This window comes from Gadus morhua, chromosome 4, assembly GCF_902167405.1.
Source record: "Gadus morhua chromosome 4, gadMor3.0, whole genome shotgun sequence".
NCBI classification, from domain to species: domain Eukaryota; kingdom Metazoa; phylum Chordata; class Actinopteri; order Gadiformes; family Gadidae; genus Gadus; species Gadus morhua.
In genome coordinates this window covers 30,644,088-30,715,269 of record NC_044051.1, presented here as the reverse complement: position 1 = coordinate 30,715,269, position 71,182 = coordinate 30,644,088, and the positions used below count along the sequence as shown (strand labels likewise).

At 42.8% G+C, this 71,182-nt stretch overlaps 5 protein-coding genes across 6 annotated transcripts in view; 3 read left to right on the top strand and 2 right to left on the bottom strand.

Moving 5' to 3' along the window:
- The window catches only part of c4h7orf57 (chromosome 4 C7orf57 homolog), a 10,857-nt gene extending 3,632 nt beyond the window's left edge, over window positions 1-7,225 (bottom strand). Inside the window, exons 1-6 of the mRNA XM_030353960.1 lie at window positions 7,044-7,225; window positions 6,329-6,376; window positions 5,185-5,358; window positions 4,298-4,379; window positions 2,657-2,786; window positions 765-835 (exon numbers count right to left, since the gene is read on the bottom strand). Of these exons, the coding sequence (XP_030209820.1) occupies window positions 765-835; window positions 2,657-2,786; window positions 4,298-4,379; window positions 5,185-5,358; window positions 6,329-6,376; window positions 7,044-7,221 (683 nt within the window). The 5' untranslated portion in view covers window positions 7,222-7,225. The remainder of the gene's footprint in view (window positions 1-764; window positions 836-2,656; window positions 2,787-4,297; window positions 4,380-5,184; window positions 5,359-6,328; window positions 6,377-7,043) is intronic.
- Window positions 7,226-8,254: 1,029 nt separating this feature from the next.
- On the bottom strand, window positions 8,255-14,035 carry fhl2b (four and a half LIM domains 2b). The gene is made up of 6 exons (XM_030353959.1): window positions 13,664-14,035; window positions 12,182-12,352; window positions 10,797-10,971; window positions 9,909-10,078; window positions 9,168-9,354; window positions 8,255-8,432 (listed from the first exon to the last, which is right to left on the bottom strand). The coding sequence occupies exons 2-6, from the start codon at window positions 12,335-12,337 to the stop codon at window positions 8,281-8,283; spliced, it is 840 nt and encodes a 279-aa protein (XP_030209819.1). The 5' UTR covers window positions 12,338-12,352; window positions 13,664-14,035; the 3' UTR covers window positions 8,255-8,280.
- Window positions 14,036-23,038: 9,003 nt separating this feature from the next.
- On the top strand, window positions 23,039-25,276 carry dph3 (diphthamide biosynthesis 3). The gene is made up of 3 exons (XM_030353958.1): window positions 23,039-23,247; window positions 24,218-24,292; window positions 24,907-25,276. Exons 1-3 carry the CDS (start codon window positions 23,140-23,142, stop codon window positions 24,976-24,978), a joined length of 255 nt encoding a protein of 84 aa, XP_030209818.1. The 5' UTR covers window positions 23,039-23,139; the 3' UTR covers window positions 24,979-25,276.
- A 1,250-nt stretch (window positions 25,277-26,526) lies between these two features.
- On the top strand, window positions 26,527-60,835 carry nck2b (NCK adaptor protein 2b). Its single transcript, XM_030353957.1, has 4 exons — window positions 26,527-26,827; window positions 43,815-44,108; window positions 57,060-57,838; window positions 58,687-60,835. Exons 2-4 carry the CDS (start codon window positions 43,883-43,885, stop codon window positions 58,879-58,881), a joined length of 1,200 nt encoding a protein of 399 aa, XP_030209817.1. The 5' UTR covers window positions 26,527-26,827; window positions 43,815-43,882; the 3' UTR covers window positions 58,882-60,835.
- A 3,004-nt stretch (window positions 60,836-63,839) lies between these two features.
- On the top strand, window positions 63,840-69,007 carry otos2 (otospiralin 2). Of its 2 annotated transcripts, XM_030355676.1 has the most exons (4): window positions 63,840-63,944; window positions 64,470-64,551; window positions 64,809-64,841; window positions 66,683-69,007. In XM_030355676.1, the coding sequence occupies exons 2-4, from the start codon at window positions 64,479-64,481 to the stop codon at window positions 66,862-66,864; spliced, it is 288 nt and encodes a 95-aa protein (XP_030211536.1). In that variant the 5' UTR covers window positions 63,840-63,944; window positions 64,470-64,478; the 3' UTR covers window positions 66,865-69,007. The 2 variants fall into 2 exon arrangements, with proteins under 2 accessions (XP_030211536.1, XP_030211537.1); XM_030355677.1 differs by lacking the exon at window positions 64,809-64,841 and having other exon boundaries at window positions 63,841-63,944.
- Window positions 69,008-71,182: the final 2,175 nt, after the last annotated feature.

Sequence of the window (71,182 nt, the reverse complement as noted above, 5' to 3'; positions counted from 1 at the left end):
AATGAAGGAACAAATATCGGAATGTTTGAATATTAGGGTTCAGCACTACTCCAATGTGTGGGTTGGTTCATTTATTGATGCCAGGAGTATCTCACTATCCACACTATCCTTGTAGTGGCTTCTTGAGCAGTCGTACAAACAAGCATAATCCCACAGCAAGTTGATCTTTAAATAAACAAATGGGAACAGTCCCCCGTTTTACAGATAGATAATATTTATAGAAACAAGACACATTGGTCCTCTTCGCCGCCTTGTGAAACGAGTCAGAACAAAAAGGGGGCCATCTTTTTTTACGAGTGTAGCTGTTAAAACATCTAGTATATCCGAGTGGGATTTACAGCGAGGGTCTGTTCGAGTTAGGCTACACGATATTTGACTTTGGGTCGCCAAACTCAGAGAGAGAACACGCATTATGTACTCCCTCAAACGACCTTATGTAAAAACGACGTCATCTGTCCAATATTGTAGCAGTCAATTACAACGAAAAGGGTCTTATTAGTGTCTATGGTCCTTGCCTCTGGAACAAACTGCCGGAGGAGCTGAGGACATCACAATCTATGAACACCTTTAAAATAAACCTTAATACACACCTATTTAATTCATCTTTCTCGTCATAATCCCTTCTATTTGTTTATTCTCATTGTATTGTTAAGCACCTTGTATTGCAATTTTGTACGAAAGGCGATATATGAATAATTTGATTTGATATTGTGGTTAATGGGCTTAACCACCTTGGAGGCATGGAGCAGTATTAGGAAACTTACGTTCTCTTGTACTTGTGGGCCTCGGATATGACCAGTCCCTCTAGGTCACAGGCCGGGCTCTCTGGAGACCCCTGTGGGCCAAACAGATGAACTACAGTTGACTAGGGTTCTGCGGCAATAGTATTGATTCAAGAGGATGTAGTGTAGTATGGCAGGGAGCCAGTGTTGCATGAATATCTCCATGGACAGCCGTCTACCTGTCTGGGATGAGGGATGGCGTTGTGCACGAGGCATAATATGGTTGGATTAGGATTGTTTTTTTAAATCACCAAATGCCCGGCAATAGCCCAACCAACATCAAAATATTGTAACAAAAATATGATATATTATGTAAAAGAAATAAGATATGTAATCAAGCATCACTTTAATGGACACATCTGTAAGCAAAGATTGAGGGCTGGTCACCCAAATCCAAACGAGTATATTTGATCATAAATAGAAAGGTGATTTTGTCATCCATGAAGGATTGTTAAAGAGAAAAGAGTATTTACCTCAATAAAATGCTGCACAAAAATGAGATATATTAGCGCTGAGATTCTTCCAGGATTGACAAGGCGTTGGGTTAATATGGTAGCAGTTTCATTGAATTCCATCAGATCTAACGACCGGGCAAGCTGAGTTTTATTCAGCCATCAATATTCAACGCCCTTTTAAAAGGCAAATGCAAGAAGCGATGCCGCAAATTAGCAGCATCGAAAAAGGCATTCCAAATGCGTTTGAACAACCAAGAAGGAGACAAAAAGGTAAGCATTTAATTTCACACCTTCAATAGAGTGTCGAAGATGTCACTCCCAACACAAATTATGTGCCTTCTGCTTTTATGTAACAAGGCACTTGGTCATTGTGTGATATTTTCGCTAGCTTAGTCCATTACTCACTCCCTGGTACATAAAAAATGTTGAAGAGGGACACTTTTCTTTTTCCTGCAATGATGCCTCTGTGAAAAAAGGATCTATTGAGCCAGCCGTGTATATGCTGACCGGGATAATAAGGATTTGTGATTGGACAGGCTTATAGTTAGCCCCGTTTGTCCATAAAGTGTGAGGTCACTCTTAATTGTAGATATCCCACCTTAATAACATCCAGTTATGGATATCTGTGTATAATATGCGTGTGTCTAAAGACAGACTGATTTTTTTTTGCCATGACTTGGACTATGCACACTTGATGCCAACAACACAAACCTAAATTCAATCAAATGACGGATTTGGGTGACCAGGAAGTCTACCAAAACAAAACCTGCATATCAAAAACCCATTATACAAGGACCAGTTACCAGTATAACAACAAGTGTATGAACAGTATAATAACAATTGTATGAACATCACATGCACATTTTTCATGGGTATCAAATCAATGACAAAAATGACACAAAAAAGCAGTTGGAACCAAATTGCACTGAAGATGAGGTGGGTGATTAACTTAAAACGAGATGCTGAGACATGAATGGATATTGAAGCTGTACCGGAGAGAGGTTTTTGAAATGAACACCGCTTGCCGGCTCTTCATGTCCAACAAAATACAGTGTTTATGTTGCACCCACAGGGTATGCTTTAATGTAATAAGTGTGGTTTCTTTTACGATTTAAGAGTAGTATTTTTGCATTATAAATGCCGAATTTGGATTCTTTGTATATTTTCGGGATGTTTTGTTGTTGTTTTCGTCATTAATAAGGGTTTAGCCTCATGGTCATTATCTTATTAGTCAACTGTACGAGTATTGAAGCAAAAAAAATGATGGAGACTAACTGATAAAATAATTATATGCAAAAAAAAAAAAAAAAGAATTGCATGAAAATATTTAAAATAAAATGCTGAAAGAATAGCAAAGTAATGCCAGCGTACGGAGAAGATGGGATGGGGGTGTTTAACTACCAATACAGGTCCATTCACCTTATCTTTACTGGGGGAAACGCACTCGTCCTCTTTGTCCCAGGACTGTGCGCTATCCGTGCCAAACGGCGCAGCCAGGGGCTGCCGCAGCGCCCTGGTCAGGCCGTCCGGGGACGTGGCTTTGCTGCCGCTGCAAGATAAACAAAACACCGACAACCCATGGGCACCTGCAGCTGACGGATGTGCTGCTCTTGAGAGCCTGGGAGCCGGGCGACAAGGGGCCGGCGGGCAACACAACAAACGGGTTTCTCTGGAGAGGAGCGACGCTATCTCCCTCGCTTTAAGGGGAATGGGTGTTTGGGGGAGTTCCGTGTGTTCAGACTGTTTCGTTCGATGAGGCTAGATATTTGCACTGTTATTTTTAAAACACTGTAGTCCAAGAAAAGAAATGCCAACATTTAAGGTATTGCTTCACCGAGTGAAGTGATCACATTTTCTAAGTGTTTAATTAGTGAAAGGATTGAAATTAAGGCCAGCCACCGATGTCAGTGTACTTTAATGCTTCTTATCGTTTCTCATTCCTTTAACGCCATTAAAGAGATATTTAAATGCCCAAAGACGACAGTCGGCATAAAGATATTTGAACAAATGTGGCTGCAGCCATGTAAAAGTTTCCTCTCAACCATTCCCATTTTCCAGAAACATTTACAACACTGCGGTCTAGTGGCCATTGGACCGGTTGATTAAACCAAGTTGCTATCAAAAGTGTTTTCAACCTACGCAAAAGTGGATGGCATCAGCACCATTGGGTTACCCAGGGACTAGGGATGTCCGATATTGGCTTTTTTGCCGATATCCGATATGCGATATTGTCCAACTCTAAATTTTCGATTCCGATATCAGCCGATACCGATGTCGATATTTGGGTTATTTTTCCTCAAACCTAATTTAGGTAACATTACATATCTCCTGTTGTGGAATTAACACAACATGCTTAATGTTATTGTGATGCCCCACTGGATGCATTCTTGAATGCAACAAGGCTTTCCAAATGTTAACATTGTCTGTGCAAAATAAGAAAAATACTGCAACTTAATTTAAGGGAAAAGTGCCACGTTTATTTTCTTTTATTTATTTATTTATTTATTTTTTAAATCCGATACCGATAGACAGATATTACATTTTTATGCTAATATCGGGCCGATAATATCGGTGGGCCGATAATATCGGACATCTCTACCAGGGACAGATCGCTAGAGTAAGGCCCATGGCGGTCTCATCCAAGCAGCGGCCGTTTCAGCGACACAATCTTGTGTCGGCTTTGTCTGGTTTACACCAGATTATACTCCTTGAGCGTATCATGCTAATAGGACACTCTAAAGCCTGGCCCAAGCCTCTTAAAAGCAAAGGAGATTTATCTCTACGTCAGTATCTTTTTTTCATAAGCCTAATACATCACAAACCTGTTGGTCACTAACAAGATGCGGGTCGTGGATTGCTATTATATATAAATATATATATATAAATATATCTATATGGATATATAATGCACTAAAAAATACACGTTTTGTAAACGAATTCAAGAAGGAGGGAGGGGTGTATATATATTTCCCATACAGGATGTTTTACAGTTTTGCTTGATGCTTATCGCTATATGTGCCAGTGTGTGTGTACGTGTGTCCGTGTGTCTGGCGCTTGTACCTCTTGGACGAGATGAAAAAATCAGGGGGGTTGTAGGCCGCCTTGGGCTTGTCATCCGTATCCACGTCGTGACTCAGCAAGCCTGCCATGGAGATCCCCAAAGAGGTCAAAATCATGGTTATTGATGTGCCCCCATAGATGTAGATTTGCCACCCCCGTTTAAGTGAGAAAGCGACAGGGAGAAATCCAGATAATTATTCTTCAAGTGGGCCTACTTGAATGACGCCACCGAGGCTACTACTGTATTTTTGGTATACTTTGTTAAAAATAGCTTGCACACTCTAAACAAAATGACCCAGTTATCTCCCTTACAGATAAGCCAACACATTTATACTGGTGTAAGACCCAGCAGCCCTATGTTGTAGCAGGGGCGAGACAGACACAGATGCAGAGCCTGAAAACCAAAAACTGCAAGGGGCGGAGTTACCCCTCGTTTCCTGTGTCACTACAGACATATTGTACCAAAGAGAAGCTCATTGGCTTGAGTGGTGAAGAGCCAAGTGTATTTCTACAGTGCCCCCTCTCAACATGAATGATTTGAACTACCCGAGTTTATACTCGCCGTAAGCCAAGTACGGGCTTAAAGTTCGCCGCTTCCAGCAACATGATTGGTCGAAACAATTACAAAGAAGGAGAAAATAGAATAGAACGTTCCCCCAGATTCAAGCCATCGGCACCCCTATGGCTGGACAACACCCCATACCACCTACACCATGGGCCGGTTCTATCACTCGCATCTTATGAGCATGCACAACATGTAAAGGTTTTTCCGCTGCTTTGTACTACAAATCCTGCCAAGTTGATCCGTCTTCCCTTTAACAGTTAACCTTAGGTCTGATTTGTGAGACCAGGGCCATGCCAAACCTTCCCCCCCCGCTCCTCCTCACCTTTCTGGCCGCCTGCCTTTGCAAGCTTCACATACTCTGAGTCGGTGGCGAATATGCCCACCCTCCGGCCGGTGCTCCTCTCCGTTGGGGTGGACTCAGTCGCACTCTGGGAGAGGCCAGGGATCTGGGACGTGGGCCCGGCGTTCCCATTGGTTGGAGCCGCCACTTTGATGCCTGCGATGAATGCATTTTTTAGGGTGACCAGGCTTTTTATCCATGACACCCCATGACACATTATTATAAGGTTTTATCATTATGATAATATTTTGAGGATTTACAATTAAACTGTACAAAAACGATGTCAATGTATACATTGTAAAATATCTCAATGTATACATTGAAAACTGTTTATTTTAGCACTTAGGCTTGGTTTTTCCAACGGGGCTCGCCAACAACCTCTACCAAACCCGGAAGATGATTTCTGCTGGTATTTATTATTCATTTTTGAAGCAGGTCAAAGCAATGCAACAGGAACTTGTATCCACTTGAGTTGTTTCAACCCGACATACCGAGCCACAACCAATAGCGATGGTTGTGTTAAAGTCTGTCAGACTATTATTGGATTGTTAAACTATTTTTTTTGCTTCAATTAAGGTAAATAAATGTTTATTTTTGCTTTCAGCCCTTCTTTCAACATGTCCAACAATATCCAATCAATGTCTATATCCTAATAATAAAAGTAATAAAAAAATAACAAAAAAACTGGACTTGACAATAACAATCTACCAAAATAATTCCTAGCTGTAGCCCTTATGGAAACATAGCTTTTGCTTCTTTGGCCAAGCAGCCCAGTCTGTCAGGCCTGATGAGTTGGGACAGAACACTGGCTGGCATCAGTGCTGCCGCAGGAGGAGTGATCCGGACGACATAGAAGGACTCTAGAAGACCGCAGCACAGGTTCTGCTGCTTAAGCAACTTTATAAATAAATCAAACGGGCGTGCAGTCAGCCATCAGGTCAAGAGGATGCCTTGAGCAACTTTTAGAAGACGCTTGTCGTTTGTGTGCTCTTGAGTTAGGGAAAACACCATCGACAGAAGCTAGGTGTTTGCAAGGTAAATTTTAATTTGCGAGTTTGCAACCAAAGAAGCAATAATTGTTGCAATGGGAAATGTGGCTCTCATGCATGTAGTGATCCATACTCACCACCAGGCTTGGTCCTCCGATAGTTGGGAACAGCAGTGCTCATTTCAGCTGGCGATCAGAAGTAAAAGATAAAGCTAAGCGTTATCATAGTAAAATATTAATAAACATTGAAGTCTTCCCCCGTGTGCTTCCCCCGTGTACATAATTAGATTCATACAATGCAATGCAATTAAAGTAAATTCAAAGTCACGTTAAAAGCATGACTGCTACATTGTCTAAAAGGAAACACAAAGGTTAATACATCATTTAGAAATCGATTTCCAATCAGCTGAAATAACGCATCATGATTTTTGTTTTGCATCTCTTAAGCAGTGGGAGGGATGCGGCGTTCAGATTATGAAACCCATCGATGGCTCCTTGAGGAGACCATTCCGTTTTAACCCATTCAGGTGAGGAAGGACGGCGCCGCCCAGTACAGACCAGTACATACGACCAGTAGCGTTATGGGGGATTGAGTGCCAGAAGCGTTCTCTGCAATATCATACGAACGAATGACTAATACGCCGCCCATAACCTCGACATAATCAACATTGATTTCGCCGACATAGCGGTGTGCAGCGATACAAAGCGCTGCTACATGTAGCCACCGGCTTACCATCACCGCTAGCTTCATACCGCTAACCTTTCCGAAACACGGAACAAAGCACTCATATTATACTATATTCTAAAACATATATTAAAACTTTTAATGATTTAAACGAGGCAGCCATCTTACCGAGATTAGAGCTCTTCCTGTGTTTTAATATAAAGAACTGATTCAATGAATGGGATGGGTGGTGACAGCTCCGGAGCGTTCCCTTGTTCTCTGCTTGATGGTCTTCCGGTGGCGGATTGAACCCACTTCCGGCGGCGGAGTGCATCGGGTTCATGCAGGATGAGAAGCTGACATCCATCCCATAATTTTTCCTTCTAGTACTCCTGCTTTGGTGTTTGAAAGCATTATACTAAGACTTGATAGTTTTATGGTTATCATTTTTGCAAGGGATGAGATTATTTAAGGTGGATTTTTTTTTTTATTGTCAGAAAATGTGGTCTTCAACAATACAGTTTTATGAAGATTCATACAAAAAATCATTTCTATTTCATTTTATTTTCTCTATCGTTCACAAGATGAAAGGCCGTACATTAAACACAATGTCATTTAGATACAAACAGTTACTGAATGTTGACATTTCTGTCCGGACAAATAAATAAATGAATATTTTTGACAACGAATAGGGGACCTGTTACCAGGGCGGCCTCTGACCAATTTGGTGCCCTCGGCAGGATTTTCAATGTTAATCCTTGAATCTCAGCCTGGGGGCATACTGTAGGAGTGAGTCTGCTTTGGGGGGAGGGGGGGGACACAAAGGGTTACGTTTTGAGCACCAAACAATTAATGTTTGATGCTCATAAATATTCTGGCGAATATTTATGCACCAATTTGTGCCTTTTTTGCATCAATTATTGCAGAATGTCTTTTTCTTTATTGTACAAACAACAACCAAAACTATATTGAAGAAACAAGTGACATTGAATTATAAACACAATGTGAATAAAGTATTGCACCAAATATGATTTAAGCGCAACCATTGTAGTCAATTGTCAATAATAGAATTACAATAGTATTAGAAAAACGTAGTAAAATAGTATTAGTAAAAAGTATTAATCCATAGGCGCACCAATGGATCTGATGTATGGTCCTCAGATGTATTGATGGACGGCACCCCAAGCAATTTGCCTGAACCGCCTACGCCATGAGCCAGGCCTGCTACTCACCTCTCATGAGCATGCACAAAATGTAAATAAGGTTAGTTTAAAACATAAACGGTTGATATAATGTAATTTATATAAAATAATCATACTGAGATCAGGATCATGAACGTTGCATCGGCCGCCGCCGCCGCTGTCTCCCGGGCGGTCTCCCGGGTGGTCTCCTCACCCACCCCCCCCCCCCCCCCCACCCACCCTCTTCACACCTCTTTGCCGCAGTCGGGGCAGAGGACATCGTCGCGGGAGGTCAGGAAGCCACGGCCGATCAGGGACACGCTGCACTTCTTACAGTTAAAGCAGTCGTTGTGCCACTGGCGCTCCTCAAACAGGATGTACTTGGAGCCGCCCAGACCTGAGGAGCAGAGCAGCAGAGGGCAACGGGGTCACGATGAGCCTCACTGATCAAATAACCCTTAATGTGGTGGCGCTGTGGTTCTTAACGCTGCATGGGTGAGTGGAGCTGGATCCCCTCTAATGGGACCGCCCCACAGTGCTAGGAACTGTTTGAAATCATGGAGCTGCACTTTAGATTAAGGCGCCCTCCTAACGTAATATAGACAGACAGACACAGACACAGACAGCTGACAGACAGAGAGAGAGAGAGAAATATCCCTCAATTAATACAAATGTATGTAAATTGTAAAGTGTATAGTGTTTCAACTGTATGCTTTTGTATTTACAGTATAGTATAATATAGTATGTTAATTTAGGATTCTAGTATGACAGTATTAGTATATCATAGAATAATTGCATGTCATATTTGAAGGTTCATCTTGTATTTAGCCTCAAAAAGGCCTATTTGACTTAGGAAGATAGTGATTATTGAATGTAAAAAGCACTCTGATTGGCTTAGGATATAGCCAATGAGGCACAGTGAATCAGCAGTGGGTTAGAGTAGAGAGTAGAGTTAGGTTAGATATCATAATTTGGCCAAAATGTGACTTAGGCAATTATGCTTTGAAGCTAACGATATCGATTTGAATTTGATAACAGCAATGACCAATAGACCTCTATCAATCCCGGTTAGCAACTGCACTTCAGCATAATAACACACACACACACACACACACACACGGGAGGGCCTCACCGCTGATAGGGGTGGTGCAGTAAGCACACTTCTTAGCAAAGAGGTTGCAGAAGCAGTTCAGGCAGTAGGCAAAATCGTCACGCGAGGTGAAGCGTTGGCCAGATAGTTGTTGCTTGCAGGAGATGCAGACAAAGCACTCCTTGTGCCAGGGCTGGTCCCGGTAATTGACCCCTCCGGTGGTGATTGGCTGTAAGCGAGAGCAAGTAAAGGTTGAAGCATTTGCGTAATCAAGGGGCGTGGCCGAGGTAACTCACAGGCGTCTACGCACACTCTAATCAGACGCTCCCTGCAAATATTTCCAAACAATTCCACTCCAACCAGTTATATTCAAGTAAATTTGATATTGCAACTTGATTATTTATATCTCCATTGATTTGAATCTAGTCAGTGTTTATTCTCAGATGTTCACGTTACCTTTAATGTAATTCCCATTCAGGACATCCAACATGTTCCAGTTTACAAAATCAAATTTCCTTCTATCTAATTAAATGTGACGTGCAGCCTATGCTTTAAATCTCTAGAAATTGATAACATGTGACGGGGAAAATGGATGGGAAGCATATAAACCTTCAAGGCTTCTAATAATGGCTGGTCCAACGACTGAACAAAATTATTTTGAACATGTTAACAGAGCTGGAAATAGAACAATCCAAGGACTGGGAAATGCGAAAAAAAATCATCTCATGATAGTGAACAAGTGCATGTCATTATGGTATTATGGTGGTTATTCAAAATGGCTACCTTCTTGCAGTGGACGCAGGGAAGAGCAAACTGCTTCTCATAGCAGGGCAGGCAGTAGTTGCTGTCCTCCTTGTTCACAAAGCTACAGGTTCCCATTGGCTGTTTGCAGTGCTGACATGTGAAGCAGTTCTCATGCCAACTGTTGCCTTTGTGCTCCATCTTTTTGGTGCCTAAATAAGAGGGAGAGAAGAGACATCGCTTAACCATGAGGATGTGAGACAGATATAGAACGGCACTTAACTTAACTATTACTATTATGTTTACATTGACAGCTACGCTTTTATCCTAACCTGCTTTCAGGCATGGTGAGGCATCTTGTTCAAGGATGACTAAGGGTAGAGGGCAGATATTGGGGGATCGAACCCTGTACCTTTCCTTCTACACTTTACTACATTATCCTCCTAAAAGTGCAACGGATGGGATGTACAGTAATATAAGCCATCAACTGTGCTATATTGTGCTATACCATGTTGTACACTGTTGTGGTATTGTTGTTTTCGATGAAGAGTTGTGTTCTGAGGATTTTTAGCTGCAGCACAAGCAAGATTCCAAAGCAATTTCCCCGCGGAACAATCAAATATATTGAATAATGAAGATGAATTGAAAGATTCCGGCCCTGATTAGGACTGAAGCACGACCGATGGCGAGAAAACAATGCAGTTTAAGAACTGGTTCAACCGGAAAGAACATCACACACACACACACACACACACACACACACACACACACACACACACACACACACACACACACACACACACACACACACACACACACACACACACACACACACACACACACACACACACACACACACACACACACACACACACACACACACACACACACACACACACACACACACACACACACACACACACCCCCAACCTGGCATGATGGTTTTGAGGCAGCCGAAGCATTTGGCAGAGTACTGGTTGGAGTAACACTCCACACACATGATTACGTTGTCCTTGGTAGCAAAGGGCCTCTCCACCAGCGAGCGCATGCACGTGGTGCACTGGAAGCAGTCTGAGTGCCAATGGCGGTCCTTGTACGACAGATCCTGCCGGGGAGAGGAATGAGAGGCATTTAAACATCTAAGCAGCAGTAAGAAAAACTCTTCAATGACCTAGAATGTTTAGGAACTGTCGGCAGTTGTAGAGACCCCTCCCTCTCTTCCCCCTCCTTCGCCAAGTTTCTCCAGCATTGACAAGTGTTGGATTTTAAGCACCTGTGATTAACCGGAAAGATGGATTTCTGAACCAATCAGGGAAGAGATGCCCTGATTGGTCTGAAACTAGCCGGGAGTGGTCATAAATCTTGATAGGCTCATGTAGAGGAAGGTGCATTGAACTCAAAACGCATATTCTCACAGCGTATTTCACTCGCTAATAATTCGCAATCCAAATATAACGTTTTTCACATACCATAATTTAGTTTCCCTGGTAAGGCTCTTATGCACCGGAAACTTTGTTCACTCCTCCAGTAAATAGGACGGACCTTAGCTACGACTTGGCAACGGGAGGTATTCTAGTCCGCTGAGCTATAAGCCAGAGAGCTAACATTATGGATTGTACATATTTATAATTCGAAATTCGTCCCAGTCTTTATACCACAGATACTCTAGGGCAGTGTTTCCAAAACTTTTATTCTGGGGACCCATTTTTTTTAAATTACAAACCATCGCGACCCAATTTAATATAGGCCTAATCCATAAAATCGTGAGAAGAACAAATTTGTGCATAAATGAACATTCCTGAATTTTTTTTACTGCCAATTCCCCATCCCATTATATATGAACTTAAACCAGCCAACTTAAACCAGCCAAAAGATAAATCACAACTTTGTTCAATGCACTTAGGCCCTAAATGAGACCAAATCAATACATTTAGGCAGTGTTCACAACTCCTTCTTTTGGCTATCTCATTGTTGTTATTTCCTCTCACAATGTACATTAGCCTTTCAACTAGATTCAATGTTATAAGTAAAATTATCAGAACAATACAAACATTCAGTACTATCAAAAACATGCTTCTTGTTATAAAATATTGAAATGGTAATGTGTAAAACAAATAAAAAAAATCATGTCAGTACTTCTAACTCAGTGGCTGTAAGTGGGTTATGATAAGGATTTCAGGTAATTTTCCAAAAATGTCCAAAAAAGAGAATTCCATACCCAACCATTAAGTGGAATACGTGTTATGTTCCTCGCTTTCGACAAGAAACTACTGCACCAATTCAGCAATTCAACAATTCAGTCACAATAAAAGTACCTTGCTGGTGCAGCTAATGCATTTCTCGCACCCTTCGCAGATGTTGGAGAAGGATTTCTCGTAGCAGGTGAGGCAGTAAGGGTTATCCTGCTGCAGGATGTACTTCCCCCCGTACAAAGACTCTTTACACTCCTTGCAGTCGTAAGTCGCCACCATTTTGGACAACTTGTCCTGGGGAAATAATTGTACGGTTTTATTCCAGTGATAGTAGTTGTTTGATATGTATTATCATATGATTCATTATTTCAAAGTAAAACAGAATTTGTGTGTTTTAGTCCAGTGTTAATACGTTGCATCATTGATTTGATACATCACAATTTAAACAGATTTTTAAGTGCTCACAATTACATCATGGATCACATTACTCTCAGTACGGCGAAGTTACCACTTATGGCACATTGCAATGAGGATCAAAGCGTCTTTTGCAATATTGTTGTCCAAAACGTGTGTGTGTGTGTGTGTGTGTGTGTGTGTGTGTGTGTGTGTGTGTGTGTGTGTGTGTGTGTGTGTGTGTGTGTGTGTGTGTGTGTGTGTGTCTGTGTGTGTGTGTGTGTGTGTGTGTGTGTGTGTGTGTGTGTGTAGTAATGCAATTAAAAGGCTGTAGTACTACAAAACATACTGAGACATCATTATAAATTTGAGCTAGAAGTTTGTCTAAAAAGTACATAAAACGTAATATGGGCATATGCCTTTTTTTTGTAACAATTCAGTGTTTATGTGCGAGTAAGCCAGACCTCTCTATTCTTTTTCTAAGTTAGAAGATTCAATTTGGCCTTGAATCTTCAATGTCATTATCAAGGAACATCTTGATATATCGTCGAAGGGTTCAGTAGATGTTTCTTCTGGCAACTTCTGGCATTCGTAAAAGTATCCATCCAAAGTCATAAGGTAGGATCAACATTTGCCAAGAGGTAAGAAGTTTTAATAGCAAAACTTAGCTTTGAAAGATATATATTTTTTCGAACTAAAGATATAGTTTTAAGTTTCAAACAAATTGTTTAAAAATGAAAGGGCATAGATAAAAATGAACCTAAATCATCTAGAAAATAAATGTAGTATGCAGGTATTTCAAGTATTCTAAATTAACTACCCTTTGAACCCTTTATTTGCTGACCGAATCTCTGTCAGAACTACTATTTTGAACTATCAAATTGTCAAAGAGAAAAAAAGACTTGGATACAAGATACATATTTGGTGCAGACACATAAACTGATCCATTTCAACGGAAGAGCCCAAGCAGGGTGGGTTATATGAACATATCAGCATATAGCATCATGATGTCTCATTAATATACACAACACCCAATCAAAATGAAGAAATGTTTCACAACTTTCCTACTCAACATGGCACGACGCACTCTAAATGGTGCCTCAACACATGAACTAAAAGTGTGTTTAGTAGGCCACTATGAAGGGGGTTAAGGGTCAGGCTGAAGCAGGAAAAGCAATGATGAGACAGCTGAGGAGCAGGAGGGGTTGTTACCTGGACAGAGGCTAGAAGAGGCTGTGAAGGCTAGAAGAGGCTGTGTTTGGACGGCTTCGGTGGCTTCCTGGTCCTCAAGAGATGGTCGTCTTGGGGGTCTTTCTGGTTCTTGGGTATCTTTCTGGTTCTTGGGTGTCTCTCTGGTTCTTGGGTGGCTCCCTGGTCCTCAAGAGGTGGTCCTGCAGAACCTAAGGCGTGTTAAGCTGTGTGCGAGCAGGGCTCAACCCAACCATTATGAACCCTGCTGAGAGAGGGGGAAGGGCCAGTGGCTCGCTGATGGGAAGGACTATTCACGTTTTTCCGAGTCACGCACACTTAATAAACATAGAAATGTGGATATTGAAACATAGACACGGACGGCACACACCACTACCTCGAAACGCTGCGTCAATGAAACTTATTTTTGTTTTTAGATTCCCCACTGCAGACAGGCCTGACATAATTGATGAATTACCTTAACCGTATTCTCCAACATGGAACATGCCACAAACACACAGGCACATTGATCCTTTTAGAGCCAGTGACTTTAACCTCATTCCTGAACGATAACTTGATGGATGCAGACATTCAGTAAGCTAATTAACTGAGACCTATGTACTGTCTGCTTGGGGCAGGAATTCTCTAGTTCTTCTTCTATTGAATCAGAGAGAGTGAGAATATACTAAAGAACCAGGGACCTGGGAGGGAGACGTGGCTCTGACTGGCTCCACAGTGAGTGTACAGTATATGTGCCAGCTCCCTGGGGTACGGGCTGCTATCCTGGCTGAGACAATCCGTACCCTGCTTATAATAAGCATCCAAATGAAGCTGTGTGTCTGGCCGCCTGGCTGTCCATCTGTCTTTCAATCTATCTAAAGGTCTGTTTCTTCTCTCTGTCTGTCGGTATGTTGATCTATTTACAGTATCTATCTATCAATCTATATATTCACCATATATCTGTCTGTCTGTATGTATGTATCTCTCTGTGTCTGTTTTTCCTCTATCTATCTATCAATGAATTGATATAGTACTATCCATCCATCTATCTATCTATCTATCTATCTATCTATCTATCTATCTATCTATCTATCTATCTATCTATCTATCTATCTATCTATCTATCTATCTATCTCTCTCTCTCTCTCTCTCTCTCTCTCTCTCTCTCTCTCTCTCTCTCTCTCTCTCTCTCTCTCTCTCTCTCTCTCTCTCTCTCTCTCTCTCTCTCTCTCTCTCTCTCTCTCTCTCTCTCTCTCTCTCTCTCTCTCTCTCTCTCTCTCTCTCTCTCTCTCTCTCTCCTTCTCTCCCCCCTCCTTCTCTCCCCCCCTATCTATCAGTCAGTCAGTCAGTCAGTCAGTCAGTCAGTCAGTCAGTCAGTCAGTCAGTCAGTCAGTCAGTCTGTCTGTCTGTCTGTCTGTCTGTCTGTCTGTCTGTCTGTCTGTCTATCCATGTATATATTGATCAAGTACTATCTATTTATCTACCTGTATATCTATCTATCCATCTATCTATCTGTCTATCTATATCATACAATGGGCATGATATGTCATCAGATATAAAACTGGCTAACTAGATTAACTTTCAAGGGTCAGAGTACCCCAGGTTGTCAGATTTGAAACAAATTGGCACACAAACGAAGCATTGAAAACCAACTGGATCAACTGAGATTTACAAAAAAGCCTTGTCCTCTTTTGACAAAGCTAAATGACCAAAGCCTTGCAAAACATACTGGAAAAAACGTTCAAATCTGAAATTCCTTGGAAAATAAAGGTCATGGTTTTATATAAAAACTAAAGAAGGTTTCCTGCTATTGTCTTAAAATGTGCAACACTTTCCATACGCGAGCATATCTTCCCACTGAAAATAATAATAAAAATGAATTTGCAACATACTTCCACATATTAATGAACTGCTCCATGCAGTCAGTCATTAAAAAAACAACATAAAAGCAACATCACCAAAGTCATAATAGCTCATTGGCTATTAACTTTAACCTAACCGCAATCTCATGAAACTGCTCTCAACTACATTTAGCCAGAACAGCCAGAACAGCCCACTTGGTGGTGATTTAGCTTGTTTGTTACTGCTAGCACATCAATTACACGTCCGATCCTCACAGGCTTGAAAGAACATAAAGACCCATTGTAGTCTGACAGAAAGGAATATGTGAGTTGTTCTGTTGTTTGCATTTATGCCTGGGCCTTTTCTGATGAGTGGAAAAACAACATTATTTTACATGTTCTAACCTATAGATCTGTAGGACCTGTGGATGAATAGTGACAGAGAGGATAAGACAGACATTGCAATTTAACCAGTTTTTAACCTGATAACACTCACTTCTTGAAGCTTCAGAGATTCTAACCTTTCCAAGAAAAAGAAGCCCCTTAGGTATTTAGGAAACATGTTGATCTAATAGAGAAATAGTCAGAAAGAACATGGGATAAGGGTTTTAGCATGGTAAACACTCTTAAGTTGTATATCAATGGTTCAGCACTGCATTTCCCCTACATGCCAATGTGCTGGCGTAGATAGCTGGCTATGGTACTATTATCCAAATGTCACCCAAAAGATGACTCCTCATTGCAATTAATTTGGCAACATTTTTCCCAATTTACATTTAGGGCATTTAGCAGACGCTTTTATCCAAAGCGACTTACAATAACCTACATTTGTCATAAGAAGTGCATCAATACATCACTGTCGGTACAGAAAGGATGTTCATAGAACCAAGTGCAAGTACCACCAATTCTAAGAAAGGTTAGGCTAGCTTTAGGTGGAGTCATCCCTATGTTCCCCGGGTCCTATGTTCCCCGTTTTTCCCCAAAAGGGTCCTATGTTCCCCTTTAGCAATACATACCGGGGCGCATAGGACCCTTTTTCTAAAAAGGGTCCTATACTCCCCACTGTTGCGGGGAACGGGTCCTATGTTCCCCGCAATCTATCAATCTTTAAAAATATTGAAACTTTGACGCGACATTCGCGTGACGACAGCCAATCAGCGTTCAACAGTGTCGCCACTGAGTGACATGTGTAACGTAACAGCCAATCAGCGTTCAACCGGCCAACTCAGTGCGGTGCAGTCCGGGGTGAACTGCAGCATGGAGGAGAAAGTGATTGTTGCCGTTTGCGACTCGCGGAGCTCTATATAGTATATAATATATTATAATTGTTCATATAATATCACGGCCAAAAGCTCTGTGTGCCTGATGGCCGTAGCGCGGGGAGCTCTCGTAGGGATTGGGCTTCTCGGGTTTGTTTACCGGCGTTGCTATGGTTTCCGGTCTTGTGTGTTCCAACGGTTTATTAGGTAGGCCTATCTAATAAATCTCTGTCTAATCAATACTTCATTCACTGCCACTTCCGTGGTCATTACAATATTATGAATAGACTGCGTCGGGTTCTCCGACGTCTCTCCCTCTTCCACAAAAGGTAAAGACATCCATTGGTGGTTATTTCGGCCGGAATTTGGCAGTTGGAAGTAACAGACCGGGGAACATAGAACCCTATTTTTTAAAAAGGGTCCTATGTTCCCCGGTCACATACATATCGGGGAGCGTAGGACCCTTTTCGGGAAAAGCGGGGAACATAGGACCCTTTTTAAAAAAAAGGGTCCTATGTTCCCCAGTCTCATACAAAGAGGGGAACATAGGACTCGGGGAACATAGGACTTGGGGAACATAGACACGCTCCCCTTTAGGTAACTGAGTAGCAAAAAACATTATAATTTAGGATTTTTATTTTTAAGCAAAGAATATCAACCCCCATCAAGATTATTAGTTTGATTCTGACCACCGAATCCTGTCAGAGAATATTAGGGGGGGATGCCCAAAACAGACACGTTTTGAACACATGTGGAAGGTGGTGGCTTAGCACAGCAAGCACACTACTCTACCAATTACAGAAATAACTTATTTTTCACTTATCGGCAAACATTATCGGGAACTTATGGATATTGGATGTCCAAATGGCCATCGTATTGCCTGATTTATAGGATATTTTCTCATAGAACTGAAAGAAAAGCCTTGCATAGGATGGCAAAGATAGGATGGCACGTTCTTGCAGATCATTAGATGCCTGTGATTATGTACTTTGTGGCCATGTTGAAGTTAATGGTTGTACGATACATCAAAGACTTTTTCCTTTTTACCTTTTCGACCATAATCACTCCATTCTGTCTTCGGGTTTATGTCTTAAAAATCCAATCCTATGTTAAACATTTTCTATCCCTTGTGATTTTTGCATCCGAAACAGCACAGCCTTGTGTAGCGTTCACACCAAAAGCGAGGCCGATTTTTGACGCGGCGCAAATACATCAAGTCAACGCAAAGGAGCGATTAGATTAGATGTATCTAATCGCTATTTAATAATAATATTTCATATTATTATTTATTTTTTTCGTTTGCATTGAAGAAGTAGAATCACAAAAAATAAGCATGAACCCTTTAGTTCGGGAAAAAATATGCATCTATTATCCTCTTTGCATGACTTTTTATGCATTCAGGCCGGGCCAAAATTTTGCTTCATTTTTGTTGTGTAAGCACCTTTGTCATCGTGACTGTCTATATGTTGTCTGTTCTTCCTGCCCCCTCGTTGCGCTTGCATATCTACTTTGTTTACACCCAGAAACACGTGTGTGGGCCTCTTTTGTCAGTATGACTATCCCAATCCTCTTGCAAACTCCCCATTCAAGCCATTTATTTTATCCTGAGAATTTCCCTTGAATGGTCAAAATGAGGGTAAATAAAATGAATTAACAGAGATAGCTAGCCAATTCAATTTGATTCAATTCATTTAATTTGTATAGCCCTTAATCACCAGTACAGTCTCAAAGGGCTTGCAGTTTTTTTCCATCGCTTTGGTACATTTCTCAGTTCACAATTGCAATTCTCAAAACTACTTGTTCAATCTTCACATCATTGTGTCACTTGCGCACATCCATGAAGCTGTTCCTCATTCTTTGAACAAGTTGCAAATGTACATCCATGCAAATGATTATGTACAATTCTCTGCTCTCTCCTACATTATCAATTACTTATGTCATATTGAACAAAATGTATTATAATGGGTCTCTGTCGAATACTTTCACCCCCCAACAACATTTAGGCATTAGTTCCTTGCATAAGTCGGTAGACCAGAGAACAGTGAATTACAATAATCCAGCCTTGATGATATGAGTGTCTCTGTATCAGCTGCGAATAACATTGATCAGATTTCAGAAATATTTTCTCAGATGAAAGAATGCAATTCTACTTTTGACGTGTTGTTCAAAACAAGGCAAAGGGTCAAACCAGACACAAAGATTTTTAACACAGGCACTTTGCGAGAAGACCTATCTGTCGAAACATAGTGAGCCTGCTTAGAATTTTCATTGGTCTTGCTTTGGGCCTGTAACTATCTGCTCTTTCTTGAGCTACCTGCAGCTCTGTTAGTTCTACATCCATCTTTGTATTGCAGTCAGACAGGACTCAACCTTCTGGGTTGAGCCCTTTGACTTAACCGGGATGTTGACTTGAGTGTCATCTGCAAAGCAGTGGAAGCTGATTCCGTTGCCCAGGGGAAAGCCTGTAGATTACAAAAAGCAATGGACCAAGGACGGACCCTTGGGGGATACCCAAGCTTAGATTGTAATGTTTCGATTCTGATCCTTCACAGATAACTTGTTTTCTATCTGTGAGCTAAGATTCAAACCAGGGCAGAATCGTTGATGCCAACATGATGTTCGATACGGTGAAGAAGAATGTTGTGGTCAATTGTGTCGAAGGAAGCACTGAGGTCGAGCAACACAAGCAAGGAGCTTGCATTGGTATCCATCGTAAGTAGAAGATAGCAATTGTTAGCACATTATTTTTTGAGGCCAGGGACTGCTCCGGGTTTATTTCTTACACTCAGGGCATCTCTACTTTGATTGGTTTATGGCACGGGTTCCGAACCTATTCTCTCCAGGACCCACCTAATTCACTGCTGCTGCATTTGCTACATTCTGAAATTGCGGCACTGCTAGGACGTCAAATTGTCCCCACGGTTGGGAACCACTGGGTTAGGGCAATCCATCTTTCCTGTCAATCACTTCCCTGCACAACTCGTTATCACCTCAATTGAATGGTGATAACTTTCAGTGCCTACTAGACTTAATTTGGCCTCTGTTATTTAACCTCTACATGCTCCCCCTAGGCCAAATATTTCAAGACATTACATAACACAGCTATGCAGATAACACCCAGATTTACCTTGCATCATCACCTGATGACTTTGGTACTATTGACTCTTTATGCCTGTGCATTGCAAAAGTGAATAGCTGGATGCAAAATAGTTTCTTACAATTAAATAAAGATAAAACTAAGATAGTTGTATTTGGGAAGAAAGAAGGGAGACTGAGGCTCAGTGCCTACTTGAAGGCTAAAAGTCTTAAGATAAAACCCTAGTAAAAAATCTCAGTTATATCTTGGATTGGGATCTTAGTTTTTGTGATCATATAAAAGCCACAACTAAAACAGCATTCTGGCACCTAAGAAATATAGTTAAGATTAGAGATGTTGTATCTAAGCAGGACTTAGAGAAGCTCATGCACGCATTTGTATCATCCAGGCTTGACTATTGCAATGCCCTCTTCAGTGGCCTCCCCAAAATGTCAATCAGTCGGCTGCAATTAATTAAAAATGCTGCTGCAAGAATTTTAACTAAATCCAAAAAAGAGAACACATCTCGCCAATCCTGAGGTCTTTGCATTGGCTTCCAGTACAATTCAGAATTGAGTTTAATGTCCTCCTCATCATCTTTAAGAAATTCATGTAAAAATAAATCTCAGATATGCTAATCTATTACAAAACTAACAGGTCAGTTAGATATACTGATACTGGTCAGCTGGTTGTGCCTAGGGTCAGTTCTAAGCAGGGTGAAATGGCATTTAGCCATTATGCTGTCCGGTGTTGGAACTAACTACCAACAGAAATGAAATCTGCCCCTACTTTAACTTAAAAATAAATTAAAAACCCAATTTATTTTCTATTGCTTTCAATTAATCTTGTGTTTGTTTTGTTTTATTCTGTTGTTACTTGAATAATTATATATATATTGTTGTAATTATTTGTTTATTTATATATGTATATTTCTCATTGTATTTTATTTTATTTTAAAGCACTTTGAATAACCTCTGTCTCTGATAAATTTGACTTTGACTTTGACTTTTGACCTCAACGGAGACATGTAGGAAGCAGAGAGGGAGGATGTTTGGTTGGTTATTTTTCAAAATCCTTCTGTCTTCTGGTTTTCAACCCTCAAATCGTACCTGAAGCAGATATCAACAGCACCACTTTAGTCAGGAATAGAGTTACCATTGGAGAGTGTATGACTATTTTAAAAGTACAAGTCTGATCATCATCTCTTATGTGGCCATGCCCCCCACCACTGTCCTCTAACATGTGTGTCCTTGGACATTTTGTCCTCCATGGCCTGGCATCAGAGACCGGGTTATCATTTAGATGCTTTTATCCAAAGCTACCCTGAGTTAAAATGTAACTTAGGAGCAGGTAGCAGTGAGTGCATCTTCCTCAAGGAGTCCCAAAGGTAGACTGTAGTCATTGGGGATCGAACCAACAACCTTTTGACTGGAATACAGTCCCTTGCCCTAAGTATGACAACACAAGTATACTGTCACACGCCAGTTCTTCCAAAGATGTCCGATGCCAAAACCCTTGTCTTGTGCAGAGCCATTAAACAAGGACAGTTCCAAGAATCTTTGTTTGCGTAAAATTCTTCTTATTTAAAATCAAGCCACTTAATCTAACTTTGTGTCCGGTGCTTTATTCAATTATCCTCGTGACAAACTCCTAATTTCATTGTGGCAGCCACTGTCTCAAACCAACGAATGCACACTTGCATACACACACTCGCACACAGACGCAGACAGACACACACATACAGGCAGATACACATTTACGCTGATACACACACACACACGCATAGACAAAGATACAAATAAATAGAAGAGGAATTCTTGTTACTGGATGACTTGTTATGAAATAGGTCAGCGGTAGCCGGCGGTTACCATTGATGACAAGCCCTATTCGTTGGCTTTCTGGTGGTTCGAAATTGTGCAACTTTGTTTGTTTCTTGTTTTTTTCTTCACAGTTCCAGTTTTCTGCCAAACATTGGAAGCCTTGTTCATCGCTAATTCTGTGTAACATTTGTTTTATATTTTAAATTTTCTGCAGTAACATTGGGGCAGTTGTCTGTAGGACTGAATGGTGGGGTAAGGTGAGAGGACTCAATTATTCTGAATTTGTCAGATAAATGAATTAATTGTGAATTATCAATCTCAAAATCGAATTCAGTTGCATCTGTTCCATTGCAAGGTCAATAAGTTAATTGCATCAGGCATGAAGGGGATTCCAGTGTTAAGTAGGTTATGCATTTTTTACTGAATCATTTCAAGAAAAGTTGTTGGCCAATGAGAAGAGTAGAATGTATGGTGACAGCTGAACAGAGCATTGTTAGCAGCCTATTTTCTCATTAACAGCTACCTAATCACAGAATGATTAAGACCCTAACCTTTGGTTCCACAAGAATAATTTAAACAAAACAACACACAGTGTCTGCAATTATATTGAATGGAATAATGCATTATTGATTGTTAATATTAATGATAAAGTATGTTCAATTAACTATCATGGAGATAAACTGCAACATGGGTAAGATGCTGAAATGCTCAAAGCTCATTCAAACTGTTTTTCTTATTTCTCACAATGACAGTGTCAAAGAAAGAAAGAAGGAGAGACAGACAGACACGCAGACAGACACGCAGACAGACAGACAGACAGACAGACAGACAGAAAGAAACACAGAGAGACAGACAGACAGACGGACGGACGGACTGTATTCACACATGTGTATTCACACATGTGAACAGTTAGTCTGGAAAAAACATAGTTCTCATGCTGCCCCTAAAACCTTATAATACTTGAATAGCTCTTATAGAATACCCTTGTGGAATAATTATAGATTTTATGTCCTTAGGTATTGTAGTGAACTGTTCATTGAAACATATCTAACCGAAGCTTTTGGATAGATTATTTCCGAGGGTGAAGGTCGTGCAAAAAAAGATGCATACAAACAGGGTTTGACAGACAGACAGACAGACAGACAGACAGACAGACAGACAGACAGACAGACAGACAGACAGACAGACAGACAGACAGACAGACAGACAGACAGACAGACAGACAGACAGACAGACAGACAGACAGACAGACAGACAGACAGACAGACAGACAGACAGACAGACAGACAGACAGACAGACAGACAGACAGACAGAGACAGTAAAAAATGAGGAATGGAACAATGACGAGCGAGCAATGCGATCTTTGTCTCCCTCTAGTGGCGGATCTTTCCAAGTGTCATTTTCCTGCGACAACCGGGATTGACGTCACATGCATGAGTCGACCCAGAATTGGCAATGTGAGAATTCCACGTTTTTATATCTTCGGCTCGATAACTAGCCAGAATGTCGATATATCACGACGAGGTAGAGATCGAAGATTTTGAATACGATGAAGAAACCGAAACGTACTACTTCCCTTGTCCCTGTGGTGACAGGTTCGCTATAACTAAGGTAATGTATAAGATGAATGTATTATAACAGGTACCAATACTGGGCTATTGCGGAAAGTTTTATCAGTTGAATCGCTGTTAGTTATCATCAAACATGTAAAACCTTTAAAACGTTTGCTTAACAATGATTACTCATATTTAGCAGTTATTTTTGTGTACTGTGTTATTTTTCGTGGGACAGTAAAGCCCATGCATCAGGATGACACAGCATGCTTATTGTTATGAATACAATGCTGAACTGATCACGTGTTTTGCATTACGAAAGCAGGGTCTGAGGAAATAGTGTTGTTCTAAGGGTTGTAATTCTAATGGTTCTAAAGGGGCTGTAGTTCTTATGGTTCTAAAGGGGCTGTAGTTCTAATGGTTCTAAAGGGGTTGTAGTTCTGAAGAGGCAGTAGTTCTAATGGTTCTGAAGAGGCTGTAGTTCTGATGGTTCTGAAGGGGCTGTAGTTCTAATGGTTCTGAAGAGGCTGTAGTTCTGATGGTTCTAATGGGGCTGTAGTTCTTATGGTTCTAAAGGGGCTGTAGTTCTAATGGTTCTGAAGGGGCTGTAGTTCTAATGGTTCTGAATAGGCTGTAGTTCTGATGTTTCTGAAGGGGCTGTAGTTCTAATGGTTCCGAAGAGGCTGTAGTTCTGATGGTTCTGAAGAGGCTGTAGTTCTGATGGTTCTGAAGGGGCTGTAGTTCTAATGGTTCTGAAGGTTTTTTTAGTGCTGTAGATCTAAAGGGATCTGTAGTCGCTAGACTGCTACTGTTTGGACACTTGTTGTCTGCTTTACTATTTGTTAGTGGTCAGTAGAATACGCTTTTGCATTGCCTCGCCATTTTCAGTAATCCACACTCGAGGATCTCAAGTTCAGGTTATACAGTACATCCTAATAAAGGGTAGCATGATATGTATTTTTGTCTGCTAATTAGAAAAATGTATGAACTTATCTATTCAGTGAACATTAACACCTGTTTTTCCGCAGGAAGACCTTGAAAATGGTGAAGAAGTGGCTACATGTCCAAGTTGTTCCCTGGTTGTAAAAGTCATTTATGATCAGGTGCGATGCTCATCCACACTTTACTGTAACAAACACCAATTGGTTCACTCTTATGCTGCCTGCGTTTGCGAGTACTTTACAACGGCTTATCACAAACACCTAATTGCAATTGTTTATATTTGTGGCAGGCGCATTCACGTGAGATTCAATTTTTTGTAAAATCAAAATCCTGATATAGGGCAAACCCCTGCTAGACACGTGTATTCAATGCAACTTACACATGATGCTGAGAAAATGCAAACATACTGACAACCATATTTAAAAATAAACACAAAATCGAAAAGCTATGCAGAGCAGCTATAAGAATCTGAACACATGGTTAGTATACGGTTTTGGTTTCTGTTCACAAGCAAAATTGAAGTGCATGTTAGCTAGAGTTTCATCTCCAAAATGCAGAGATAGTCTCAACAAAAGTGTGAACTGAGTCCAACATAAGCCAATAGATTCAGATGTTCTCGGAAGAGAGGGGTTTCAGATGTTGACATTATTCAAATATAATCATAAATGCAGAGCATGCATTATTGTGTACATGGAGTGGCTCGTTCTAAATGTTTCATATCTGATAGCACATAACACACACCTTACTTGTGTTATTGGTGGCCGCGGTGTTGCAGGAGGAGTTCATGGCTGGGGAGGTTGTGGAGGCACCCTCAACGGAGAACAAGCTGGAATTGGCCACGTCGTGATAAAAGATGAAGCCTAGCCTGTGGATCTCAAGGAACCACATGCCTCCCCTCTGACCAATGCTTACTGTTTACCAGACCGACGGTTCGGTGGGAGATCCCACGCTGTTCACTGTTCGTGATGACTGGGTTCCTGGTTCCATCGTCTATTTATAAACGTGTCGATATTTTCTGATTACCTCACCAGCTACTCTGAAACAACAAAAGGGGTTACTTCATGATTATGCAAAATTATCTGTAAATAACTTTTATTTATATTTTACGTGTAAAGCTGAATAAAAACTGTTGACTCCAAATAACACATCGTTTCGTGTTTATTTTCTGCTGTTGTAGTTTGTCCATCAGAGGGCGCCCTTGAGAAGGGATGGACAACGGTCCGACTGAGCAGAAGTGACTGAGCTGGAGGCCCTGTTATATCCACTGACAGTGAAACACTTACAGCTGTTTCCGATACATTCTGACCAACCACACATTACAAGTTTCGCTTATCTTTGTTACGATTTGACTAGAATTTGAGCGATATGGGATTTTGATAGACCTATGTTATTTGCCATAAAGAAAATGGCTCTGGAACCAGATGTGAATTACAGGCCAGATTCGAACATTTAGTTTTGACTGAGGTTTTACCCGTTGACCTGAGATAGATGCTCTGTTCATCCACATCAACACCAATGCAATTCAGCTGCTCAGTAGCCTAGACTAAAGGTCTAGTGGGCCATAAGGGAAGATGACCAGCGCTCGTCCACGTCTGCTCGTGCGCGCGTAGACTGACGAGCGACGGAGCGCGAAGCAAAGGGCGTATGGCCTATATAAACTGTAGGATGGATGGCGCGCGTCACCGCCGTGTCCTTGACGTGATCTTGACAAGGATCACACGTCTCATTGCGTGCTTGTTTTATTGGGGCCTTTTTCAGATATGGTTATTATGGTTTAATGGATTTCTGAGCAGGGGGTCGTTCTAATTGAGGTGAGGCACAACAGAGCGCTCCTATCACACAATATGATCATTGTCTCCTCTCCTGAAGCAGACAAGCTTAAAAAAACAAACAATATATGTCTATAATATGCAACCCCCATTCTAATACCACGGTCATGTTTTTCCCTCTAAGCCCTCTCCATTGTCAATGTTAAATGGAAATAGATCAAAAGAATTAGTCACTTTGACCTAGTTTTGTTTTTTAATCCCAGCGGTCCCGGGCCATCTACACGCGGATCCGTAGTCCCCTCGCTGATTGTTATTACATTATTTATATTGGGGCTGCTGTTATAAAGCTGCCGCCCCCCCATGCTCTAGGTTAAGCCATTCAAAACCTGTACCTGTGTTAACTCGTCATGTCCTCCTAGTTTACTGTCAAACATTAAGAATTGATTCACTGTTTATCTATACCCTACGCGCCTCCTAGGTGTATTTGTGTGCGTGTGTGTACGTGTACGTGTACGTGTATGTGTATGTGTGTGTGTGTGTGTGTGTGTGTGTGTGTGTGTGTGTGTGTGTGTGTGTGTGCGTGTGTGCGCGTGTGCGTCCCCTCAGCTTTCTCTCCCGTGGCCCCTCTGACGTCACGGCTCCTGGCAGCCAGCAGCAGGACTCGGCAGGCGGGAGGCGACGGTAGTAGTAGTTGTAGTGATAGGCGACCAAACCGCACACATTGTAAGGTAGCAGCTGCCACTGGGGCCTCGTTTTGTCAAACACCTGCCCCGAAAACCTAAACATCGTGGGCGATTTCATCGGGGAATTAACAGGAGGGCGACTCCTGGTCAACTTCGTCGGCAGGGTTGGACACCGACACCCGACTCTCTCCCTCCGGTCTCCTGCTCATCCTCCTCCTCCTTCTCCTCGCGGGGACCGACCGAGGTAAGGGTATCAGCGGCCGGAAAGGGGTCCGACTGAGGACAAAGTTGCACATCTTTCAGGCTGGGTGCTGATGATGATCGGGGGCGGGGGAATTCGATCCTTGGGGAGTTAAAAGGTGTCTAGTTAAGAGCCAAGTAAGGAATATCACTGTGTCCAGGAGATAGTGTGTTTAATCGCTCTGAACGCGGAACGTTTATCTGGTTGTGTTGTTGTGGGAGCAGAGCGCGGCGGTCAGTGCATGCGGCTCGTCTGCTCCTTTGTCCACCGCGCCGCACAAAAGAGGTTCAGAGACAGTGAACAAGACCAGGTTGGGTTGCCAGATTGGTTGGGGAAATCTGGCCCAATCTGGCAACACTGTTCACAGAACAAGTTTGGGGTGCTGTGTTTTGGACAAAGCTTGCCAATATCATCTATCACGTTGATGTGCTTTTCTAGGCGTGTTGATCCCTCAGTGAGATCTAAAGATGAGGGGGAGCTGATGCCTCCGCTGTTAATATGCACTTACAGGGTGTCATGTTGTTAGTTGGCGTCGCTTTGAGATCTTTCTAAGCAACAATGCATTGAGACGTGATCAGGCTGAGCAGGTGATTATGGTTAGCCCTACATATTTCTGTTATTTGAGATCTATTTCCTAAGTCTCCTTTATCTGTCAACGCGTCATCGCAGAGTCTAGTCCGGCACTGGCATGCGGAGAGAGGTCCTCGTCGGTTCACAAACGACATCTAAGATACTATTGTGTAATAACATTAAGGAGCAGAGGGAATGGATGGCCGCCAGATGGTTTTGTATTCCGAGTGTTGTTCTACATGTAGTGTAGCCTACCGCAAACGTCATTTTATCAGGACGAATTAGGGATAAACTCCCCAAATCGCTTTGATTCATGATGCAAATGAAGAGAGTGGGCAGTGGACTCAAAAGACCAGCCGTTGACATTCAATAAAGAGCTTATTGGTTATAGATGTCCGTGTTGGTCTACCTTTTGTGAATGCTGTTTTCAGAAGTGTTTGATAACCTTTTCCTTCTCACGTGTTGGTGAGGCTAACTGTCTTCCTTAAACCAAACGGGGCCAACATGTTGTAGCTGTCTGTATTCAGGTCAGTGCTTTTTAATTGGGTGGTTGAAATAGTGAGAGGCATACCTGTCACAGTAAGTCCCTTTGGCTGTGGTTTCCCAACCTTTGACCCCAGATGGACCACTAGGTCGTCGTCAAGATCTTTAGAGGACCACCTCAATTCAAAAGGTGGAAAATAGAGTGACTGAGCAAAGAGGGCCAGCCCTCACTTTATACTGTTATTACTGCAGGAAGGCCAGTGTGAAACAGTGAAAAGGTCAGCAACCGTTCTTAAACTCCCAGTTGGATTATTCTGCAAACGATAATGAACAAAAAATATCTGTGGTAAACTTTCAAATGCAAACATATGGATGGAATCCTAAAAAAACCCGACACGATTTAGGAAAAAAAAACAAGCAATGACAATGTTTCCATAATGTTGCTTTTTAATTTTGCTCATTCTTTTTTCGATGATTGTAAATTTGTCTAGAAGAAAAATTCCTATCTACCAACTGTGGTACTCTTGACTACCAGTTGGAGAACCAGGACCCAGGGTTACCCTTTAAGGTTAGTACTCAATTCACCAAGAGCAAAGGGTCTACACCTGGGGCCCTCACTGTTCTGAGGCCCCCATGCTTGGCCCGGCCCCACCCACACAGGAACCAATTTTTAAGGAGAACCTTCAGACTCAGCTAGTTTAAAAAATAAGAGCCAACTGCTTCACATGCGTGTTGGGAATGGCTATCGCAAAATTTCAGTTTCTGCAAAAAGGTTGGAACATTGACATGTGTATGTGTATTGACATACACATACACTCTTTGAATCAGGCCGATTTGAGAACGTAAAACCTAGACCCATGATGTCAAGGCTCTATTCCTGACATGCACATGAAAATAATTGTGAGTACGGTGCTCATGTCAGAAGAAACAAGCAATACATTTGATGCCCATTGATAACAATGCTGCTCCAAGCAGTTTATTTGCTATAAACCCTAGCATATTAACAACAGACCTACATTGGCTGGATTGCATTAACTAGCAGAGGTCCAGAGTATTCCTACTTAAGTGATTTGTCTTGTTGTTGTGAAAGCTATGTTTGTCCTCTGAAATGACACCAGTGCAATCAGCATGCACGTTGCCTTCTGCTCGTAGTGTGTGTGAAGTGCTGGCTAATGTAGCCCACATTGTGTAACAAGCATAATTAGATATTGCCTTGAGGATTTTAGATATTATCATATGGGGATGACAAAGCCTTATTGTTTCTCTTTCCCTGGTGTCTAACTCTGAATCCCCATTTTCCTAAAGACAACAAAACAGTGAATGTCTATCAAATTCATATCTGTAATGATTTTCTTTAAAAGATAACACAAATATTTCAGAGTGTATTATTAGTATTATTCATAGTTCAGAGTCTATTATACTCCTAAATATCAGACCACACATTGGGTATTCACTCTAAATAAGGTCCCCTACCATGGGTATGATTGAGATGTTGTGAATCATGCGCTGCACAGGTGTCAGGGGGAGATCAGATCCTTCTGGACATCAACACAGCATTCCAACGCTGCACCTGCCTATCATCCCCCCCCCCCCCCCCCCCCCCCCCCCCCCCCCCCCTTCCACACCAGGAACAGAGCCATAACTGAATGTTCCCAGGGTGGGATAGAGAATAAATAAGAATCATTTGACAGTACCCATATGGTGTCTGTGAGTCAACAAACACCTATACATCTTTACCTGGGTGTGTCTTCCGGGGACGCTTTCTTCACAAGCCAGTAAAACACACACACACACACACACACACACACACACACACGCAGACACACACACACACACACACACACTCACACACACACACACACACACACACACACACACACACACACACACACACACACACACACACACACACACACTCTCTGGCTCAAAATGTATTATTTGGATGACATTTCGGCCTTCGAATGTTCTGTAAATACATACATTATAGCCATCATACGTGCAGAGACTGCTTCCTTTCTCCTTCACAGTCCAATATATAGTTGAATCAGCCCACAGGCTGTTCTACGTAACGGAGAGAGTTGGGGAAGGTTTCATTTTTCTAGTTATATTGACCATTTGACTATTTATGCATGTAAGAGTCTTACATGTAGTCGTTTTAATTTTTTTTTATTTACATCTGGTTTTCAATATTGAACATAGCAACTTTTAAATGTTTTTCTTACCTTCAAAGCCACAATTTCCAAAAATCATTTTTTTATTTAGGTAAATCTTCTTTGCAATGCACTTCAACTATAGCCTCATAGATTTAGCAGAGATTTAAAATCCTGTAATTCCTTCCAGGAAAATTTGAAGGAAGTCTTTGCTTGGCTGAAACTACCAGTTGTGCGTGAATTAAATATATGATACATTATGCATTAGGGATAATTCCCATGTGCAATGAGGCAACCGCATATCGTAAATGTGACATCATGAATACTTTCACTTCAAGGTTTTACCTAGTTAACTTTTATGTTTTTTTCCTAATGGCAGCAGGATCTGGAAATATTGGAGGCTGAAGGTTATGACACAAATTCATATTTTTATCATAGGTTGTGGTAAATTCAGCCATTAAATATTGAACAGATTTCCAGGTGGTACTGTGTGTTATTAACAGGGAGTGTTAGATACTATTGCTTTGCAGCATGACGCAGTCCATATAAAGGGATGCACCGTTTGCATCCAAGACACACGCAGACAGAAAACAGACCAGAAAACTTTTTTACTTACAAAGCAAAGTCAGATAAAGGCTATCCCTTTCCATTCTGATCCATATGTTCGAGCCTGTGAATTCTGCTTATTCTGCTCAACCCCTCATGTCCACCAGTCCACTTCTCCCATCCACTATGGATTTATTTCAAATGCCTTTTGTCTGGCTCAAACAACATAAACAACAATATTATTTGTTTCGATTTTGTCAGAACACTGTTTTTTTATTGAAAGTTTTTTATTTTATGACTCATCAAAATAATTATCAATAAATCTTCTGTTAATCGACTTTTCATTTCAACCACTAGCAACCTGAAGGTATGCTAGTTTGATTCCCTCTGCCGTAGAAGCTAAACTGACACAGCAGAATGGTAAACAGCTACCTGTGATCAAATTCGGTGTCACTGTTCTCTGCATGCTTCCCTCAATATCGAATGGCTTTTTCCTTAAACCAATGTGAGAGCAGCAGGTAGTCTGGCATGAAGAACACAAAAAGGTTTTCTTAATCTCCTTCAGCAAAGACTCCTGCACTTCCTCTGAATTACCTCTGTTTCAATTCAATTCAAAAAGCTTTATGGCACGACCATTGTTGTGAACAGTATTACCGATGCATTATTGATCTTTATTTTTTACACCTGAAGTATGTTTTCTTTCCCTACGAGAGTTTTCTACTTTGTTAATGCATAATAATAAAACAAAACAAAAAAAAAACCTTTTTCTTTTTATATACATTGGTAGTCAAGGCGGGGCCCTATTGTTGTTAAGGCGGCCGCCTTAACAACACAGTGCTGGGGGAAACACTGACGTTAGCAATAAATGTAGTACGGAATATGTTTCAACACATCTTAACAAAATCAATCAATTAACGTCTTAAAACAAGTTAAATCAATCAACAAATGAATAATAAGCTCTGCAAACTACCTCAATGCAGAGTCGGCAGAGACCAGTGCTTTTGAATGTGTGGACTAAATACTGCATAAATTCTGAATCAAATCAATTTCAGTGTAAGTTTGGACTTTTCTTCATCTTCAGACATGAAGCCTCAGACATGAAACCTTTTTGAAACTGCTGAATGTTCTGAATGAGTGATTGAATGAATGGATTCAATCATTCCTGGCAAACTTCATATTGGCTTTGAACCTGAGGTCTCCACAGCAAAACACCAGGGACACTCAGGGATAGATGATACAATTTAACTGTGACATCCCATAATGTGCCGTTGTATTTTTCTTCATTCACATAACACTACTGTAGAATAATATTGCCCAAATCAAAACAGAAAGCTAGACCACATACTTCCATGCAAATCTTGAAAGACATGGAAAACAGTTGTCCATCCGGCCTTAATGTAGATGCTATCACTATTATCACTGCTTATATTCACCTATGGTTTCCTCTTAACTTATAGCGCCACACTCTTGTTTTGTGTGGTGTCACGGTCAGTCTGCTGTCGGGGTTGAAGCCAGCCTCGAGCTCTTGGTGTCTCAAGCAAGGGACAATCTCTGCCTTTCAGTACCCTCTTTTACCTTCACAAGCGTGTTGCGATGCTAACTGGGCAATTAATCGAATTTTGATCGCGATTTCGATTTTAGCGTCAAACGATCACACAACTAACATAATCAAGTTTTTTTTTTTAATGTTTTATAGAAAGGGCAAAACAGCTGGATATATCTGTATATTATTTTCGATTGGAACATTTTCTTTTTGAGCATTTTCTGTATTTTTTTAAGGTGGAATTTCAAATTTCTCAGTTACAAAGTTTTCTTTGGGAGAAACATGCTGAATAAATACATCATGTTTTCAAACTCAAAAATAAGTGATTTCAATATTGACCAAAATAATCGTGATTATGATTTTTTCCATAATCGTGCAGCCCTAATGCTAACATCCACACGCTAATCAGACACCTAAGCTTTGAACAAAATATATATAAGTCATGTTTCATTGAGTGTCATGTAATAAGTTAAATCTCATAAGCTACTACTATTGTGCTCCACTTTTCTTCCCATGGACAGTCCAACAAATGAAGTGTTTACAATATGCACAGGATGTTTTGGATAGTGTCCCGGAATAGTTATCCATATCCTGACATGTAATTGGCTTTTTGATGTAATCCAGCGCTGTTACATTCCCTCCAATCCCTTCTGGTTGTGGGTCTGGCAGCTAAGTTTTAGGAGCAGGTCAGTATGCGGACTTCGATAGAAAGTGGGCCGGGGTTAGACAGAGTACACACTACCCTTGTCGTCCTCATTTTACTACATGTACAAAGCACTGGTTAATATTCGAAACACGATCGACAATATTTATACAATATTTCCTCTAATGATACAATGTTTTTGGTTCATGGCTCTCATCATGCTATTGCTAATGCTTCCATAGGCCAGTGTCGTTCCAAATATTGAACCCTTTCGGGAGCTTTGGATTCATGTGAATGAAAAAGGGAAAAGACAACAAGATGTCTCCGACCCTGGCCCCGGATGCGTATTCGTCGATTCCCTGTGGGAAAGCACGCAGTACATGACACGGCAGCTATGCCGCGCTAATTAGCTGTGTGTGTGTGTGTGTGTGTGTGTGTGTGTGTGTGTGTGTGTGTGTGTGTGTGTGTGTGTGTGTGTGTGTGTGTGTGTGTGTGTGTGTGTGTGTGTGTGTGTGGGGGGGGGGGGGGTTACATTTATTTATTTATATTTAAATTTTATTTTTTATTTTTTATAGAAAGGGCAGAACAGCTGATACATATCTGTATATTATTTTAGATTGGAACATTTTCTTTTTGACCATTTTCTGTATTCTTTTAAGGCGCAATTTCAAAGTACTCAGTTACAATGTTTTTTTTGGGAGAAACGTGCTGAATAAATACAACATGTTTTCAAACTCAAAAAGTAATCGTTTGAATAATCGTGTTTTCAATATTGACCGAAACAATCGTGATTATGATTTTTCCCATAATCGAGCAGCCCTAGTGTATGTGTGTGTGTGTGTGAGTGGCTCTGTGTGTCCTGTCGATATTCCTCCCTCAAAAGGTATGGGTTTCCTTTAAGCAGGCTCCATCCTTGCAGTGGGATCTCGGGTGGCCTAGTTAGACTGGAGAAAGAAGGCAATCCCAGGGTACAGGGAATGGGAAACATCTAGCTGCTGTCACCTGACCTTTCTAGCCAGCCTCCCCCCCCCCGCCCCACTGACCAGTTGGTCAGGGGATCGATTTGGACTGGATGTCTTTCAATAGTAGGAAGACTAAATGTGACCTTGTATGCCTTGCAGAGATTGATCCTCAATACAGTATACTGTATACCTCTGCTTGCTCTGAGGTAAATTGTGTGTGTGTGTGTGTGCGTGCGTGCGTGCGTGCGTGCGTGCGTGCGTGCGTGCGTGCGTGCGTGATTCTGGCGTCTCAGTTCTTGAGATTACTGGACCATGAATTCAATGAACAGCACACACACACTTAAGTTCAGCCATTATCCAGGTGTGTGTGTGGAGGCACCCTGAGGCCATCTGTTTGTGTTCTAGCCGGTTCCTCTGAGGCTCTGAGTGACCTTCCACTGCAGATGTTGAAGAACAGCAGGAGACTCCTAACCCCGCGAGGGAAAGTGATATATTTGCTATGTCACCCGCATGCTTCTTAAACACGGTTCTATCTGCTGTTATATTGGGTGGGTTGCCAATGGCCCTTTTAATAATTCACAAGTTAAGCAATGTTGAGTGTTTTCCGTTAAAGCCCCTCCATAAAACAAAACTTTATTTATACGTTTTTTTTGTTAATTTTAAATGTTGGTTTCCAAGCTCTGAGGTGGACAAGGGACATGAATGCTTGCCTTTTAAATCAGACTGTCGCTTTTGAAACCATAGTGTCGCTTTCTAAACCGAATTCATAACAGAAAGACATGGTAGTAAGCCTAGGATACAGTAGTTGCAAAGTATATGAGTGCGGGGGTGTTGTGAACATGGCAGGCCCAAGGTTAAGTGTCCTCGATGGCTAGCTGCTCCACTACACATGTAAGCCGTCTGGGCCATGTTGTCTTTTCCCCCCCTTTTTTTTAATGTCTTTGGTCGTAAATAACATTGGCAGTGCAACATATACCCCAGGGGCTCCCACGTCACTGATGTTCTCTCTGCCTAGCTAGGTAGATGATATCACAGAGGTTTCAACGACTATATGGTGAAAGCTTTTTTCGCTACTTTCACTTAGTTTTGGGTGCCCAAACTAAGTGATTTTATTGTTGTCCTCGGATATAATAACCATTTCAGGGTCCTTGTGCAGGTTTAACATGCCTTAATTGGCAGTTTGTTCCGTCTCACACTCAACACCTTTAGTGATTACTCGCTGTCGGTGGATGGAGGTGGTCCTGAATGTCGAATATTTCCATTACGATTCTGAACCTGAATGTTTTCCCTGCTCGCTGAAACACATTTCCCCGAACCCAAGGACTACCGCTTCCGTGAGCACTGAACACGATGTCGGTCGAGAGCTGTGAGCACGGATTGTAATCCATCCTCATAGAAGTGAAGTGTTTGGTTTGGTTATAATACGAGAAACTAAAGTCCTCCAAAGTTTCAAAGTCATCTGCGGACTGCTTCACTGTTCGCCATGCCGGGATAATTGGATGTTGTGTGGGTAGGATGGCAGGATGGCTGTAAATCGCAGACTGAACTGTTTATGCGCGAACGTTAACAGCAAAAAATGTGACTCGAGTCACATTGCCTTGTCACATTGTTATGTTGTATTGTTAGACAATTTCTGCAGCAAACAAATGGGCTCAGAGTAGCCACTTGTACACTGACCCCTCTGACACCTCTTTGAGACTGCATATCTGCACTGTGTGCACGCGCTTATCAGATACAACTCGGCACCGCTGGAATACAGCTGAGGGCAAACACTGAACCACAAGGCGTGTTTGGGCCAGATAATCAGATGGGTCATGGAGAAATGTTTAAAAACTGAATACATGATACTTTGAATACTTTGAAGAAACAGCCTTCATCTTCCATTCCTCTTTCCATCTGGTACACATGCTTACCTCAATATTGGCACATGCAGACATGGGCACACAAAGAAAGAAACTCACTCACTCACTCACTCACTCACTCACTCACACACACACACACACACACACACACACACACACACACACACACACACACACACACACACACACACACACACACACACACACACACACACACTAATCCAAAAAAAACAAGGCAATTTACCCGTCAGCTTGAAGATTCCTAAACCGCACTCATCTGCATATCCCCCCCCCCCCCCGCCCCTCCTCTGTTTGCAAGGGCCCTTTATCATCCTCACTGGCTCGTCGACAGAGCCGGGGCCCATTTAGCATGACCTAATCGGCGTAGCGCGTGGCTAACTGAGCAGAAAATGACTTTCCTCCCAAGTCAATGAGCAAGACACACTGGCTGTATAATATAAACAACCAACAATAAAAATGGAAAAAGTTTTAAAGTGCAGCGATCGCCAGGCCGAAGAAAATGAATAAAACACTGCTTTTATTTTTGTGCGCAGAGAGAATGCAATCAATATTTCAACCCCTTCCGCGGTCCTTGGGCAACTCACCGGAGAATGATTCAACATTGATTCATCTTCAGCGCTTCTCCATAATTCAGTGGGTCCCTGGCGTAGCGGAGTGAGCCCACGTTTTTCTGTCGAGCGCCAACGTCCCGATGTCCTCGATAGTCATGATGACTCAATCGATACAAAGGCATCAAAGACACACACTTTGGGTTTGTTCTTTCAAAGCGGCAATTGCACGAGATTCTGCTTTCGTATATTCGTAAAAAGGTTATATATCCCCAGTAACCAGAGTCTTCGGTTTAGAAAGTGACCGTTTCGTACCGATTCCTAAAAACGATCCAACGTTAAGTTTTTAATGTTGCCATAGTGACCTTCAAGTGCCTCTTTGAATCTGTAACAGCAGAGAGACCGCGGCTCCCCGGGCCATCTTGAAGTACGTCACACAGAGTACAGTACTTTGTTTGGAGGGCACTTCCTTAGGAGAGAACAGGTTATGTTATTTTCCCTTGTCCTGTATGCGTTCTCCTCCTCTATCCTTGAGCCTAAAGGAGGGCAGAGACCTGAATACTGTGAGGCATACATTACAGAGAGAACCTTTACACTTTTACATGACTTTATGCTTTTATTCTGGGGGTCAAATCAACCATGTTTCACAATGTCGGGATATCCCATCTAAAGCCTTTTGGGTACCCGAAACGCAAAACATGTTGATTGCCATTATCTTAATATCGGATCATGAAGTTCCACAATACTATGGCAGATTATCTCTGTTATCTCAGACAATGAGAGGTGTAGTCAGGGTAATTTATGCTAACATGGTCTAGGTGTAGTCTAGTCTCGCATATCAGTCTGATGATGACAGACGCGCTGGAGTCTTGGGGAACGGGTTGATTCACTTTCTCTCGCTTCATGTTTGCTCTGACCGATTCATATGGCTGGAGGCAGGGATTTGTAAGCATGTGATTGGCTATTGACAGCAAACAAATTTGGCCAGCACTAGTCAACTGTATATTAGCGTCTGTAAAGGTTTCAGAACAAAGCTGTGTAGTCCGGCAACTTTATAAAGACACATATTTTAATCCCCTTCGTAATCCTTGCTCGATTGAGTTTCTCTTTGGTAGACTAGACAGACAGACTCTTACACTGAGGCACACACTATTACATACCCAGGCTCACTTCATCTACCTCAATCCACCATGTAATGGGTTTGGTCACTTTAATTCCTCTCCATCGCTGTGCTAATCAGACTCTCCCATCCTCCACGCTCTCTCTTCATGCCCTAATATATAAAATGCACATCTCCATGCAAATTTATCTGGATTATGAATTCATAACTGATTCATATTCATAGGGCCCTTTTACTATAAAAGAAGATAGGCTCTGGGGAATCAGCTTGTTTTTGCGCGAGTGTGTGTATCTTTTTTCCAGTGAGTGGCTGAGTCTCCTCCGAATGAAATGTAGCTGTTAGAGGGATTCGATTAGCGTGCGGGCCCCGCTTGGATCCTTGTTTAGGCCACGAGCCGATGAGCCCATATCATGCCGGGGGGGGGGGGGGGAATCATCTCAGTCATGCTCTCTCATGAGGCTCCAAAAAGTGCAAAATGGCACTTTTGGCCTCACGTCCAATTTAAATGTGTTTGGCTCGCCGCGGGATCCGAAGTTCTGTTTACTGATTAACATTAAACGTCTACTTCTTTAATTTCAGTGCAGAGAGCCTGATTCTGGCTGTGTCAGTTGAACACTTTGCTTACGGAGTTGCACAGGGTCAGGCTGGGGTTTAGGGTTTAGTTTATTTTTTTGCCAAATGACTGACACCTTTGGGAGTGAGTATTGGCAGAGGTCTCATCATGGCTGTTTCGTACCACCTCTCCACAACAAACAGCAAGGTAATGGGCCGTTTTTCACTGAGGCTGACAGAAGTGTCTTAGACCGTGGGGGAGGCGGGTGGCAGGACATGATGGATCACCCCCCCCACCCCCATCTCCATCCACATCTCTTGACGACTGCTATTGATTGGACATGAGGGCCCTCTGTTTCTTTTTCTCTTTGTCTTTCTCTCTCTCCATCATTCCGTCTCTGTCTCTCTCTTATTCTGTCTCTCTCTCTTTCTGTCTCTCTCTGTCTCTGTTTCTCTCTCTCTTTCTCCGTCTCTCTCTCTCTTTCTGTCTCTCTCTTGCTCTATCTTGCTCTCTCTCTCTTTCTCTCTTTAGATCTACTATCCAATCCTGACAAGGGCACACAAACACACATATATTACACAGAGAAGATTGGTTTCCAGTCACTGAGGTGAAAACGACTGCAGCTCAGAGCTCAGTCTGGTGTTACAATACGATTCGTTCCTTCCTACAAGTTTAATTGCGCACCTTCCCTAGTCCTTTGCGGTTCAGCACTCCCGTCCACATGCACCACATTGACGTCTTCTGTGGACCAAACTCAAATGCAAATGAGTCACAATCACATTTGTTTTTTTCCAAACTATCTGTTGGTCAACACGTGTATCACATTGGCACTTGAACTTAAAAGGGCATCATCCGATGGAGGTTGAGTTGCTGTTAGCCCGGACACTGCTATTGGCTTACACCAAACATGACCCTCTTTGGACCACATTTTCCCCACCCGGCGTTCTCTGAACCGTCTAATGACAGCCCAACGACAACAGCATGCACTCCATTAAGCTGGGCTAGCAAACCCCGCCCCTCATTTAGGCCCGCTATGCACATTGCCTTCGATATATTCTCCATCATCTCTACATTTCCTTTCTCCCTATCTCCAGCCTGCCTGTCGCTCTTTCTTTCTCATTTCCTACACTCTCCCATGTATCAATTTCAGCACCCCTCATGCAGCATCCATTATGCACGTTTTCCTAGAGTGATCTCTCTCTCTCTCTCTCTCTCGCTCGCTCTCACTCTCTCTCTGTGGCTCGCTCTCACTCTTTCTCTCTGCAGGTTAATAGTGTTAATTGAATGGGTGCCGTGTGCTTCCTTAATGGCCGTAAATGCCTGAGCAGACTTCCTTGCTTCTCCTGAGCAGCCTCGCTGGTTAATGTGGAAGTGATGGCGGTGAGGCGTGTGTCAACTCGACCAGAGTTTGGCAGCTAGATTTTGGAATTTGACTTTAGATTTTGATAGATATCATTTTAAAGAACTAAAGTCGGTCCCCTGGTGCTGTGCTGTTTGTGGTTATGTGGTTCTTTAGCCACTAAGGAGAGGTGCAACTGAATGAAAGATATTATCGGCCGATATTCGCGTTTTTTACGTGTATCGGTATCGGCCGATACGCGGCTGATTTTCGCCGATATTTTTTTCACCACTTCTTTTTTTTTTTTTAATTGTTCTACCGCACCTGTTTCTAATATTTGTTAAATATTGTTCATCTACTTGTTCTACCTCACCTGTTTTTACTATTTGTTAAATATAGTTTTTTATATTGAAGTTCAATAAATGTTCCTTTAAAAAAGAAAAAAAAAAAAATATCGGCTCAAGAAAATCGGTATCGGCGTATCGGCTAAGGCTGATGAAAAAATATCGGTATCGTATCGGCCCTAAAAAATCTGTATCGGTCGATCCCTAATGTGTGTGTGTGTGTGACCTTCCCCCTTATAAATAAATGCTATAGGTCGGCTGAATCTTGCTGACTGTTTGCAACCAGCTGGGGGGGTCGACGTTTGTTTTGACAGCCTCCAAGATGGCTGACCCCAGGGGTCCCGGTGGGTCAGGATGCCACTTCCTCCTCCACTGTCCGTTTGCTCTATAACTTCCTGCCGTGCTCCCCGGGGAACCCTCTCCTCGAATATCTCCCTCACCTTTTCCCCTCTCTCTCTCTCTCTCTCTCTTTCGCTCTCTCGCTCTCGCTTTCTTCCGTTTTCTTTTTCCTCAACCATCATCGCTCCATCCGTCCTCTTCCCCCCTCCTCTTCTCTCTCTCCCTTCCCTGACCCTCTCCGTTTTTTTTCCCTCCTCCCATATTTCCATCTCCTCTCACTCTTCTATCCGTCGGTCTGTCTCCGGCCTCGCTGATGATCGCTCCTCACTCTGCCTGCCCGATTGGAGCATGTCTGCTTTCTTTCTTTCTTCTTTGTACAGGCTGCCCTCTTTTCCTTATTTCAGCCCCTTATTCGCTGTCTTCTTCTTTGTATTGAAAAATCATCGTCTTCAAGCTGTAGTCTCTCTCTCTCTCCCTCCCTCTATCTCGCTCTCTCCTCTCTCCTCTCTCCCCTCTCTCGTCCCCGGTGATGGCCGGATGTCTTCTCCTCTTTGGCAGATGTTTGGCACTTCGCCACCTCTTAATCAGACCACTGCAGTGTTTCGAAGAGGATATTGAGCAGGAACTTTGTTTTACTTTCTAGAGCAATGAACACACAATGAATAATTAATGGATGGCTGCCATAACAATTTAATGCTGTGTTGCGCTACAGTTGGATGAGGAAGCATCCTATCCCATTTCTTCGATCGTTAGAGATGCATGGGATTCTGCATCTCTAGAGATGCACCCCCCTTCCACCACCACCACCATCACCAATACCACCACCAGTGAGTTTGAGAGGTTATGCTTGTTGTTTAGCTGCATTTTTATCAGCATGCATGTAAAATGTATGTGTTTTAGGATAGATTACTGTCATGATGTACGATTGGCCATTCAGAAAATAATCAACCATCATATAGGCGTGGCTTTGAGTGGAAAGACTCTGGCTGGATATTTGCTCCCTGCTGGGAATGGTGGTTCATAAACGTTGCCAAACGTTTATAAGACTAAAGCGGGTAGCCTACGTCATGCGGAAAATCTATTATACCCAGCAGACGATGGCAATTTGAGAATTGGGTCGGAAATTCAATGCGGGAGGGATTGGTTTTGTTTCATTATTTCTGCAATCAGAATTCGGATATACTGTCTCACTGAAGTCCCCACTGCTCATAACTAAAGGAACTTAATGAAACGAAAACAGAAACTCCTTTTTTAGTCTGGGCCAGCAGGGAAAACTTTGTTTCTTTTGATATAAACTTCCCGCTTAAAGGTTGTTAGCCATTTGCCAATCTAGCTAGCATGCGCCACGCTGCTTGGTGGCTTGATAATGATCTGCTGATTTTTGTGTTTTGGTTCGTCAATCCAGGCTGTTTGTGCACTGTGTGCATGGTGGAAATGAGGTGGTCTGACTCAGCCCTTCTATTGGTCTGGGACTGCCGGTCTTCAATTGAATAGATCCTCTTAGCGTTCTTTCCATGTCCACACCTACTCTGTTCTTCTGTTTCCCCTATAGAAGATGACAAGTTGTTTACTACCTCTTTTCGCCCGCAAACACAGCTAGATGCCAGCTTTATTATCTTGCCTTTTCCACGTGCATTATCTCCAAAGCACTTAAGATATATCACAGTCTCTCTCTCTTACACCCACACACACTCTCCCTCCCCACTCTCAATCTATACTCTCAGTTGATTTTGCACTTCATGTAACATCAAATGTTCCGAATTCGAGTCGTCCTCATGAAGAATCGACTCCTCTGGCTCAAACAAGACTCAAAAACCTCTTGTGAGGAACTTTTGTTCTGACATCGCCGGCAAAACGGCCTGGCTGTCTAACTGTGCGTTCACACCAAAAGCTGTAAAGCGTTTTGAGCGATAAACGCCCAGTCACTTTCTATTAGACATGAGCGATAATGCGATAGCTTGAAAGCTGTAAAGCTAAATGAGAGTTGAAAACAGCTCAACTCTATGCACATGAGCTAGTAGCGTTTCGGCTGTAAATGACTGCCAGCCAATCGGAATGTAGATGTCTCTCGCCGGCGTGGGTCCCAGTAAACATACGCGAGAACTTTACTTCCTAGTTCCTACCACACATTTGTTCCTTCATCATGGTGCGTGAGAGAATAATTGCGGCTATTGCAGGGCATCGTATTTGTCCGCGATTGCATAGCCAACGTGGTGTTATTATAGCCCGACCAGTACCTAAAAAACACATAGCAAGAATAAAGAATTCAGCATATGATTTCAACAATGTATGACGGCATACACAATCCGCATTACGCCACAGGGATGGTCGCACAGTGGAATGCTGATGGAAACAAGCGGACGAGCGGTGGGTGGAGATGTGCGCGCATTTCAGAAGCAGGGAGATGCCGCACAAAAAAACGTGCAGAAGCAGAAAGTCAATGAGGATCAGTCAACGGACGGATGCAGTGGGCACGAGGCCTAGGTCTTCAAAGACTTCAATCTATCAGAGGCGAGTGTCGACCTTGACTCTCCAGAGTCCTTGCACCAGTTGTTATTAGCGGCGGAATTCGTCGCGCGGTGCTGCGTGCGTGTGCGTGTGTGCGTGTGTGTGTGTGTGTGTGTGTGTGTGTGTGTGTGTGTGTTGCGCTAGAGCGACGGCAGCAGAGAGAGCTTGTGGGAGCCTCTACGTTATCGCCAGAGAACTACAGTATAACCACGGGGAGGTCTGAGCAGCTCGAGCACTAGAACGCGATGTTTACGTCACGCACGTGGAGATACGTCCGGTGATCGCCCCGTAAAGCGCGCGGTGATATTTTGTCTACGCATTAAAAGTTGGCGGAAGCGGTTGAAAGTCGTGTCTCAGTGTGTGCTCCGAGGCCGTAGCACCAAATTCTTGGCCCTGTACACAAGAGGTACTGATGGGTCCCTCCCGAATTCCCCCTACCAGCCCCCTGCGCAGAACTGTTGGGGGGGGGGGGGGGGGGGGGGGGGGGGGGGTGGGGGGGTTGAAGAACAATTGTTGACAGGGGGTGGCAAAAATTTAGTATTGGCAAAACTTGTTGTAATTTTTTATTTTGAGGCGGCAGGGGGTGTTGTCGCAGCTAAATGTAACTAATAAAGTATCTTGTAATATAACTTAGTTACTTTTAAAGTCAAGTAATCAGTAAAGTAACTAAGTTACTATTTTAAGGAGTAACTAGTAATCAGTAATCTGTTTACTTTTCAAGGTAATTGGCAACACTGCAGTGGTAACAAATAGATTGTAAAAAGGCACACCACGTGAAGTTATTTTTTCGTTTTGGCAAGCAGCCGTGTAATAAGAGGGAAAGTGTGGAAACCATTGCCGGTCATTATCAAAAATAAGCCCCTTCAGGGCGAAGCAAAACTCCTCCGCTGTGCGTTGGTGTCCTGTTCGCCCTGTCGGGGCTTATTTGCGTGACAATGACCGGCGTTCTATACATTATCCCTTACATATCCCGCTGCTGGGTGAGCATCAAATTGCTTTGGCATTCATTCTTAGATCAAACACAGCGTTAAGTATGCAATTTGTAGCATACTTAACTCTTGTCTATCGTCTGTGTAGAACTTAAGCAACGGCAGCATTATGAAACACAAACATATATGTATGCTTCATTCTATTATTTACTCACTTGTTACTTTTTGTCTAAGCTTTCTACATTTAGTCTAAAGTCAGAATTCTTCCACAATATTCTCCAAAGTGCAGCTTTTGGCCACTATGATATGTTTTTTATCAGCATTTGTGAGCGCCTAACATAATTTTGAATGCAAAAAAACAATCATCGCTATGTCTTTAGTTTCGGAATGGAAAAGGGCAGAATTGTAGTCAGCTCTATAGATACCTAAACATTTTAAGGCCAGTCATGCCTTGACAAACGCTTGGCTATGTCTCCCATCGCGCCATATAAACTGATCTATTGTATTTGTCTGTTTGTTTGTCAATCCAGGACTGGTGTTTTTGTGGGGGAGGGGCGGGGCGGCGGGGTGGGTGGGGTCGTGTTGACTCCCATGAAAGATGACGGAGGAAACCATGGTGATCGCCAAGTGGGACTACCACGCCCAGCAGGACCAGGAGCTGGACATCCGGAAGAGCGAACGGCTGCTGCTGCTGGACGACTCTAAGACGTGGTGGCTGGTTCGCAATGGAGCCAACGCGACGGGCTACGTGCCCTCCAACTACGTGGAGCGCAAGAACAGCCTGAAGAAAGGCTCGCTGGTCCGCAACATCAAGGACACGCTGGGTGAGACAAGCAGGCTTTTAAGCAGACTCTTTCCTGCTCTCAGGTGATTTTTGACTTCTAACTCTGTGCTTGAGTCAAGGCTTAAAGGTGACATATTGTACAACCAGGTGTGAGAGAGATTAGCCATTACAAGCCGTTTTGAAAATCTGCCTCTTCTGACATCCTAGGTGCAGGCCCGGATTAACCCCTTAGGACGCCCCCAGGGAGACTACACATGGAATTCCCCTATCCTTCAGCTTTGCACAAATAATTTAAAATTGACTGGCATAAAGGCCAGATTTACAAGGAATTATAGTACAGACTCAACACACATACTACAGAAAAATGTAGATCCAACCAAAAATCCTGAAAATGACTTACAGTGATAGAAATAATTGTAAATAGGCCTTACCTTTATAATTTCTTCCTCGATTTCTTGCTGGCAAGGTCGTTCAGTAAATCCTCGAAGTCCATTTGTTTTACCAGTTCAGATTCAATTCAAATATCAGGGAGAGGGCAGACAGACACTTCAGTCCCATCATTGTCCTTAGTTCGTTCATTTTTTGAACTGAATAAGTCATTGCCAAAGTTGGTTTGCGCAAAATAAAGCTTCCGATTGATGCGACATATTGAATCGCGGCTATGTGTCGCAATTCTTTTTATTTTTTTAGCTTTCTTTTTGCGAAACCGCTTTGCTGATGCCTGTCCATTTTAGTTTTTTTTGTTTCCATAAATTTCTCGCCATTGCCGCTTTGTCATTGTGGACTCGTCTATGATGGGGGGAGGGGGGCACTTAGCTTACAACCAAATCACAAATATTTTTCTTTTTATTAATAATCCTATCAGTGGTTAATTTTTTTTGTGTTTGTATCTCTTCTAGTATATTAGGCTGATGTCAAATATAACAAAAATCTAGTCTAGTCATTGTCCTGATCATTGGTGCCCCCCCATTGGCTCAATTTGGCTGGTGCCCCAGGCCGACTGTATCTATGGATAATCCGGGCTTGCACAGGTGGGCATGTCTACTTAGCTGTGTGCTGGATGGATCAGTCGACCAGCCTACCCAGTGGACTGTAGCAAACGTTGTTCATCTATCCTTCACACATCTAGGTGGACACGCCCACTTGTGATGTCATAAGGGGCCGATTTTCAAAACGGCTTGTACGACTAATCACAATCACACCTTGTGGCATGTCATTGGACCTTTAGGCAGACTCTCTCCCGCTCTCAGGAGGTTTTTGACTTCTAACTGTGTTGTTTAGTCTAGGCTTAAAATCGAATGATGATATGAGAGCACACCTCCTTCAGTTTCCATCTTCAAATCCCTCCTAAAAACTAATTTATATTCCCTTACTCCTTATAAGTTGTATAATGGTCTAGTGTGTCCTTTTTTGTGCTTTTGAATTGGTTTTCTTTTATTTGATAGTTTTACAACTAGATAGTTGAATTATACAACACTTAGGTCAACTGTTAATGTTTTTAAAGGGCTCTAGAATAAACTTGAACCTCGCAAAACAGGTCTGGATGAGGCACTTTATATTGGCTGATCGCTCGGTAGCAGTGGTGGGTAGAGTACTGAAAATCTATACTCAAATAAAAGTACAATTACTTCCTTCGAAATCTTCCTGAGTAAAAGTAAATATTCCAATTTGAAAACCTACTTGAGTAAGAGTAAAAAAGTACTTTGTTATAAAGTTACTCAAATTGCAAGTTACTTAACATTTTTGTATTGGAGTGCTTGGATCAGTGAAAAAGACATAACGTGTATGAGTGAGTGAGTGAGTGTGAGAAAAAGATGCACTCTTAAAAAATAACGTAGAATACGTAAACAATACGTACAGCAAAAAAAATAATTTAATTTCAAACTAATTTACACTAAAAACGTAAATTAATTTCAGCTTTGTGCATATGACAAAAGGCAAGAGTTTTTTAGTAACACAATCAGGCTGGCTTGGTTAGCTGATTAGAAAATCAGGTTTGTCTTCACGCAATTGCAATCCAGCCTACGCATAGCATGCACACTCACAGCCAGACACAACAACGACCAACAAGTTCTAGAGTGGTCTGCAGAATACAGAGCCTGTGTAACATAGTATCTATAGAATTATATAAACTATACGTGGACTGTCACCCCGCACCCCCTGCCGAAAATATCTTCCTGCGCGTCTGCATCCATGGCGTTTCTAGTCCTCAGTCCCAACGTAACGGTCGACTCGCAACAATTTTGCGACCTAGGGAGGGCGCGTCGTTAGCCTGGCTCCGCCCGCCTAAGTTTTCCGCTCATTCTGAATTTCCCTTCAGTACTAGGTTTGGGTCTGAGGTATGTTAGTGCGTTTTCTATGAAGGTATTATTGTAGCACGATTAAAACACTTGTTTCAAACGTCCCGTCTAGGCGGGGCTGTAAGCTGCTCAGGGCCACACCCCCACCCTCCGCCTTGACCCGCCTCTAAAAAACGGTTTGTGAAAAGCTCATTGTGGGACTGGCTCGTGGTGGCTGTAATTCTGCACCAAGGCTGAATTTCTTGAACGTCTTCAATAAAATGTATTTAAGGGCCCACTAAAACCTATATAAAGTAGCATGCCATGGGACCTTTAATGTCTGAGTGGAAGCCTGCAATCGCGGCTGTTTGCGGCTGTGTAGGATGATCTCCAGACTTCCCCAGCTGTGTGAACGATGGCAATGCGATCGCAATTTATATACCACCAAAGCTGTATGTGTGTGTGTGTCTGTGCATTGCCTGAAGGATGTGCTTTAGATTGGGTAAAACCCTTTTTTTGGAAAGACTACCCTTATGCCTTAATCACATAAAGCTTGTCACCCTGAATATGCAACTATTTTGGTCTGTGCTGACCTTTTTGCTGGGATCGGATAAATCAAGTAGACTTTAGACCGCGGGACAGAGCTAGCAGGTGTTGGCTTGGAATGTAACATCTGGATTTTTTTACACTGAGAGGGTATTCATACCCCATGTTGTGTGGAGCATTGTCTTGAGGGCGGTTAATGTTGATGGCTACATTCGAGACGGTTACGGTCTCCCTCACTTGTAGATTAACGGCATGGTGTATGGCACATTTCATATAGCATTGCTTATTGTAGCGCTTACAATCAATGATGCTAACTAACAAAGAAAAAGGAATACATAGTTGCTGTGGTCCGTAATCATGGGGTAAACAACTACCCCCTCCTTCTTGGAACTATACGCCAAATTGTGGTGTTTTTTTAAATCAAATAAAACACAAACCAAAGTACCAATCTGCTCTGCCTCCTTTACGTCTGATTACATTTGTGTTTATCGCTTAGTTGTATTTCTTTCTCTCTCTCACTCGTTCGTTTTCTCCTTCCCTTCCCTTTCTTGTTGCTCTCACTACGCTTGTGTGCACATCATGGCTGGACAGTGTCCCAACGCAATCACCAGTTGTCCCCATCTGTGGTGGAAGATCTGTAAGTAGAGTGAGCAAATTATTTTCTAATTTTTTTCTCATCTACCAGATTGTTCCTTATACAAAACACTCTAGTGAGTGTGTGCAAAATCACTAAGAATAAATAAGGCCAAAACCTTCATGGAACACTAGGTGTTAGGATTCATTCTTTGTACTGAAGATCCTTGTTTGAGCCAATCGGGGACACCGATCACATCGTGTTGCCATCTTTCACATGGTTATATTTAAAACAAAAAACATGATCGACCATAATGTATTCAATGATTCAGACTGTTAGTAGCCAGCTTTCCTTCAAACAATGCAGTCTTATCAGGAGGTACCCAAGAAACGACATGTATTTGATCAGGACTGCATTGGCAGCCTGCAACACCAGGAAACCAAAGGATTTTTTTTTTTTGCTAATAAGCACATGGCAGTGATGACCTACTTCCGAGTGACCTCTGACCTCAGAGAGCTACAAAGAAGCTCCACTTTGCCTCTGTTCACCGATTGCTCCTCTGATGTCGATGCACTTCTCAACTGTATTTCCAACATTATATACATAATGGTCACAGCTGTACAGTCCTTGCGTCAGTTATGTGTTCTCTCATTGGTCAGAATGTTTTTTTGGGTCGCAGTGTTCAAAGTAACAGATAGGACGTAACATCAGGGTCCATTCACACCGAAATCAGGCGTTGCGACGAAAAGGACAGTTAAGCCATTTGTTTCAATGGGGTTGGGGGTAGTGTGTTAAAGCTGCGGCGAGTGAGATGGGGGGGCGGGGGGGGACGGGTGCGTTTGCGAAAAAGGATGCAGCCTGGTTGGTAGCAACAGTAGCAACAACAACTTTTGGAGAAACGCAACCTGACACCACGATGGCCAATCACGTAGCACTATTAGTTGGTTTAAAATATTGCTTTGATGTCATCGCTCAAGTCGACTTATGGTGGCAGCACAAAAAAAGACCTTATTCATTTATTATTTAGTCATATGTGCTGGGGCTGGGGCTAAAAATATGAAATCAAATCTGGGGAATTCCACAGGGGACATGGAATCAGGAATGACAAGGTTCCATGTAATTCATGGAATCGCATCCCGGTCGCTCCCATCTTTATCCTTTTATATAGAGGATCAACCTGTCCCTCATGGGATTGAATTACGTCTTTGTGTGTGTGTGTGTGTGTGTGTGTGTGTGTGTGTGAGTGAGTGAGTGAGTGAGTGAGTGAGTGAGTGAGTGAGTGAGTGAGTGAGTGAGTGAGTGAGTGAGTGAGTGAGTGAGTGAGTGAGTGTGTGTGTGTGTGTGTGTGTGTGTGTGTGTGTGTGTGTGTGTGTGTGTGTGTGTGTGTGTGTGTGTGTGTGTGTGTGTGTGTGTGGGGGGGGGGGTCTTTTGGATACACACAACACATTTTCTTCTTATGAGAACAAAGGCAGTTGCCAGGCCTGTGTACTCCCTCCACTAATCTGTGCTCCCTGAACTGTGAACAGGGAGATAATGTTATCGTGGCGGCCTCACCGTGGGACACAAAGTGTTTAGTGTTTTGACAAGCGAGCGGAGCCGTCACAGTCAGGCGGTTGAAATAGCGTCGCACATCGAGTCACGCGTACAGAAGGAACGCTCCGAGTCACATCCGATCCGAGCCAAAGCCATGAAGCTAGCTGAAACACTCGGCCAGAAGAGGTGTTGGGGAAAGGAGACAAAGTGGACGTTGATAAGGTTGCCGGTTTGAAGCTCCAAATTTGGGCATGTTATGCCGGCCACCTCTTGCACTGTCATCTCTACTGAAATACCTTTTTGCTGAGGGCCCTTGTTTTTATAACTCACACCCATGTTTAGTTTTAATTATATGGAAGTCAATGGATTATGCGGAAATATGAAAGAAACATACTGAAAATCGCAACGATAGTGGGAAAAGAATTGGGCCCATGCCTATTTGGTGAGCCATGTATGCAACAGTTAAAACACTGGTTGTGCTGGGCACATCGCCGGGATCACCAGTGGAAGAACGTGGCTGTACTGGGGAGATCCCAGTGTTGCAGTGTATTATTACAAAGCTCCCATTGTCTCCCAATGAGAATGCTTTGGTTGTACTGGAAGGCCCTGTGTCCATAGTCGACAGACTGTGCGGGTCTTGTCACAGCGATGGGCATCGTTCAAGACCACGCACCGTTTATTGTGCGCTGCGCAAAATGTGAAACTTGACTGCTTTTTTGCACTGACCTTTTCGATCGCCGCTATGAGTTTGACAGAATGTCATGACAATGGAGACTGCTGCTGAGGGGCTTGGAGAAATGGCGTTTTGAATTAATCATTTGTTGTTCTATATTCAGTTGGTTTTATTCAGTAGCGTTCAATTCTCTATCTACACTGCTAGGATGATCGTCTGTCTTATCTTCAGTCGGCACAATGGCATCGACGGTAAGGCCTCCCTGACGGTGAGACGGGACAGGTGCTTGCTGAACAAAGGCGAAACATAGATACATATCTATATATCTATAGATTGAACACCAGGTCAGCAACTGCACCGGCGTGTTTCCACCCATTGTTTATCAGCTTATTAATTTATTGCAGCATGCCTTGGAATAATCAGGGAATTAGGCCCCGTCCACACGAAGCCGATTTCATGGCGAAACCGCAAAGGTCTTGTACGGTTCGGCCTTCCGTCCACACAAAGCCGGCGAATCCGCTGACCGAAACCGCAAACTTCTGAAACCACCCTCGGAGGTGGTTTCAAATCTATCCGGTTTCGTTTTGGTTTTGTGTGGACGCCTGAAACCGACTGAAACCGCAAACCATGACGTCATCGCCCCACCCCTCGACCTCCTAGCCAATGGCTCTTAAGCCCGCGGAGTCTCAGAAATCACAACAAAAAAGATGATGGCGGACTACAAGCTTGTAATCGTTCTGCAGCATATCATGTCCCTTGTTGGGTTGCTAAGCCATTATTTATTGAGAATCTAGTTCGCCATCGTAGAAGAGCTGTTTGTTTGTGTTGTTAGTGGTTCGGGGGGCAGCCTTTATGCGCATGCTCGCCTCTTCTTCTTCTGGATTTGTGTACCAGAAGCAGCGCCCCTTATGGGCCTGGAATGTTTACTACAGCGTTTCTACAGATCTACCCGGTTTCGCTTGGCTTCGTCTTTACGGAGATACTTCGAAACCGGATAGATCGAAACCGTAACGGTTTCGCCCGTTTCGGCTTCGTGTGGACGGGGCCTTAGTTGTTGCCTTTCACCCAGCTCCCAAACGTCCCAATCGGGACGTTTGGGACGTTTTGGGACCCCAAAGTTGGTTAGAAAGCATCCCAACATTTCGCTTTTTTTATTGGTTGACTCATTTCGACCTAGTGACTGCATTTCCCTAATAATCCTATTGGCTGAGAGCCCAGCAGAGTCTTTTTGGAGTTATTTATTGGGGTGAGGGTTTAATTTGTTTTTGGTCTGTCAGGTGAGGGTTTCTCTACAGTGTTTTCTTTTCCTGTTAATCTCTCATAGTGCAAATGGAGCTGAGAATGGAGGCTGCTTTAATCCACTGTGGGCATTCAACCGGCTCCCTCCACCGTATTATCCCTGAGCTTAATGTCTGAACGGGTGCAGTTATGTTAACGAAGGTGGAAGTGTTTTATTTAGCCGTCAGGGTTGTAATCCCCGCCCTGGATTTCAACCGTGTCACTCTGAGAAACTGTGATTGTGCAGGGCTCCATTCATACATCTCTTGTTTTTAATGAGTTCACTCTTTAATCATTTAGTCCTGTGGCAAAGAATAATAGCAAAACATCCATCGCTGTTGACCGGAGTACACAGTGAGATGCCACGCTTAATTTGGCTGACGAGCAGCCAAGATATGTTGCCGTTGGTCGGGAGAAAATCCAAAATCGGAACTAACACATTCAACCCAAACTTAGTTTGTACTAAGTGTTGCTGCCTTAGTTTGCACACCACACTCGTTTTTCACGTGCCAAATGTTTTTCATAAACGTGTCTGTTCGTCACAGCAACACTCTGCTCGGTGAATCACAAATCACTGCTCCCGGTCCATATAAAAATCCGCCTGTCTGAATTGTTTTTGCTCTACTTTATTGAGACTCTTTTTCACCCAATCAACCCTGTGACCTGTGCTCTCCTAGCAGGAGATGCAACGCTGTTTCCATTAAGCCACACCGGGGGAAAAACGTAATGTCGAATATTTTTCTTTTAATGGCTGGCCATCTTTTCCGGGATATCTCAAGACAAGTTTTTTTGTGTTGTAAGTGGAATGTAGTTTACTACTTACATACATCAGTGTAAAAAAAACAGAAAAAACATTATGACTGCAAAGATGCTCTTAAAAATGTAGGCTGATAACTTACAAACCTTTCCCAGTCTGTTTTAGGATCAGGGGAAACGAGTGTGTGTGTGTGTGTGTGTGTGTGTGTGTGTGTGTGTGTGTGTGTGTGTGTGTGTGTGTGTGTGTGTGTGTGTGTGTGTGTGTGGGGGGGGGGGGGGGGGGGTGTACAGTATACCTGAAGCATCTAACTATCTCTAACTTTAGATTGAGGGCCTTTAGTTATCAGGCTACCCTGAGTGACTAATTTCCTGGCGTCCCAGTGTGTGTGTGGCAATTATCAACATTTCCCTTCCTTCGTGGTCTACCAATCGTGAATTAAACGGTCTCTTTGTTTGGGACTTACAGGTGTTTATGTCTCTCCACGGTCAGGGGGACGGCCGTCAGATGGCTCGTTCTCTGTCATTTGTTCCCAGAAGGTGTTGACCAGTGTTTGTACACTGGTTAGCTCATTACCATTCACACTGCATGATGCATGCTGTCACTGTTAACGTAGAGGGAGTTTACACTGTATGTGTGTGTGTGTGTGTGTGTGTGTGTGTGTGTGTGTGTGTGTGTGTGTGTGTGTGTGTGTGTGTGTGTGTGTGTGTGTGTGTGTGTGTGTATGTGCGGCTGCTGTATTGCACATGTGGGATGTGTACATCTGTTTGTATTGTTTGCTGTGCTGGCTCCACAACAGTGGAACAAGCTCCCTGCTGACATAAGGGCAACAGAAACATGATCAATCTTCTGCTGCGGACTGAAGACAAAATCTGCTCAGACTGCATCTTGACACATGAAAAAATATGCTAAGTGTTTATATTGTAGCACTTACAGCTGTTTGCTAATTTGATGAATTGTATGTATTGCATGATTCTTGCATCTTCGGTTTGTATCTTCATTGTTGAATGCATTTATTGTAGGCAGAGCTATGGGCCACTGGCATGTAATAGATGTAGAGATAACATGTCATCTCCTTGCAAAGAGATCTTTGAGCATGTGCTTCTGTGTGTGTGTGTGTGTGTGTGTGTGTGTGTGTGTGTGTGTGTGTGTGTGTGTGTGTGTGTGTGTGTGTGTGTGTGTGTGTGTGTATGTGTGTGCGCGCTCCCCGGGCCCCAGCCATGCGTTCTGCCGGCTTGTCAAAAGCGTCTCCTGCCTCGCCATTAAAAGCGCTGCTCACTCCGTTGCGATGGCAGTGCGCCTCATTTCCTGCGCAGTCTAAATATAGCCTTCCTCTCGCTTTTCTTTGCGTTGTGCTGAGGGGGGGATTGACTCGTCGTCTGAGATGCTGGTATTCCAGAGAGTTCTGGACTCAGGCCTCAAGGTTTCTTTGGTTTTGTTTACGTCCAATTTGAACAAGGTGTGGTTCTGATGCTGCTAAGATAGTTCATATTTTTTCGGCCTTCAGCCACAAATGTTCAATTCATTCAATTGTCTTCTTGTTGTAATGAAAACTATTTTTTAGCTACTTGAATTCTTCAATTCTACTTTCTGCGACACACAAATTTCATGTCAAAATATTCATTCTTATTGAATATAATAGTCATTTCTTATTTTATTTTTCAACCTGTTATTCGAAAACAGAATTGAAGAATGATTCCATGAGAGGAGCTGCATGAGGCCCACAGGGGTTCACCGTGGTTGAATTTAAATCAGTCCACAGTCTCAGTTGACAGTTAAACATGCAACCGCACGCAAGAGTAGGACCCTGCCATTCAAGGAACACTATTAGGCTGGCTTTTTTTCGAATGCTCTGTTCGAGGATATTTCATTTATGCTTGGTTAATGTTTTTTTATGGAACGATTAATCTCCTTATTTAGTAACATTTCCTGTTTACAAAATTGTTTTTTTTTCTGTTATTGCTTGAATTCCTGCTGTTCAGAAAATGCCAGTATATCGGCATGCTGCTCCTGCTTACAAGTATTTTAGCATCACATACACACACGCAAGACGCACGCACGCAGGCACACACGCAGGCACACACGCACGCACACACACACACACACACACACACACACACACACACACACACACACACACACACACACACACACACACACACACACACACACAAGCACACACACGTAGCCCATATGCCTCAGTAGGTAAGATGGTCAGTGAAGCCTCAAGATCATCCATAGGTGATCCCTGTTTCAAGCTTCAGAGCAGAGCCAAGAGGGAGAAAATGGATTTGTATGCTTTTCTATCGGGGAAGGGACTGCTCTTGACCTTCTCCTGCACCGGGAGACAGTGTTGAAGGACGTAGGGCGGTAGCAGAGTGCTTGCTGGGGTTCTCTGACCCACAGAGACTATTGTACCTCCAATTTTCTCTAATCGCCCTTCCAGCCCAAGGAGCCTAAACCTTGCTGGTATCCTAACCAGCAGGGGAGAGCCGGCTGGGCTTTCCTTCAATAAGGTGTAGTGTAGTGACGCGAATCAGCAGGGACCTCAGGATCTGATGTTGCAATATCATATGTATTGTGTTTCTGAAAATATTATATACGATATTACGATTTATCTTTTTGGGATTTACTTGCAATGAAAAGCTATGTGCGGAAAGCATTCAAATGTGTTTATTATATTATTAAAATGCTTACTTTTACCGTTAATTCGCCTCCGCTAGGATAGCATTGCCGTATAATCTTAAAAACAATAACCTGGTGGTACAAGAAAGAACTCCCCACAATTAGCAACCTGTTGTATGCTAACCTCTATGCTTACTTTCTAATGATCCCTAAAATAGACATTTGTTTATGTGGTACCATCACTACTGAACAAAAAATAAATAAATAATAATAATTGTAGTTTTCAATAACCAAAATGTCAAGATTAGATTAGAATCGCCAATTGTTTTATGCATGATGCAACAAAACGCAATCAGCTTCCAACCAGATTATAGAAATTATCTTTTGAAAGTTACGGTGTATTTATGTATGGGTGAGTCGGTATAAATAGTATGTGAATACGACTTGGTAAAAACAAGGCATGTCCAATTATGGTAGTACAATACCGTAGATAAACGGCTAAACGCAGAACTGTTCTGCCCTAATCGGGCTATCAGTGTCTTTGTACCGAACGGCCTAGAGAACTCAAATCATTGACCAGTAGTGGAAAGCTCCAAATATGCGCCCTACATAGCATCTGAATGTATTTCCGTCCAGGCCCATTGTAAAAAGAGTGAGGAGAGGATGACAATCTCACCAGGGGCTTGTTGTGGAGTGGTTCAAAAGGTCCCAGTTTTCCATGGCTCAAAGCCGCAAGACATCTCCATCTGCAGTCTCTAAGGCAAACAACATCCAATCTCTTCCTGTTTTGGTCTCGGTCCCTATCCTCATTCCCAGGCATTCCCCGCTCATGAGGGAACGCTCAGAATGGGGGGAAATTCGAAATGTGCGTATGTCGTGAGAGAGGCGGCGGGACTTCCGACCCATGCTTACCCGTTTCAGTCACATGGGTTTAGCCCTGAGAGGCCAGAGAGAGAGAGGGAGGCTCTTCCGATAAGAAGGATGATTGGTTTCTGTCAGGTGTTTTGTATAGTGCGTTGTTAAGTTATTATTCCAAAAACTTGATCATTATAACTTTGTTCTCATCTGGTCATATTCTTGCTTGGTGGACCGTTATCTGATGTAAAAAGCTCATAGAAAGCAGGAGAGCTGAAATAGGTTTTTGGTAGATTGAATACGTGTTAAAACTCACGGTATGGTCGCTCAAACTCCCATAATGGTGAGAGGAATTATTGTCTTTTGCCTAAGTGATTACCTACAGCAAACCCAAGAAACCACACCTGTAGAACGGTGTAGATCAGCCAAAACGTATCGGTTCTGGTAACATTGTGTCAAATGCAGATGGTGAAGAAGACAACGATAGAAAAAACACCTTCGCGTTTCACATAGAGGACTTTCATGTGGAAATGTGGCAAGAGCCATCACTTAGACAAAGGAAACCTCTGCGGTCCCAAAGTGCTTTATTTAATATATATATTATATTCATATACATCGTAAAGTTTACCAAAGCCAACCATTGCTTTAATTATTTTAGTTTATTAGGCATCTATGCATGGCTCTATTATCAGTAATCATCATGTTTATCTCGACAGTGATCATAGGTTTTCATTTTCTGTGCATGTCAACTAGCAATGGCAGATTTGTTTTCTGTAGCTGAGAAAAGGGGGGTGTCAGAAACATCTGCTTATTTGTATTACTAGCACACAGTCACCAGAAAATAACTGTTGAAAGCACTGTGAGGGATTCACTTGGCTAGGTCAGGTAGCTGCGCAATTAGTATTCCTGCCACGACGGGAGCATTAACATTGCTAATCAATACCTAGCTTGGCTGCTAGCCTCTGCTGCCCTGATGAAGGTGCTTTCCGCTTATTAGCCCTCCAGTGCTTCTTCACAGCCAAATAACGACTCACTTAGTGTTGAATGGGCTTTAGCCGATTTGGTTTAGATCGCTCAGACGCTATGGGTGGTGTTGTACTTTCACCTTCTCTGCAGCAGAATTACTGCTGTCTGTGTTGAGCCAGCCTAAATTGGAAAAACAAAAGGTTTCAACCCTTAAAAAAGCAGGCCTTGCTATAAAAAAAGAAAAAAACATTCTCCAAGCTGCTGCAAATTCAGAGCAACAAACTTAGATTCCTGCAGCCTAAAGCCTCATTTACACAAAAGCAAAGTGAATTTCACTTCTCGTTACTCACAAAGAACCGCAAGCGTTTACTCACGCGAGGAACAAGGGCCTTACTGCTTGTAACTGCCACAGTTTCTTTCCGCCAACCATGGATAAGATGACCGTCATTGTGTCTCCGTACTTGTTATGGAAGTCCTAGAGATTTCTGAGAATCCAATGCAGTTGTGTCTTGGTTCATTACACCATCCGGAGGCACCAGGGCCGGCTCGAGACATTTTGGGGCCCTACGCGAGATGAGGATTTGGGCGTCAATCAATACTGCGAATTTCTCATACGGTAAAAATATGGAAAAAATACATTAAACACCACAGTGGTTTCAAAATAATATATAGATACAAATGACTATAAATTCAAATTACTTCTCAAACAAAGTATTATACTTATATTAAACAAACTCGTGCCACTTGGACCAAATTAATGATTGAATGACTGAATTACAAAGTTTTTTGGGGTTACGTTTCAAAATCATGCTCTCTACTGCTCGTTTCTACTCTCTCTTTACAAATCCTACCTACATTTAACCTTTAACCTAAACCCCTCTTTTTCTCTCTTTCTGCCTCCCTCCCAGGCCTGGGGAGGACCAAGAGGAAGACGGGTGCGCGGGACGCCTCGCCCACACCCAGCAGTGACTCTGAGTGCCCCCCCAATGGCAGCGGTGGCGGCGGCGGTGGGGCGGAGCGGCTCTACGACCTGGCCGTGCCGGCGCTGGTCAAGTTCGCCTACGCGGCCGAGCGCGAGGACGAGCTCAGCCTGGTGAAGGGCTCCCGGGTGGTCGTCATGGAGAAGTGCAGCGACGGCTGGTGGCGGGGCAGCGCCGCTGGCCAGATGGGCTGGTTCCCGTCCAACTACGTGCTGGAGGAAGGCGACGGGGAGGAGCTGATGCCGGGGGGAGGGGATTATCATGGCGTGGGTGGGGCTCCGGCGGTTGTGGTTTCGAACGGCCAATCGGGAGGCGGCGACGACGATGGCGGCAGGGTCTTCCACGCAGTGCAGACCCTTTACCCTTTCAGCTCGGTGACGGACGAAGAGCTAAACTTCGACAAGGGCGAGGTGATGGAGGTGGTGGAGAAGCCCGACGACGACCCCGAGTGGTGGCGTTGCCGCAACGCCCGGGGCCTGGTGGGCCTGGTGCCCCGGAACTACGTGGTGGTGCTCAGCGACGTGCCCCTGAACCCCGCCCCCGTCCCCCTAGGCTCCTCCCCATCGCTCTGCGTGGGCGCAACCAGTTCTGGCCGGTTCCCCGGGAGGGACTGGTACTACGGCGGCGTGACCCGGGTGCAGGCAGAGGGCGCCCTGAATGAGCGGGGGCTGGAGGGGGACTTCCTGGTCCGGGACAGCGAGTCGTCGGTGAGTAGCTGTGGTCGAGCCCCGGAAGTAACCTTGACGTCGGCATTCGGTCGATGAGTACGCATGATTATATGTGTGCAGCTCAATGCCCCTGCATGCATGTGTGTTTTAGGATTCTTCTAATCATCTCCTTGTGTTGTTTGACGTACGCTTTCATTACAATTACATTAGCCAACATGGGATCATTCATAATAATGCATTATCTCAGATTTAGTGTTTTTGGTCTGGCCCACATGGATCCTATTTTGAAACAGGTCGTCTCGGAATAATGCAAGGACTAGACCTTTCTTGCGATGTGTTGGCTCCCCCTGCTGGATTGTGCTAAAATATGGTAATGCACCTTCTGTGTACCATACAAATTGGTTTTGACGTCTTTTCCCACCAATTCACGAAATGTATGTTGATACTAATATTGAACTTTAAAAAAGGTGAACCGGATTCCTGTTCTATCTGGACATTTTATCAAACTCTATTTATTCAAAGACATATGTTTTTTAGAAGCTTGCATTAATGAGAAGGCAGCAGTTCGGCACCTTGCTCAAGGTTACCTACAGGAACCCAGGTCCTTTCATTTTGAAGTCAAACACCCTTACCAACTAGACGATCCTGCCTCCTAATTTATGAAGATAATAGTAAATACAAGCAGTTGATCAACAGTATGGACCCACAACTTAACAGCATCTACATCCCTTCCTCTTTCAAAATCCTCCCCGCCTTTTTCTCACTCTCCCACTCCCATCCTCCCTATCTCTCTCTCTCCCCCCAATTCCTTCACTCCCCTTCCCAACCTCCCGCACTCTCTCTCCCTCCCCACCTCCCTCTCCCTCGATCTCCCTCCCTCTCCCCAGCCAAACGACTTCTCGGTGTCCCTCAAAGCGGCCGGCAAGAACAAGCACTTCAGGGTGCAGACGGTGGAGGGCGTGTTCTGCATTGGCCAGCGCCGCTTCTCCTCCATGGATGAGCTGGTGGAGCACTACAAGAAGGCCCCCATCTTCACCGGTGAGCAGGGGGACCGCCTCTACTTGCTGAGACCACTGCACTGACCCCCTGGCCGTTGGACACCCCCCGTGCATGGGACACATGCGCTCGATACGGCGCTAGGCTAACATACGGTACGCTACGCTAACTTGCGGTATGCTAGGCTAATGTACTTTATGCTAACGTATCCTACGCTTACGTACAGTAAGCTAACGTATGGTACGCTAACGTACGGTATGCTAACGTACAGTAAGCTACGATTACATACGCAAGGCTAACTTACGCTACAGGACTTCGAGAGTATGGGGGGGAACAACCCATCGTTATGGCCGTACGCACTGGTAAGCTGTATAGTTCGGTACATAAGGCCCGATCGTAGGCCTGGCGACAGGTTCTATAGGGATCGCCATGGAGCGGGTTGGAGATGGAGTGGAGGTGTTGGCGTGGGTGGTCGTCTTCACTTCCTGTATGGCAAATTGAGGCAAAAAGGAAAAACCCCACCAAAGAGAGAAGGTGGGTCCACAAAGGGGGGCTAGGGGGGGTTGACGAGGCACTGAAGGATCCCCCCCCCACACACCCAGGGTGGTACTTCTGACAACCATCCATCCTGTCTGTCCTATCAAAACGTCCCAAAAGGGTACCACCTGAACAGTCACTTCAAGACTTTCACCTATCTTTTTAATACACTTGCTTCGTTTCCTCGCGTCACCAGTCGCATCCCTACTGTTGACTTCATCCCTACTTTGAAACGAGGATACCCGCTTTACTTAAATGTTTGAGTCAGGACGAGCCTGAACACACACTGGAGAGATGCCACACAACAGTTTTGCATGGAGACTTCGTCGCCAGCACTGTCTGGCATGTTGTCATTCAAATCTGGTTCAGGAACAAGGAACACGAACACACAAAGAACATTATATCACTGGTATCACATGTATGATGATTGAATGAATGAGTGAAAGGAGTATTAACCATGCACGAAAGGAGAGGGTTCACCCTTGAGTTCGGTGAAACGGATCATTCATCGAGCTGGCTTGAATGTTTCTAGGCATACAGTGCTACCAAAAGTGCTGTTTGTTAACGTACACATGCGCATGAGCCAGAGAAAGAGCCTGAAATGGCGGGCTCAGTCTGCTGAGTCATGGGCGGTGGGGTTTGAAACCCGCGAGAGACATGACACAGCATTTCAGTTTAAAGAGCCTGTGTTTAAATTGTAAAATAAGGAGAATCCTGTATGAGTTTTATCGGCTGTGCTGTTTGTAACGGGAGGGGAAATAAAGCCGCACAAATATAGTTTAAGCAGGTCAGCGGGACAGGTTAAATTGCTATAACAGATGCTGCCAGTAAGTAACAGGTACATCAGGAAGAGAGCTCAACAATTGCCAAGTTCAAACCTCTTTATATCCGACAATGGCTCTTCTATATGAAATGCCTGAAATGTAGGCCGTGGATGAAATAAATGATCACCTTTTCCCTGGAGGCTGCTCACGTTTGTTTGTGTATTTCGAGAGCCAGGATTATTTTACCGCTGAAGACACTGGAACAATGTGGAGGTTAAGGTTGGTGTTACCGCTTTTGAAAAGAAAAACGACTTGTATTCTCACATGGATACGTAAAAGTATTAAGATGCACACTTTTTAATAAGGTTCGATATTCGATACACATGGCGTTTATTCACAGCTCACATTATCGAAATCATGAAGGGAATATTCCTGTACAACTTCCCCAACTTCCTTATCATTTCAAATAACTGTTTTCGGTTCATCTTTTTGGTTTTTCACTGCTTTTATTGTTTATCTTGAGTTATTTCTAAGATGTCTTAAAGTTTTAGAGCAACGTTATTTAAATGTCATTACCACTGAGAGTGTCTATTTAAAAAAAGCAAAAAAAGCAAATGGCAGAACACAAAGCTGTTTGACATGTAGACGCAGTGGGAAAGTAGAACTGTACTGTACCAATGAATTTGATGTGTGAGTAAGGATACTTTCATCAGATTAAAAGCTTTCCGAAAAGAACAAATGCCTTGTAATTGTCTTTTGAATATATTTAAAACGTGTCCTATTGGTTCCTGATGTTATCTTTCTATTTATTGGAATGAACCAGAATAACAGGAAATAAGTAGTGGAGTATTGAACTGTCACAGAGGGCTAATCATAGTGTTATTATCACACGTAATAGAGTGAGTATACCAGAGAACTCATGAAGCCTTTCAATTCACCCAATTTGATTTGAACAGCAGCCTACGTAAATATACCAACAATTACAGGGACAAACCGACATCGATGGCGGCAATGTATTGTGGTCTTTTGGGGTATCATTTTATTTTCTCTTCGGCTACAATGGATCATTTTGTCTCCTGTTTGTGTTTCCAGCTAAACCTGATCCATATGTTAACAGTTCCGTCGTAGACCAGCAGATTGCAGCATTGGAGTACAATAAAATGTATTATGCCGATCATCGTGGCTTGCCCTGTCTGACTGGTACTTGCAGGCCTGCATTAACTGCCATTGGGCCCTGGGGCTGAGGTTGTTCGTAGGCCCCCTGAGAGGGGATCTTACAATGAAGATGTGTAAATTATTTTCAGACATTTTGCCGTTGTCGACGGGGGGGTGGGGGGGGGTTAGGTAACTGGCGGTGTCAAGTGGCCACTGGGCCCAGCTACTGGTTAAGCTAGTGGCCCCCTTTTATATTGGCTTATGATAGGCCTCTGGTCTTTGTAAGCCCAAAACCAAAAAATCTCATTGTCTTGGGCCTACGCCGATCGGGGGTCCTATCATGAGCCAGTATTTATTTTTTTCTGCAGCTCATGATTGGCCCCCCAGTCGTAGGTCCTGGGGCTTCAGCCCAGGTAGGCCCGTGCATTAAGGCGGCCTTGGGTACTTGGGCCGCAAATGATGTCTGTACATCAGCTTATGATCCCCCTAGGAACGGGAGGGACGTTTCCCCCCCCCCCCCCCCCCCCCCCCCCCACACACACACACAAGTGTTTTTTTTAAGGTTTTCAAATTCAAAATTTCTTATCAAATGACCATGTTCTGTCTCGCAGGTGTCAGAGATTAATATTGGGTTAGAAAAATCTACATAATACCTGAAAGCTACATAAAAAAAGGATACATACAGGTATTTCATTGCAAGCTAGGACTGACCTGAAAGGAATTAAATGTAGAAAGATTTTGCATTGTGACATATTTAGCTGGAGAACCCCTCCCTCCAACCCACTTATAGCCCCCACCTTAATGATTATTCCTACCCCTTGTGTACTGTATATCCATGGTGGGTGTGTGTGTGTGTGTGTGTGTGTGTGTGTGTGTGTGTGTGTGTGTGTGTGTGTGTGTGTGTGTGTGTGTGTGTGTGTGTGTGTGTGTGTGTGTGTGTGTATTATGTGTATAAGCCTTATTTTGCATACAGCCCAGATTAGTCTTCATCCCTGCAAGGTAAACAAATGGAGCCAAGCCTATTTAAGCCACTCTCCAGCGTCTGTGAAAGGCAGTGTAAAAACAGGCCTTTGTTGTTGGTCAGAATATAGACCCATTAGGTCAGTGGCCTGTGGTGGAGGCTGAGGCGTGGTGCACCATCTATAGCCCGGCATATATATATACACTACCGTTCAAAAGTTTGAGGTCACCCAGACAATATCATGTTTTCCATGAAAACTCACTTTTATTTAAGTTTTCAGCAAAATGGCTCAAGGTTTTCCGAATCACCAATTAGCCTTTTAACATGATTATTTAAACCATGTGTCATTAGAACAAAGGAGTGATGGTTACTGGAAACGGGCCTCTGTACACCTATGTAGATATTCGACTCAAACACAGCCGTTTCCAGCTAGAATAGTCGTTTACCAAATTAACACTAAGTAATTTACCACTTGAACAATGTCTAGGCTGTTTGTTTGATTAATTTAATGTTCTCTTCAATGAAAAAAAACTGTGCTCTTCTCTCAAAAAATAAGGCCATTTCTAAGTGACCCCACACTTTTGAATGGTGTATCTATATATATATATTGCTACAGGTCGGATTCAGAACCCTGGAGCCAACACTGAACCGGATTGAATACATGTGTTCTGAGCCCGCAGGTAAAGAAAATAAGATGCATCGGAGCTGTGATATATAGCGATATAGGGGGAGCGTAGACCTTAAAATAGCGCTGTCCTTGGTGCTCGTGTTTTTTAGGGTGCCATAAAGTACGCTAAGACTGGCTTTTTGACAAGTTGAGAAGCCTTTGGAAACTGGTTTATTTGGAAGTCAACCTCAAATTGTAATGCAAGTCATTTGGTTTCTCGGCTGGCTGGGTGGCTGGCTGTCTCTGTCCCTTTCTCCGTCCATCTGTCAGTCGGTCCCTCTGTCTCTGTATCCGTCTCTGTTGCTGTGTGTGTGTCTCTGTATCTGTCTATGTTGCTGTGTGCGTTTGTGTGTGCGTCTCTCTCTTTCTCTATCTGTCATAATTGCACGTATGTATGTATGTTAATATATATGAGTTAAATATGTATATGTATATATAGATATGAATATATCTATATATATAGATATCTCCGTCCCCTCACTCAAAGCAAGCAGGTTTAGCATTCATTTATATAAACAACTTTGAGCTAACGTTGGAAAGTGACATTTCCCTGGCAGTTTTCTTTACTCTACCACCTGTTACAGCAAGATGTTGATATAGGTTACTCTTGATGTGCCTGCGTGCCCCCCACGGTAATGCTCCACATGACGGCCACTTTCACTTTTAGATTTTGTTTCATATTCAACCTAAGATTAAAAACCACAGGCTCCAATCTGTTCCAGGTCGCCCTCTGAATTGAACATTCAGCGTGTGTGTCCTCAATGTTGTCACAGTTTCGGAAAGTAGGCCACGAGTTCCGAAAAACAACCTTCCATTCAGGCCTACAGCTGACCTTACGACCTCATACATCAGCCTGGTATCGCATAGAGACCAGATGAGGCATGTCTCAGCTGGGTGAGTAAAGGGGGGGGTTAAGGTGCTGGTTTAGCCCCTGCCCCCCCCCCGACCCACCCACCATAAGATGCGTAGGACCCTTTATTCCAACACAGTAAGACCCTCACACACAGATACACAGCACCGCCAACCCTCTCTCCAGATCTCAACGTCTCGGGATCATCACTTCAGGTACGGAGCCTCAAAGCCTCATTAGAACATCGATAGGTTATAGATATCTCAATGTGTTGCCTGACCTATGGTTTGAAATGGATTCATGTGTCAGTGTTTTGTCTGCATACTGCTTTGGGGAGTTTTCAGCTTTGACTTCTACATTAAAGGTAGCTCTATTGGCGTGCCAGAGAAATCGATAGTAACTTAATGAGCATGTATATAAATATATGGACTGTTAAGCCCTCTGAGACTGTACCTGTGATTAAGGGCTATGCAAATTTAATTGAAATTTAAATGTATGAGAGTTCACTGTAATTCACTCTGGGTACGTTACTACTGTATTGTACTCTATTGTACTCTACTCTATACTATTTATTATGCTCTATTCTTCCTCTACTGTACTATATTTGATCTTATTCTAATCTATTCTCCTCTAATACCTTACTCTACTGTTTGATTGTTCTCCACTCCTCTCCCATACTACTCTACTGTATTCTATTCATCTGCTCGGTGTGTAATGTGTGCTGGGTACCTGGGAGCCAGTTAGGAGCCATGACCCTACAGAGACCTACCCTTCTGCTGCTGGCTGGCCTGCTGGTCCCTCTGATCCTGGCAGCCCCCACAGGTGAGAGAGAGAGAGAGAGAGAGAGAGAGAGAGAGAGAGAGAGAGAGAGAGAGAGAGAGAGAGAGAGAGAGAGAGAGAGAGAGAGAGAGAGAGAGAGAGGTCTGCTTTCCAGAAATAACCGCAGAAAGATGTAGAAGTGTGTTTTGCAGTTTTGCAGAAGAAAAGAGATGTCTTTTTCTGTGTTTTATGCAAGTTGGCACATCTCTCTCTCTCTCTCTCTCTCTCTCTCTCTCTCTCTCTTGCTCTCTTTTATGTAGGTACAAAGAAGGTCGGAGCTGAGGACGACATGGGTGGGTGTTGATACAAGATATAAGTGCATACATTAGCTTTCATTGTCATAACAAGGCCGAAACTATATTGTATAAAGACTACTTGCATAACCCTCTTTATTATGGTTTCTGTCAAGGTACATTTCACATTCAACAGATAGTCTATCAAATAATGATAACAACAATGATATATTACAGGAATCCAATAAATGAATGCACTTCATATTTAGCTCAAAGGGTGGGTTTCTGGGATATCTGATGTGAAACAATTTCTCGACATATTGGCCTGTTTATTAACACATCATACGCATGACATACGCATTAAAAAAGTAAGTTGATGGAGGATCGCAAGCTCAAAAGACCTTGCACCCATGACAAGGGCAAGGTGGCCGAGCTAATTACGTTGAACATGTGTGGACATGACGCAGCCTCAAAGGGACACAAGATCTGTCGTATGAGAGCCATCTTTGCCAAACTTTTGTTAGTGTACAACATTAATCTACATGAAAAACGGATCCTCCATCACATATCACTCGTTCCTGCATTCCTTAGTTATTCAGTCCATCGTTCCTGCCCTCTTTACATTCAAGTCAATTCCAAACTGTTTGGATTTGATTAACCATAATCACATTCCAATCAATATGCAACCAGGGACTGCACAGGATTTAAATAAAAATGAACCCTCTGTGATCTTGTAGGGTCTGCCCGCGGTCTGTGGTGACATGTCGGGCATAGCGATGATGTTTATAGGACGTTTCTTCGAATCGCTACTAAACTTTAAAGAAGATGTTGATAATGAACGGGGAAAATAAATATCTGAGGTCACCTATTAGAACCAACTTGGTCTCACAGGAATCCGGGATAAGACCAGGGACGCCTAACTCAAAATCCGTGGAATCCTCACGGCAACACGTCAATTTTCGTGATATGGCCACGGATTTTGCTCCAATGCAAGTTAATGAAACTCATATTCCATGGTACACACACAGATCCCCGTTTAAAAGTATATATATTTATTTATTATATACGGAGGCCACCAGACCTCCCTCGAAGCAACGATAATGGTCTATTAAATTCAAGATGGGTGCATGGGCAAGAACAGGGATATAGTGCCACATGTCAATATGAATTTCATTCATATATATATATATATATATACGGTATGCTCATTTCACGGATCCCTGTGAGACCAGGTTGACTCGGTCGTTAAGACGGGGATCTGTGTGTGTGTGCCATGGAATATGAGTGTCATTAACTATCATTGGAGCAAATTCCGTTGGCATTTCACACTTTAAGTGATTCCGTGAGGCCACCACGGATTTTGAGTTAAGGGCCTGTGGTCGACTCGGTCGTTGATGCGGGGATCTGTGTGTGTGCCACGGAATATGAGTGTCATGAACTTGCATTTCCCTGAGGATTCCACATATTTTGAGTTAAGCGTCCGTGGTCATCATTTCACAGATTCCTGTGAGACCAGGTTGATTAGAACAGATACAAACGTCCACACAAACAGTTCAAACTGACGGAATTATTGTAAAAAAAAAATTAGAGGCCTGTATGAAAGTCTTTTGAAGTGATTGAATAGTTCATTATGTGACAAAGACTTGACAAAGATATTCTCCAACCAAATAATCGTATGGTTTAAATGGAACTGCGGCAGACAGGGAGGGGATTGCTAATAGGCCTGTGGTTGCCCTCATTACAATGTGATATCAACCCATCAAATAAATGACCTCTTTACTAATCATCATCTCCATCCGTCAACAGTTGGCACAATGCATACAGCTTGATTGATTTACTTTCTTAAAAAAACATACTTGCTTTAAAAAGCGAAATCGCCTGTTTGATTTAATTTCTTCCAGGTGTGAGAGTCAAGCGCAACCTTCCCAACTGGGGGATGAGCGCATCCGACTTCTTCGGCTGGGTGGAGGAGCTCCGGAGAACCGGCGGCTACGAGAGGATGGACGAGCTGGCCAAGACGTTCTGGGCTCACTTCCCGTCCGCCAACGGCCTCGGCTACGGAGCCCATGAGCAAGACGAGTAGAATAGGAGAGAGAAAGAGAGAGGGAGAGGGATTCTTGGCTCTCAGGTTGTTGAAAATACACTGTCGTAAATTTTGTGGATTAACTTCCTTAGGGACCCCATGTAGGCCTATTTCATATTTTTTTATTTTTTTTTTTCCCACCGTCTATTTTGCATTGCATATCATTTCTATTATTAAACCTTGGAAAGCTCAAATCTGAATAGTTTTTGTTTAAACTGAACAGAATTGTGTTTTTTTCTTACTGCAACAAAAACTCTGCTTTGTTATTTCCAGCAATGGGTGGTGGTTGATTGGAAAACAGTTGGATGGGGTTTATTGATTATTCAGTTGTCTTCTACATTTTGCAAATGCTACATGAGGTCTATCGTATCGTCGTATTGTTGATAGAATCACCCATTGTGGTGTTTGTCTCTAGACTATTATCTTGTCAAGCTGTGTCCTGACTGGCAACCCAGTAACATGGACAAATAAATAAACAATGGCACCACAGGTGGGATGTAAAAAAAAACATTGCGACAAACAAGCATGAATCAATCACTAAGCATTCTTACATCACACAATCACATTTACCTTTCTCACCATTCCTTCTACTTTGAAGGATAAAAGTGCTTCTGCTTTATAACGATTCCATATCAAAACCCCTGAACAGGATTTAACAGACTATGTGTGCTCAAGGAGCCCCATCCAGCTACAGTTTCCCTCCTCTGGAAGGTTGGAGGACAGCTATGACCCCCTGCTGTATCTTGGAAAATGGCAAGATTTTGAGCGTTGAGTCCCCTATCAGAGGCAGAGCTGATAGCAACTCTACCCATACCTAGGAAGACTTTGAAGAAAGGTTTCTCTCTGTGAGTGACGACGCATGTACAAGAAGAGGGTAAGAGTACCCGGGACTTGGCCTTCATGTAATATACATAGTGCCGGCAATTGGAACCTACCATGCCAGAGGAGACGGTCCTAAAACTCATCCTCAAAAATAGCTTATCTTAGCTTATCCAGACTGTGGATTTGCTGGCACGGTTGGGACAGCAGCTAGCAAAGGATAGACAAAATTAATTATTTCGTTTTTAGTATGATCAACGGAAAAGCCGAACAAACAAGGGGCTCCATGAAAACCCCCCATCTTATCCCCCTTGGCCAAACCCTTGGACCAACTATACACAGGTTTATTATTGGAGGTGTAAGGGTAGTCATGCTTGAGCTACTGGTGTGACAGTAGCTGAAAGTAGAGGGGGTAGACTGGTTACCGGAAGGTTGCAAGTTCGATTCCCGGCTCCTCCTAGCGAGTGTCGAGGTGTCCCTGAACAAGACACCTCACCCTGACTGCTCCCGACGAGCTGGCTGTCGCCCTGCGTGGTTTTCTCTGCCGTTAGTGTGTGAATGAGCGAACTACAATCCGCTTTAGCCCATTAATGATCTCTGTACTTATGTTTCCTTGGTCTAACCAATCAAAGGTATCTTTGTCATACTCAGCATGGTCACATTTTATGTTGTAGGAAACGGTGGAGATAATGCTTCCTCCAACACTTTCAGGTATGATGTTGAAGTCACCAGTGCCTACACTGTCTGAGGAAGCTTTCCTCTTTTAACATAGACAAGACCATGATGTCTTTGTTTTATTGTGCTTTTATTGAGTCAATTTTAACATTTTCCTTAGGATCATGGTTTGGAAACATATCTTTAAAAAATAAGAATTCCCTCAACAAGACTGTAAAATGGTCCGTTAAGTTGATTGGTGAGCCACAGCCGAACATGGATGCCCAGTTACAGAGGTTATCGAAATCCGTTCAAAATGATAGCACCCACCCTTTAAACAGTGCATTTCAGCTGCTTCCCTCCAGACAGAGGCTCAAAGTTCCCAAAAGCAGAACAAACCGCTACAGGAACAGTTTTGTTCCTGCAGCCATTATCTTTACGAATAAATTGTTGCAGCGCCACTAGTGGTGCATAACTTTGTTGCCCTTTCTGATGTACTGAGCACCTCTGTGATTTTTGTCTGCGTGTCTCTCTTGTCTTCTGTATTTTTGTTGTGTCCTTTTTTTTATTTTTTTTTTATACTGTGTATGCTAAGTGTGTGAACGCCCTTTTCTTGCCCTGCAAACCAAATTTACCCACGGGTATGAATAAAGCAACCTTGAACCTTGAACCTTGAAGGATTTGGAGAGCTACCAAATCCAGAATATTTGTATTTCAGTTGTAAAGGTTCACCTATTATGAACAAATTTGGTTGATTTAGTTTAGAATTACAAACTGGAATGCTTATTTAAACATGTAATAACCGTTGTGCTATCTGTGCCTTTGGTCCTGTTGAGAGCGGGTATGCGGCATTATGGGCTGACTGAGAATAAAGAATTTACAAATAATTGCGGAGAAAACGTTACTTTACAGGCACAAATATTGACCTGTCAAGATGGAGTGGCTCTTACTCTGTAGGCCATCCTGCTCCTTCAACCACCCTGTTTGATCGAAGCCACAGTACATTGGATTCACATGTATAGTATGTAACATGTTATCCATCTAAAATCTGAAGACTGAGTCTGATGAGATGCTGATGGCTGTGATGTCTTTAATTGAAAGCATGCAATATTTGATATTCTTCTGGTGAAGGGACAATAATGTACGGTCAAATTTATGCTAAAATAGCTTTGTCAATGCTATGGATGTAGGTGGGTCCCCAAGAAAAGAAAAATTGAAATATGAAAATACAAAAAAAAAGAACGAAGTCCCTGTGCACAGCCTTTTGATTCTCAGGTGCTGGTGATGTGCAGTCACCAATAGTATATCAAGGCAAAGAAGTGTAAAATCACCGCACACTGGTATATGCTGATAAGCTGTTTATTTTGTGAACGACGCGTTTCGCTGTTGCTTCGTCAGGTTCACTCTTCAAATTCACATGACACGACTGGTGATTTAGGTGATTTACAGGGTCACATGACCTCACCAATTAGTGCAATACAACACCAAATCAAAACTCCAAGCTCAAATACAATACAGTCCAAGGCATCACAAAAAAGAATGTTCACATAAGATGCATCCAAGGTTCACATATCAATAACAATGTCAAAGTTAAAGCACATATACGATTAAGCTGTCACAAGGATAGGCTACACTAAATATCAGGCTCACATATCATAAATGGCAATGTGAAAATGTAGATGCTAAAACACCAGAAGATTTAAACTTTCACAAAAAAAAAAAAAAAAAAAAGAAATCCTGTAATTCTTTGAGGCCATTGGGTTCCAATTTGTGTAATTCATTTATCCAGTAGGCCTCTCTCCTTCTAGGTTGTTCAATCAAGTTGCCCCCTCTTGGGCTGGGTAGCACTCGCTTTATGCCAATGAATTTTAGGGAGGTGGCTGGTCCATGGTTCTTTTCTTTATAATGTCTGGCAATGGCGTAATCGATATTGCCATTTTTTATTGCCCCTTTATGTTCTTCCATTCTCAGGTTTAAATTATGTTTAGATTCACCGATGTATATCAACCCACACGTGCATTTAAGCATGCATACCACATGTGTCTAGACAATTACTGAATTATTTTATGTGATATTTCTTGTCTGAGTGTGGGTGACTAAATGTTTTTGTGTTAAATGTATGTGAACAATGTGCACATTTCCCACATCTATAATTTCCATATACTTGTTGAGCAAGCCATTTAGTCTTTGGGGTTTCAATGTATGTAGAGCTCACCACCATATCCCTAATATTCTTTCCTCTTTTAAAACATAAGCGAGGTTTCAGTGCCGATAAATGATTTGGACTGGGGTCACATTCTAAAAGTTTCCAATGCTTATTGACAATTTTTTTGACCTGCTTTGTGAAGTATGTGAAGTATTCAGATACAAAAGTCACTCTACTATCTGACTGTTTAGGTTTAGGGATTAGTAGTAATTTTCTGTCTCTTTTGTAAGCCTTGGTCATAAGTGTTTCATCATACCCTCTTCGTCTAAAATGTTGAGACATTTCATGTACTTTAATTTCATGATCTTTTTCACTGCTACATATCCTTTTTGTCTGAGAATCTGACCATAAGGAATGTTCTTAATTGTATGATCTGGATGGAAACTAGACACATGTATAATTGTGTTTCTATCAGTTGATTTTCTGTAAATGGATGTTTCCAATTTCGACATTCACAGTTATTAGTTAGTCCAAAAAAAATTGTATTCCATGGTGAAATTTAACTAGGGATATGTTCCATTCAAACCCCACAAATACTAGAAAAATGTCATCAATAAATCTTTTAAAAAACAGAATGTTATCAGCAAATTGATTGTTATTAAAAATGTGTCTATCTTCCCACAGTACGATGAACAAATT

Excerpts from the sequence above, each read along its gene's own strand:
- nck2b (XM_030353957.1), top strand. The coding sequence starts at position 43,883 with ATGACGGAGGAAACCATGGTGATCGCCAAGTGGGACTACCACGCCCAG. Across the intron at positions 44,109-57,059 it reads CAACATCAAGGACACGCTGG|GCCTGGGGAGGACCAAGAGG; the intron begins GTGAGACAAGCA and ends CCTCCCTCCCAG. Across the intron at positions 57,839-58,686 it reads TCCGGGACAGCGAGTCGTCG|CCAAACGACTTCTCGGTGTC; the intron begins GTGAGTAGCTGT and ends CCCTCTCCCCAG.
- dph3 (XM_030353958.1), top strand. The coding sequence starts at position 23,140 with ATGTCGATATATCACGACGAGGTAGAGATCGAAGATTTTGAATACGAT. Across the intron at positions 23,248-24,217 it reads ACAGGTTCGCTATAACTAAG|GAAGACCTTGAAAATGGTGA; the intron begins GTAATGTATAAG and ends GTTTTTCCGCAG. Across the intron at positions 24,293-24,906 it reads TAAAAGTCATTTATGATCAG|GAGGAGTTCATGGCTGGGGA; the intron begins GTGCGATGCTCA and ends GCGGTGTTGCAG.
- fhl2b (XM_030353959.1), bottom strand. The coding sequence starts at position 12,337 with ATGGTGGCGACTTACGACTGCAAGGAGTGTAAAGAGTCTTTGTACGGG. Across the intron at positions 10,972-12,181 it reads GCATTAGCTGCACCAGCAAG|GATCTGTCGTACAAGGACCG; the intron begins GTACTTTTATTG and ends TCTCCCCGGCAG. Across the intron at positions 9,355-9,908 it reads CCTGCGTCCACTGCAAGAAG|CCAATCACCACCGGAGGGGT; the intron begins GTAGCCATTTTG and ends TCTCGCTTACAG.
- otos2 (XM_030355676.1), top strand. The coding sequence starts at position 64,479 with ATGACCCTACAGAGACCTACCCTTCTGCTGCTGGCTGGCCTGCTGGTC. Across the intron at positions 64,552-64,808 it reads GATCCTGGCAGCCCCCACAG|GTACAAAGAAGGTCGGAGCT; the intron begins GTGAGAGAGAGA and ends TCTTTTATGTAG. Across the intron at positions 64,842-66,682 it reads CGGAGCTGAGGACGACATGG|GTGTGAGAGTCAAGCGCAAC; the intron begins GTGGGTGTTGAT and ends AATTTCTTCCAG.